The 64,728-nt window shown below is 41.7% G+C and overlaps 2 protein-coding genes across 5 annotated transcripts; both read left to right on the top strand.

The window, feature by feature from the left end:
- The first annotated feature begins 4,040 nt into the window (after window positions 1–4,040).
- Window positions 4,041–31,613, top strand: LOC129776826 (pancreatic lipase-related protein 2). 2 transcript variants are annotated; one of them, XM_055782700.1, is made up of 8 exons: window positions 4,041–4,331; window positions 4,547–4,658; window positions 18,808–18,953; window positions 30,500–30,615; window positions 30,701–30,827; window positions 30,948–31,139; window positions 31,193–31,394; window positions 31,453–31,613. In XM_055782700.1, exons 1-8 carry the CDS (start codon window positions 4,286–4,288, stop codon window positions 31,508–31,510), a joined length of 999 nt encoding a protein of 332 aa, XP_055638675.1. In that variant the 5' UTR covers window positions 4,041–4,285; the 3' UTR covers window positions 31,511–31,613. The 2 variants fall into 2 exon arrangements, with proteins under 2 accessions (XP_055638675.1, XP_055638676.1); XM_055782701.1 differs by lacking the exons at window positions 4,041–4,331; window positions 4,547–4,658 and adding an exon at window positions 18,465–18,718.
- Window positions 31,614–37,069: 5,456 nt separating this feature from the next.
- Window positions 37,070–51,187, top strand: LOC129776824 (phospholipase A1 VesT1.02-like). Of its 3 annotated transcripts, XM_055782696.1 has the most exons (8): window positions 37,070–37,496; window positions 37,591–37,752; window positions 38,273–38,457; window positions 49,037–49,160; window positions 49,222–49,467; window positions 49,522–49,704; window positions 49,765–49,960; window positions 50,016–51,187. In XM_055782696.1, exons 2-8 carry the CDS (start codon window positions 37,692–37,694, stop codon window positions 50,104–50,106), a joined length of 1,086 nt encoding a protein of 361 aa, XP_055638671.1. In that variant the 5' UTR covers window positions 37,070–37,496; window positions 37,591–37,691; the 3' UTR covers window positions 50,107–51,187. The 3 variants fall into 3 exon arrangements, with proteins under 3 accessions (XP_055638671.1, XP_055638670.1, XP_055638673.1); XM_055782695.1 differs by having other exon boundaries at window positions 37,070–37,752; XM_055782698.1 differs by having other exon boundaries at window positions 37,075–37,752; window positions 38,285–38,457.
- Window positions 51,188–64,728: the final 13,541 nt, after the last annotated feature.

The raw sequence follows: 64,728 nt of genomic DNA, 5'->3' as shown, positions 1-64,728 counted from the left end.
CACTTCGAAGAGATGGTCAATTTCCCCTTCGAAAATTTAGTACCATGGAAGAAGATGAATGGATGTATAAATGGATAAAACGAATAGAGTTCTCGCATTAGAGCACATAGTTCTAATATTAATAATACAAATTAATTCTAATTCACTCTATTAATTTCTAGTGGACAATTACAATGTCATGTATTCTACAGCATTATTCACACACATACTTGTGAAAAAAAAATTGTAATGGGTTGTATCTAGGACACAACCGCAGTTTTCGACGTAGAACTACGGAATTATATTATTAAATCCACTTGTTTATCACTTCGGATATTATGTTAGAAGCATCGAAATTTTCGTAATATATTTTAAGCTATTTAATTTTTTATCACTTCAGTAGACTCGAAAGAGTCAGGAAGAGTCGAAAGCTATCGCTTCCCGTTAATATTTTTCAACTCGCATCAAACTATCTCCTTCCCATTCAGATATCGATCACATACTATTGTGTGGCATATCAAACGCGATGTCAATAGAGCTTAACTTAGCGCTTAACCTGTTACGGGTTAGTACCATTACCCACCACCATTAGCGCAACAGTATGTAGCCGTTAAACGGGTAACGCTTCAACGCATACTCACACATAGACACGAGCCGAATATCTGCTCCTCCACATCACATCATTCCCACACTCTTTCACCGACACCGACGAGGTAAGTTGCACATTTGGCGATCCTGCCATTTATTTAAAGTGAAACAAATGGAATCTTTTGTGTGAATTTTCAAATAAAAGGGGCCGCGCTTATAACAAGTGAATTGTGCAACCGCATTGCTAATGCATTCCGAAAAAGCCGGAAGTATGCTTGAATTGTTCTAAAACGACAACTGAGAAAAATGCAAAACTACAAAGCTGCTGTAATCGTTCAAAACGAGGCCATTGTAAAAATGCAAAACTGCAAAGCTGCTGGAATCGTTTCAAAACGACGCGTGAAATAATGCTGAATTGCAAAGCTGCTACAATCGTTTCAAAACGATGCCATTGTGTAATGCAAAATTGTAAGCTGTTTCGTTTCAAAACGAAACCATTGAAAAATGCAAAATTGCAAATTTGCAGCAATCGTAGCAAAACGACGCCATTATAGAAAAATGCAAAATTGCCAAAGTAATCGTTTCAAAACGACTCCGTAGAAAAAGGTGCATCTACTGCAGTCAATCCATATCGACGCCATGGAAAAAATGCAAAGAAAAATTTAGCCCAAAACGATGCATAAAAATTATTTGGCTAATTACTTTACAGCTCTTCTTCTTTCTTTGTTTTTAAGAGGCTTTAAACTTTGCAGTTCATTCGCCTCTAACTACATTACAGCTCTTTTTAGCAATGGTTTATTAACTGGTGTCTAGTAGCTGATATTAAGTATGCTGCATATCGCAAATCAAAACACGTAATCTCTACAACATAATTCCGAAAAGCTTGAACTATGGCATACGACGGAAAGTACGTTCTATCGAAAGAAAGATACGAGACGAGAAACAAGCATCCCAGCGGCATCGTTAGAGGTACGAGTCTTGATGATAGCAGTGAATTTTCAGCGCAGTGGGAGCATCTACGAAGAAGCTTTAGATGAAATCAATGTTAACGATCGGTGTTTCCAGTGATGTCTACGAGTCCACATCGAAAACCAAAAAACTCAGGCAAATCATGAATCGAGCCACAAAAACCGGCAATGGAAGCAACACGAGCGAATGGGTGAAGTAAACCCGGAAAAGTTTTTTGGTGATTTCTTGACGGCTATCATCACACTTCTCAAGTGTCCTGTTTTTACTGGCAGCTTTCCACAGTCGATGGTTTCCGAAGTCGATCAAAGCCAGAACTTTAGCCATGAGCAATCAAGAGCCCAGAATTACTAAACGACCGTACATCCAGAATGCAGCAAGCCTTCCCCCAGCTGTATTCGAGAATATTGCGTATATTGCTATGCGACTTTCAAGATTAATACCGTGAACGATTTACGCTCGATAACGGGCAGAGTTGCCGAACACCTATCATTCCAGAATATGAAGCAGCCACTCGCGACGAAGCCTTCAATGCAGAGACAATCGAACAAGCGCTCGACATAAATATACTTCTGGTTGATTCGAGCTACGGAGCAGAACAAGAACATACTCTTCAGCAATGATTGCAATGGTGATTGTAATTTTAATTAACATTTAGTTTTTTTTGAGAGAGGGGAAGATGTGTGGCATATCAAACGCGATGTCAATAGAGCTTAACTTAGCGCTTAACCTGTTACGGGTTAGTACCATTACCCACCACCATTAGCGCAACAGTATGTAGCCGTTAAACGGGTAACGCTTCAACGCATACTCACACATAGACACGAGCCGAATATCTGCTCCTCCACATCACATCATTCCCACACTCTTTCACCGACACCGACGAGGTAAGTTGCACAACTATGAACCCTTGCTACATTCTGCTTGAGATGTGATCGAACCCCACAACATGCAACAGTTACCCTGGTTACCCTGCTGGGATTTGAAAGCATACTTCCATGAAATATACGTTTATCTAAATAAATGCAACGTATATCTATATTCCAAAATTCCGTATACTCTTCCATATCCGCACTAGCACAAAAAATTCTCGTATGCTGCTCTCCTTTCTCGTAGCACACCTCGATACAGAGGGCTTCCTCTCCTTGTATCGAGTTGTGTGTATTTGTGAGAAATCAGCATTAGGTATGAATGATATCCGCTCGTTTTGTTAAGCTAGCTCACTCGCATCTGTGTTTTCATTCTATCCTATTTTTGGCTTCCGCCTCTAGCCCTTGTGGAAAGAAACTCTATTCCATACTCCTCCTTCACCCGACAAGAAAACCTCTCCTCCCCCGCTCGACGCTCTGCGGCAACCATGTTGCTTCGATGACCTCCAAACGAGAAGTGGTGTGACCTCAAATATTCTTCTTCTTTGTTTTAAAGAGGCTTTAAACTTTCCAGTTCATTCACCTCTAGGCTTCAAATCGCGGATGGCTTATTTAAAACAAATATATTGAAAACGGGCAGAAACGAATGTATCAGTTGCTCGTTATTGACAGCTCTGTTCGGGAACAGGGGACAAATGTATGGAAAAACGAGAATGCTTCCAGTTTTCATTAAATTAAACTGTGTAGGCATTAGTAGATTTTACTGTATAGTATATCAAACGAATCTTAGAGAATTTCCGATTCCATTGGTGTGCAAAGTATCAGAATTTGTTCGCTGTGAAAAAAGTTATTAACGTTAACTTTATTTCATAAAAACGTGACCTGTTTTCTGATTTGGCACCTGAAAGACGTAGTTCTACGTCAAAACTACGAATTCAATATTCACTTTTGTCTGGTGAATACACATCTCTCAAACAATGCATCGAAGAAATGCTCTAGTGGTAATTTCATTCTTGCCTCCACCGTCTTATTAACTAGCTGTTGAAAACAGCATAGCCAAACGCGTTTTCCTCCACGCCGTGTATCGGCTTCGTGAATCTCAAACACGTTTATATGTGCTCTTATTTCGCGCTTGCTAGTGCAAGTTCCCATCGTTGAGATGCATCCGATGAGGGAGACGTAGGGATAATCTTCAGCAAAATAGGAAGTAATGCGAGCGAAATGCCGCCACGGTGATGAGATAAAATGATTCGCATATTTGTTTGGAATAATGGCATATTTCACCCATTAGCGCGTAAGACATCGACATCGATTAATTTACAGACTAGTTACACTCAATGTACAATTAAGTCATATCAATGAATATAACAGTAACGCATCGGAAAAATTTCTCACCCAACCAGATCGATGTGCGATACGTCGCTAAGCTTGTGCTGCACCGCGCCTTTTTCCATTTCACTGGCCCACCGGGTGTAAGCACTGGCCCTGGGAAAAGAGCTGCTGTGGTTGTATGGCGCGAAACATAGATATAGCTAAGAAAAAATAGAGAAAGAAAACTCACCGAGCTGAAAATTCGTTCCTTCCGAGCCTTCCACCAGCCATTAGTGCGCTAGGCGCAGGTTTCGGTGAGCATCCGTCTGGTAGCGCGTTTTCAGTTCTACCCGCGCTTTCGCAACGATGAGGTCGCGCTTTTCTGAAATCTTCGATCGGAAAACGGGGTGCATATTGTGATGAAAACTTGCGTCTGGTGTTCGGTGGGATTTTATAAGTGGAATAGATGAAAGTCGATCAATCTACTTACGGCGGATTGAAGGGATAGGTCACTGATTGAGTGGTGGTGAACGATTTGGTCCCAACGATAGTCAACCGTAGCTTGTATTATAATGAGTTTATTGGTGCGACTGTTATTGATTCTATCGTTGCTAACAGGTAATTTAATCTGCGATAGTTATTATGGTTTATGGAAACGAGTGAACATTTGTTGCGAGCGGTGAATTCAAGTGTTTTCCTCCGTTTAAAGCGAATTGTGGCTATGAATTTATGTAGCATGGGTTGAAAAATGGCAAAAAATGAAGAAATTATGGAGTTGAAAATGATTAGCAAAGTGAAAAAAATGTGAACGATAAATATTTCGATGTTTTCAGAGATTTGCTGTTTATTTTCTGGAGGTGTCTTTGATCTCAACTTTTTCAAGTGTATGTGGCGAAAGGATTACGATTGTCCCCATGAGGATATACGATTTTTTCTTTACACAACGTAAGTATAATTATTTAAGTCATTTCAGTGAGTCCAACTGTCGAAACATTATATTGGAGATATTATGATGACCGAAAGTAACACCACTGTCTCTTTTGATATCTAATTGTGATAAATGTAACGCTTTCCATGTGTTCTATTTTTCTGGGTGTTGTGTCTCTTTATTATTATTTTTGTTTTCGCAAAAAGTAGCATAGGAAAGTTTTTTTTTATCCCATTTATTTATTTACTAGGCTCATTAGCATTTTATCTGTAACAGAGTCGAGTTTTTATCGTGTACATGTACATATGTTAATGTTTCTATAAATTGTAAATTACACAGTAGCTACTACCTACTACTACCATTTAGGCGTTAGGTTTTCTGCTCAATTACATTATGGTAAATTACACTGCCATTTAGGTGTAAGGCTATTCTATCTGTTCTTCCATTGTTCAGCAGACCGGACAGCGGAGACAGTTGATATTGATCATTGTTGGGTTATTTATAGAACAGCAGCCCGATGTTTCTTGCAGAGCAGAGCAGTTGTATGGACGAATCGATCTTATTTCGACCGTGGATCGATCTCCATCGCTGATGATGGTTGCGTGGACGTAGTTATTCTATAATAACACAAAGATGGTCAATTGAGGGCCCTGAGTTTGAACTCACGATCGATCGCTTAGTAAGCGAACGCGTAACCAAGTGGCTACGAAGTTGACCGGAGTTAAAAACCTACATTGATTCGATAATGATTTGCCTTAAACTGGCTCTAATTCAAATAGAGGCGAATGAACTGCAAAGTTTAAAGCCTCTTAAAAACAAAGAATCGAGTCGAAATCTAATTCAAAAAGAACGCAACAGTTATGTTGCTTCCATTACAAAGATGAAAAATGTTTGTACTGGATACTGATGTAAAATATTCAATCTCTGTAACATGTTAGTAATAAAAAAATTAAAAGTTGAAACATTCATGCGTTTTTATTAATTATCTAAAGTTCTAAAAACTCATGAAAAAACTTCATTGTTTCTATCAACCAAACCTTTAATCGCTCTGCAATTCGTTCTTGAACACTCAAGTCCTATCTTTTTTCAATTTAGCTGTAATATCATTTTAAGCACTGGCTGATGAGCATTCAAACCATTATTTTTACTCCACTGTGTTACCTAAAAATGGGAGGGTGGTGTCCAAGACACCACCGCATTGATAACGTAGAACTAAAAACTTCTTACATTCAATTCACCTTCAAATCAAATATCTTATTCGATATTAACTCAGGAAGAAACGTAATTTTATAATTCGTCGTCGAATTTAACAATCTGGTTTTGAAGTTACAATAAAATCACGCATTTGCCCATCTTAAGTCTCACCCTCAACATATAGCGTTGGCTAATTGCTGTCTACAGTGAAACTAAAAAAATGAAAGCCACTGAGTCAAACAATTCATACCTCCCGGCTGATGCAATGTAACATGTTAAACTTAAAAGTTTGCAACGTGGCATGCGCGGAATACTACTATAAAAACTGAACCAACCAACAAACGCATACTGGGTTCCTGGTCATCCGGAATTCTCGGAAACAAAGCCGCCGACAAGCCGGCTGGCAAGGGGAGAAATGAAGACCCTCAAGATATTCCTTGTCTTCCATCTAACATCATCCTTTGAGTGAAACGCATAAGCCGGGCTATATCCTGAAGAAGCATTCATCCAACCCATCTTCACAATATTAAAAACACTACACTTCCTAGGTTCGACTGAAACAACAGTCGATAAAGACCGGTTCTCACCCGTCTCCGGCTTGGTTACATTTTCTTCACTCGCTCCTACTTAATTGACAAAACAGAGCAACCGTTATGTTCCTGTAATGCGATCACCATTTTTTTTCCAAAATATATATTTTTATTAAGCCTCATATGGCCTGACAGGGCCGGGAGTTCAATATTTCGACAATGTTTGCCTTACAACTATATTAGTAATATGTAACCGATTACTCGCGGTTGGCTCGAGGTTAGTATTACAAGTGTTCTCATAATTGGGATGTTGCAGTCTGCAATGCTCTCTACGTGTGCCCGACACAGGATACTCCCTATTGGGATGCAGCTGACCATTAATCAGCAACGCCTCCTAGTCTGTACCCCATATCTAGCGTGGTGCGTCTTCTCGACTCGAGGAATCCAGGATAGAATCAGTGTTGTAAACGGTCGACATTTCTCTCAACCATCACACACTGCTCTTGCACGAGAGTCACAGCTCAATATGTATTGCGAATGTGACCAAGAAAGCATTGCTCGGTTCCTCTGAAATAAACGCACAGCCGCAAACACGACAATCAACCGAAACGTTTATATATTCTCTCTTTCTGTCTAACGTACCCAGAAGAGCGGTGAAAATATGCTATTTCCATTCTACCATTCGTGCTCATGACCATCCTTTAATTCCGGCTACTTTGACTGTAGTTTTAAGGTGAAGGTGGAAGCTAGCCACAATGGCGCTCATTTCTTTCATCTCCCTCCCTCACCTCTCGCCCGAAAATCAATAATTTTGCGAAACAGTGTGAAGAAAATGATCGTTTTCGCACACTTCCCATCAAGTAATATTAACCAAACTCTAATCGATTACTCACAAGATATTAAATTTTCATCTGCTTTCGCACCGTATAGTGAAGAACGTCGGAAAACTCGAGCAAGTGCTCTGAAAGTTAAATTTCGTAATAAAAATAAATCGTTTCTCAATCTTCTGCAATGGTTTTGTTTGTATTGGTGGAAGCATCGTTATTTTTTCGACACTGATGCCAAACAACATCATCGAAACAGCTATAAAAACCACTCAATAAAATGTTATTCCGGAGTCATAGCGTCCCATGTCATGAAAATCAATAGAATAAAATTGTGTTGAAATCAATACAATTATTATTTTTACGTTTAATGGGTCTATAATGTAAGTTTTAGCAACTTTAACATTGGGTAAGAAAATTGTATTGCAGAGCTCGGAACACTGCCACGGCTGCCTATGCTTTCAAAAACAGTAAACGGAAAAGTATTAAATTCAATCTAAATGCCTCGGCCAATGAAGAGAAGGGTTAAGGCTTTCCAACGTGAATATGTGAAAACAATACGATCAACGAAGGAAAATATTAAGGAATTATCAACATCGAGTTACTATGCGGAAGAACTTGTTAATACCAAAAGAGCCCCAATTCGCATGTGTTATAAATTTGCTCATGTTACGCTCGCGTATAATCAGAATCATATGCAAATGCACCTTCTATATATATTTATATTTTGCAATTGTTCATCGGAACATATCGTTCATACATTTTACTTTAGTATTGAATTGTTATTTGTTTTTTTTTCAAATGTATTCAAAGACTCGTGTCAATGAAGCGCCACACAGTCTGATAAGTGAATTGATCTATTTACGTGTGCTTTGCTCTTCTCTCACAAACACTATTACCCCATTTTTACACGAGGGTTTACCTATACTACTACAATGGCTAGCTTCCACCTTCACCTTAATGTCATTTGACATTAAAAATGCAGTGGTATGCATTCTTTTTCTCTCTTTATTCTGCATTCAAGCGTAGCTGCACATATACATCCATCTTCTCACTCACACATCACGATGGATGATATTTAGATGGATTGTTAGGATCAAAGCAACCGACAAACTATTCCCTATCAAGTGCGAATGTGTTGAATGAACGTTTCAAGTGGTGAGCGTTCCCTTGTTGTTTAATTACGGGACGATGAACAGCTAATGAATAAAACGGAAAAAACCGAAATATCATATGACATTTTTAGGTCGACGGTACTTTGACTGTTCATGTTATGATGTTCATTAATGACACAGCACATACGTCTCCATAATTAGTGATACGATGGTAACCATTAACAAGACTGGATAGAATAGTCACTAGCCGGCGCAATCATCAGCTCGTGTAGAGTTGTCATGAGCGGTACAACCTTTGGCTCTTGTTGAATGATCAGTGGACTGCACAACCTTCGGCTCGTGTATCTGTGAAGAGTGTGTGTATGTATTGCCGTGACTAAGTAAAAGTTTATAGATCGGATAGGAGGGATATGAAATCGGGACACAACGAAGGAAACATCATTAAACGTTGACATCGGCGTTTCTGAGGAACAGGATGAAGCAGAAGATCAGGATCACGGCTACCTAAGATATCCCGGACGGGGATTTCCGATTGTCTGCGTTGTGCCCTCAATGCTCTGGTGAGCTGAGAGCGGGCAGCATTAAACCGAATACACGACCAGACAATATGCTCGATATCGTGGTAGCCATCGCCATAATCACAAAGATTGTTTGCTGCGAACCCAATGCGATAGAGATGCGAGTTTAGGTTGTAGTGACTGGACATAAGTCGAGATATCACGCGAATGAAATCTTGACCTATATTTAATCCTTTGAACCATACACTCGTTGAGACCTTAGGGATTATCTTGTGTAACCAACGACCGAACTCATCTTCACTCCACATGCGCTGCCAACATAGAAGTGTGTCCTCGTCAGTGACAGTGACATGTGAAAAATTCATTATAAGCAATTTACATTTCAAAAAGTGTGGCTTCTGAAGCGCCCACCTTAGCTAGCGAGGCCGCTTTCTCATTCCCCGGAATCGAGCAATGAGAGGGAACCCATGCTAAGGTAATCTTGAATAATTTTTCGACCAAAACACTCAATAGATGTCTTATTCTTGTAAGCAAATAAGATGAGCGTTTATCAACTTTCATTGAGCGGATTGCCTCTATTGAGCTGAGGCTGTCTGAAAAAATAAAATAGTGGTCGATGGGCAGTGTTTGAATGATCCCTAGAGCATAGATTATCGCACCCAGCTCAGCGAACACAGAACAATGATCTCTGAGTTTAAAAGAGGCACTGGAATTTGCATTGAAGATGCCGAAGCCAGTGGACCCGTTTATGAATGAACCGTCAGTAAAGAACATTTTAGCAGATCTAACTTTCCCAAATTCTGCCGAAAATATCGGCGGAATGAAATCGGAGCGTAGATGATCTGGGATTCCATGGATTTTTTGTCGCATGGACAGATCAAGAATGACAGAGGAATATAATTGTTAGCCATTTTTGTTGGAATGTCAGCATACCAAGGATGCTCGAGTCCGACACAATGTAACTAAAATCCAAGATTTCTTCTCGTCCGGGACGAACCTCAAGAAATGAATTTGATTGCAATTTTGAAAGAAAGCGACTTTTCGACGTCTAGCAGAAAATGTCGCAATCACGTAATCCATATCTCTGTATGATGTAACTTATGCCAATCGACCAACCGAAACGCGGGATTCTTATTCATATAATGCTTGACATTTATGTTTCCTCAGAGCATATTACGGTAAATAGTGCTTGTAACGGAGCTTAGCGCTTATGAAAGAAATTAGTGCTGCACCTTATCACGATTCTTACGTGGATTTTAGGTGTTGGGTAACGAGTAGCTCAGCGGGCTGTACAACGGGGCGGGGTTTTTACGGGCAGCGATTCGTCAATGGATTTCCCTATCTACTCAGCTCTGGACGGCCCAACAGTGGTACTGCACTTGCCTCGGCAGTAGAGTGTACACATCACAAAAGAATCTTCTAGCAACATCAGATGTCCTCATTCGTGAGGAAAACCGAACTATAGCTACGAGTAACCAACGAAATTGCAGGAAAAAACTACGCGTTTTCGGAAGCGAGTAACAATCGACTTTTTACTTCCGTTCTACGTAAGGATAGTCCCATTTGATATCTATCATTAGGTGACATGGTTTTTTTTACGCGGATTTTCCAATTAACGCGGTTTTTTTTTACGAGGTACGTATCCTCCACGTAAAAAAAAACCTGGGTGTATTCCATTCATTCACATAAAATAACGCCACTTCTTGGTATTCAACGCCGTGAAATGAAATCGATACACCGCTTCCACTGACTAAAATCCCACTGCTGTTTTGTAATATTTTCCATTCCTCCGATTCTTGTATAGAGCTGTGGGTGTATATGTGTGTGATATCAGCATTAAGAATGAATGTTGTCTGCTCGCTAGGTGGATTGAGACTGTTTCAAATCGCGAATGGCTTCTTTATACAAAATAAGTTGAAAACAGAGTGCTTCCGTGGTCGAGTGCTTAGCGTCATACCGTCACACACATATCATACCGGGGCTTCGGTTCGATTCCAGTTCTGGTCGGGGGATTTTTCGTCAAAGAAATTTCTTCCGACTTGCACTGTGGTCACGCGTATTTTTGAGCTTGTCAAATAGAATAATTTTTAAGCGTATTATTTGGCATAGAAATCTCAACTAAGTACTAATAAAAGTGACATAAGTAATACAAGTGTCAACAAAGAAGAAGAAGTTGAAAACTGGCAGCAAGGAATTCATTAGTTTCCTGTCATTGACGGTTCGGGTAGGTAAGCGCACAAATGGGATTATGGAATCGTAATGAATAACATATCAAATAAATTTTAGAGATGTCCCAATTCTATTATTATGTAAATCATCTAAAGTCTAGCCAATGTTCAATGTTTGCTTAAAATCAATCATATTTGAAGTATCGGTATAGAATGTACAGATTAATAGGATTTGATGCTTTAGTGTCAATGCACTCCCTGCACTGCATGTGCATTGGCTGCACAATCCGCAGAGCAACATCTGGCAAAACCTGTATCTTCTTCTTTTTCTTTTTATACAAACAACAAACTTTGAAGTTCAAAAAGGTTAAATTAGTAAATTCAAAACCAATTCTCTCGTAGGCTGCTTGCTGGCTAGAGCCAGAAAAATCGCAGATGTCTTATACTCTCGCCTAGTGCATATTTTGTGCATGACAGAGCTTTTCTCCGTTTTTTCAGGCAATGTTGACCGTTTCACCAGGCTTCAATTGGTCATAATAGATCACACTAGGATTGGGCGATCTCGATTCTTAGAAGATCGATCTTTTCCATTCCGTTTTTCGATTTTTAGGATCGATCTTTTGTATTCGAGAAAATCGAGAGAACCTTTTTTTTGACGTAGGACTACGTCTTTCATTTCTATACCGGGGTGTAAAATCAAAGTTTCGAAAACGAAAGCATTACGCCGAAGACCGAGATTTTGAGTGTTAATAGCTCCTAAACAACTGAACGAAATGGTATGATAAACACTTCATTCGAAAGATAAAATGTCTACGCGTTCTATACTTGTTACTTACGTTCTATACTTGTTCCAAAAACTTGTTTCAATAGTCTTAAATTTGCTTTCAAAATAGGCTATTGAAATCACCAATCGGTATATAAGCGAGCGCCGCTCGGAAATCCACTCAGTTCTAATTGAACAGCGATTGGAGCATGTTGTCGCTGTTGTGGTGAAGCTCTTCATTTATCATGAAAGCGCGGATGAACGGTGTCACCAAGAGCCTGTTTGTGCACCTTAGGCCAGAAGGGAATCCATCAGGAGGAGAGTGATGCTACAAACTGTTCCCCGGGAAGATCTCGAAGCAGCCGCTACATACACACACATACACGCACGGAATTCTTTCCGTTTGGATCGAGAAAGATCCGGAAAATAATCTGCCAGTTCCTCTGGAAATTTAAAAATACATTCATGTGAAAGAGTTTATTTGAATATTTTCTATCCATGTAACACTGTGACCAAATATGTTTCAATCAAGTGCTATTAACAGATGGTTATCGAGTTAGCATTAACCACTGATGGGCTTCCAGTATCGAGGAAAATGTGGAAATATCTAATCGTTACTGAAAATAATCTGCCAGTTCCTCTGGGAATTTAAAATTACATTCATATGAAAGAGTTTATTTTAATATTTTCTATCCATGTAACACTGTGACCAAATACATTAGGTTTTGTGATTTTTCAATCAATCGCAATCAACAGGATAGCTTCTGAAGATTATTCTTCCCCATCAGTAGGATATTTCCGTACCCAATATTGGATGCATAAAACCTTGTGCCTCCAACGTAACGCTCTCGTTTTCGAAGTTCTCCAAATATTCATTCATTCAGAATGAATTCAGATTCAACTTCATACAAATGATCTCTAAATCAACGATAGTCCTACGTCACCCTTGCGGTTATACCATAGATATAACCCACTTCCTGTTTTTGTTTTCGAACTTTTCGATATTAAAAAAACTTTTTGTAGATTTGTTTTTCAGTATACATCGATTTTTTATCTCACCAAAGGCGACCTAACATGTTTTTAAACATAATGTCAACATTCGGAACGCTTCTTCTACGATTTATTTCTGTACATATGCTGACAGAGACAGAACTAGCGGCAGCTACTGATGGGATGAAGGTTGCGCATAGGAATAGGAAAGGTTGTTTTCTAGAACTGGCACCAAAATCAAGGATCGGCTTCGACTAAACGACGAATGTATGGCATGATTGGCTTTTATAGGATCAATGTCAGCTGAGTTCTGGACGGTTGTTGAATTTCTAATAATACTTTTTCAATTAATTTATTTAATAAAACGACTACCTGGCGATAAAAGATGAAAGCCCTGAGGCTGTGGCTTTCATGCTGAGAAACAAAACAAAATGCTTTTGATGTTTGAATAGAAATATGAAATTTATATTCCCTATTTAAAGGAAAGACGGCATTCATATAGAATAAGAAGATAAATCGAAAAAAAACTTTTAACAAATATTGATTCAGCAAAGATCGATTCTTTGGTGTCGATTTGATCAGTGGATCGATCCCTACGTCGTTTGGAGAATCAATTCGACAAGATCGAAACCGTTTTCAACGGAAGAAAGATCATCGCCTCCCTGCGAAAGTTCATGTGGATTGTTCGTGTGTTTTTCGAACTTAAAATTCTCAAAATGCAGCCAAAATTAAGAATCACTACGACTAAGAAATTGTTTCCGTTTAACCCGATTGAATTATGATTTAATAATTCCACGAATGGTAGTCAAAAATCCCAACAGTGATACGAGTTGTCTATAGGATATTATCGACAGCATTGAAAATCTAGAACGAAATGATTTTATTACTGGTGAGCAATTCCTCGCCAAATCATCCGACCATCTACGTTCTTCAATTTTTTTTTTCGAACAAATCGTAACTCGAAATTCAGATGTCTGTTTAAAATATGGTGTGGAGTTACATTGCTGGGAATTCAATGACTATTGAATTTAAAAAGCGAACACGAAATTATTGCGACACATTCAACAGGGCATAACTTTTTTACCATTGGGTAAAAATCAACCAAATTTTGCATACTTTCTCTTTGATGTGTATTGTCTACATGCTGTCAAACTCGAAGTCGTGTTTTTCGATTCAACGAAAATGGAGGTGAACCAACGCGAGTCGAGAGAACAAATTCTTTCCAAACACCTGGAATTTCCTGACCTGTCGCACCGGCATTCACCATTCAACCGTCTCCAGAGTGTTGAAGCGGTTCCGGTTGACGTTGGACCACGGCAAAGGAGCTGGAAGAAAACCGGGACTGGAGAACAAAACGACAGAGGGAAAGGTGGAGCGGATGATTAAAGCAAATCCAACCGTCTCAAGCGTCGTCAACGTCTCAATTTGGATAAAAAGATCGGCATGTCGCAGAGCTACGTCAAGAATGCAAAGAAGAGAACTGGACTACATACATACAAGGTACAGAACTTCCCAAACCGCGATGAGCGGCAACAATCGACGGCTAAAACTCGGGCACGGAAGCTCTACGAGAAGATGCTGACAAAATATGGCTGCTTGTGTGATGGACGACGAAATGTACATAAAGGCCGATTTTAAGCAAATTACGGGGTTGGAGTTTATCACTGGCAAGAGCAAGTTCGGTGTGGACGACAAATTTAAGAAGAAGGAAATGTCGAAGTTCGCCTCCAATTATCTCGTTTGGCAGATCATCTGCTCTTGAGGACTAAGGAGTGAGCCTTTCGTGACAAAGGGCACAGTAAATGGCGAGATCTACAAATCTGAGTGCCTCGAGAAGCGCCTTTTGCCGTTCTTACAGCAGCACGACGAAGCTCCGCTATTTTGGCCAGATTTGGCATCATGCCACTATTCTAAAAGTGTCCTGGAGGGGTATGAGGCCAATTCTGTCCATTTTGTTCCAAAGGACATGAACCCGCCAAACTGTCCGGAGCTGCGCCGGGTGGAGCAGTACTGGGCAATAATGAAGCGGGAACTTCGAAAGAGCAAAAATATAAAATAAAATCGATAAAAATATATTTTGGGTAGTTGTCACCTAATGTACAAGGTTAAAAAATAGAAGAGGGTCGCTTCAAAATCAGCTAATTTGGCGTGGAATCCATCAGGTAAAATTAAATGTATGAATGTTCTGTAATGTTTTGACATCAGTTTTTTGACGTAGGATTACGTGTTTCATTTCTATACTGAAGTGTGAGTTCAAAGTTTCTAAAACGAAAGCCTTACGTTGGTACAATAAGATTTTGAGCGGTCATACCTCCTAAACAACTGAACGAAATGATATGATAAGTGTTTACTTCATTCAAAAGATAAAATGTCTACGCGTTATGTGCTTGTTATTTATTGATCCAAAAACTTGTTTCAATAGCTTCAAAATTGCCTTCAAGACAGGCTATTGAAATCACACAAATCGGTATACCCGCGGGTGCCCGCTAGGAAATCCACTCGTACTAGAGGCGAATGAACTGCAAAGTTTAAAATCTTTATAATACGAACAAAGAAGGGAGAACATCCTCAGTTACAATTGTACAGCAATTGGAGCATGTTATCGCTGCTGTGACGAAGCTAACTCCGTTCATCATGAAAGCGCCAAGAGCCTATTCACGCAAACAAACGGCATTCGTGCGTCGGGTTCATTAAAAGTTCCCCCTAAGGGCAAAGGGAATCCACCGGAGAGGAGAATGGTACCACTAAGAAAGCGACCAAGAAAGCACCAGCATTAATACAGGTTTTCACTTGAGGAAATAAAGGCTGGTCATTGAAGAAAGCCGCCACACACACAGACGCATACACGCGCCACTCTTATAGTTTCGTGGTCTTAAAGTTAGTATCGATTGCCGGTGGGCGTCGAGCGTCGAGGGAGGAGACAGAGGACAAGAAGAAACCGAAACGATGTCATCGCTGCTACCAGGGAGAAGACAACAGTTACCACTGCCGAAAAACTCAAAGTCTGTGCGCCGAAGGTGAGCTGGGTTTTTGTAGCTTTTCTTAGTGACTGGCAATGGTCATTTTGCTCTTCCCATCACGCACAGGAAACTGTGAGAAAGAAAAACGAACTTTGTCGATAGAATTTCTGACCCGAACGGGAATCGAACCCGAAGCCCCCATATTGCCAAGCGCCATGCTAACCACTAGACCATGGGGACCTCACCTCATGACCGAGACGAAAGTTACTTGAGAAGTTTGATATCCTTCCAGGAACCAGCATCTCGGCAGAAGACATCGTCGAGGGCAGATTTAACAAAGAAAAAAATTATATATAAACATTTCCATCGTACTTCTAGGTGGATTGACACTATTTTCGTTACTCAAATAATCATTCAAAACATTTAAATGTTGTCAAATTCTCTTGAAATTTTTGAGAGATCGATATCTAAACATAAGTCTTAATAGAAAGTTAAAATCACTACTTTGACCCATTGCCACCCCCTCTAAGGGGTGAGATTGGGTCAATATTCATTTGATCGCAGTTCAAATTAATATTATTCAACAATTTCCTGAATACTCGTAAGTTCATCATTCGAGGACATATCTACGTAATCAGAATTGTGTTTTACTCTAATTTACGATAGTTATTCAACAAAAATTTCGAAAACTACCTTTTTTGACCCATTCTCACCCCCATGGACGGTATATAACTCGTAGACATTTTATCTTTGGAATGGAATATTCGGAATAGAATGGAATGAATGAATCATGTCACTTTGTTCAGTCGGTAAAGAGGTATAAAGGCTCAAAACATTGTGCCTCCAAGGTATGGCTCATGTTTTCAATATTGTGAATGAGCTTGAAATATTTTTGCGGCCCGAGTTAAAATCTTAATGAAGGTGTTCACGTTATTAATCAGAACGACCTATTATTGATTATTGACCTATTATTAGCTATGGATCAAAGATATAATGATTACACTAATGCCAAGCTTCACATTATACTATGCTTGATCATTATTGTTCTTTGGTTCATATGTGGAAGGTTATCTGGTGGCTTAATGCCGGGAAAGAATTACAAGAAGTTCAAGTTCAAGTTCAAGAAGTTCAAGTTCAAGAAGCGAAATCGATCAATGTGATTTGAAAGGTACACTTGTTGATTCTCCCAGTCTTGTTTGGAATGGGCCATACAAAATAATTGTCGAAATGCATGGTTTCAAAGTGCCTCATTACTGTGAAAAGATAAGAACCTTGATCAAAAATAAGCAAACTATAGGTTGAATGAAATTGCAAAGGAGCAGTGAATGTGAATGCTCCCAACGTACCCTAGTGACCCACAAAACAGAACCAGCACCAGCGAAACATCAAACGCGGCTGGAGCAGCATTTTATATCTGATCGTCTTACTCCTTCAATCCTACTTGCTTCAATCTATCTGCGAAAACCAGATTTTGCCTGAACTTGGCGTTCAATTCCTACCCTATAAAACAGGAAATAAACACTCGGAACCGTTACACACTGGAACCCGCAGCATCCGTTGGTATTCGTTCCTTAACACTTTCGTGTTTCCCATCGTGGATTTCGAGGCCATAACGGTGACAAATCAAGCGTTTTTTTTTATTTTATACCGTCTGATCATAATAGTTATGCGCTTATGCCCCAGCAGGCGGCCATTCAGCTCTGTATGGAAAACATCTCTGCTTGAAAACCCACAAATACTAAAACAAAAAAAGTCGAGCGAGTGTAATGATGTGGAAAATCGCATCTCGTCTCGCCACAACCACACATATATAACTCGCACCTGTTTCTTTTCAAGATCAATGTCGTGCTGAAAGTGAGTTTTCTTGCAGTTGCTTGGCGCCCACTGCTACTGATGCTGCTGTTGCTTATCCACATTCATCTACAGCAGGTTTGATGGTCACGCCCACTGCGTCCCGGTTTATGATCACTTGGTTAATCTGCAGACAAACAGTGCTATGGAAAACATGGAGAATGAAATGAAAACCTATGTTGCTATGGTAGAGCTGCACAAGTGCACGGAATGTTGAATCTCGGAAGTCCTGTTGAAGGTGTAAGTGACAATTATTTTGTCTATGTCTAGGATTTACAAGAAGGCTATAACATTTGATGAATTGGTTTGAGTTTAGGAAAATCTGCTATTCACAAACATGATAGCACAATTGTTTATTTAATGTTCCTATCTCCAGCCAAAAATATTCCCGAATCAATAGTGAACAATAGAACCGGAAGAACAATAATGTATCAAATACATAAGAAAATTCGTATATTCGGGTTCCAAACTATCATATGTTGTTTCACTTCATCGTTTATCTGCCAGTGCCGAGCAAAAATCGACCATAACTTTAGTCGGGATGGGAAGTCGTGCCTCTCATGTCATCCAACTGCACATCCATCGTGCAGTTTATATCTGCAGTCAATCTACACTAGCTTACTCTTTAAGAGGAAAATATACGTGGGAATCACACCTCACCTAGTGCTTACAAAGCAGAGCAAGTAGGACGCTAAACCGACCTTACGAACCACCGCCACCGGTTCTGCTTCAAACAATGTGGTGAAAACAAACAGGAAATGTTGATTTTTCGATTGAACCTGTGAACCGAGTCAATGCAGTGAAAATTACTATTGTTAGCGAGACGACAATCATTTGATGCATCTGTCAGTTAGCGCTATGTATGAAGACGAGGTGCTCGCTGTAAGCTGTATTATAATTTCTGCCACAGTGCTGGAAAGTTTATGTGCGCACATTGTTTAAATTGAATTAAGTTCGTTATAGGACGGAACGACCATAAAAGAACATCTTCAATAAACAACAAACAGTGGTACCGGTCCTAGCGCACTGAAGATATAAACACAAACGACGAGTTTTCCAATATCGAGGGCGAACGCGTGAAAAATCGTTTACACCAATTTTCCACTCGCTGAACATTTGTACCCATCAACTCCGTTGTCGCTTTTCAATCGAAAGTGAAAAATTGTGCGTAAACTTTCAAGCAGTGTACACGTGCGTACTTTTGTTTTAACCGATCTGTTTGATTCGTTTTTGTTTTGTACCGTATTTTACAGCTCCAACAGACGAGGCAGACTGATCGATATGAATTATCCAAAGACGATGTTCAAGACCGGCTTTAAACCGCATCGCGAAACGGCTATCATCATCCATGGCTTCAACGGGACGCAAACGAGCCGACACATTATGTTCCTAAAGGACGGTAAGAGCGTAAACAAACAAATAGATACAGTGTATCAACAAATTGTTCGTATTGCATTCAGAAGCTTTATTTAATGATTTGCAATTAAAATCACTGCTGCAGGATCACTCGAAGCATTTCATTTTAATTTTTAGTTTATGATTTCTATGCTTATGATTTTCTGTGCTGGCTACAAAGAGATACTGACTTAGCAGCCCCCTGATTATCTCAGCTCAACCGTTGTTTTCAAACCAATGTTGAATCTTTTCCGCCATCGTTCGGAGAATTCTCATTTCTTATTATCCCAATTCTTATTATTCAGCATTGAGCGCCCTATGCTGATGAGGTGGAAACAAATATTTTTTTGAAACATATAAAATTTGAGTACTGTCATGCGTGACAGAAAGAAACGTCAAACAGGCAGGACAATAGGGGCAAAAGATCATTGTGGCTTATCATTGTGCTGACTTTCATTTTGGTTCTCCTCGATAACTTAGAGTTTCATTGTTTACTTCAAAATCACCTTAAATTATATCCTTAAATTACCTGTTGTGCTAAAATTATTGAATTGTGCACACACAAAACGTGGACAGTTAGGATTCTTCCATTCCAAACCTATATGTACACTTGTAAGTGTAAGTGTTAATTAAATTAATTATATCATGAATAAAATTGTAACTATGTTACAGCTTGAAGCATAAACCAACAGAAAAACTGCGTTTTTCGTGCTGTCGAGATTGGTCTTACAATAACTCCTCCCCCCCAACAAAATCTTCAAGAATTTTACTACGGGGATCGAGATGGAAGGACAACAAAGATCCGCAGGAACAAGCTGCCAGTCTTGCACCCGGCCGGACACTCACAATGAGAAATGGGTCGCCTGCGACCAATGTAATCTATGGGAACATTACGGTTGCGCGGGGGTAAACGATTCCGTGAAGCCGTAGCTGGAGCATCGTCTACTCAGAAACCAGACGCACCGCTTTCAAACACCAGATATCTTCGTTCAACAACGATCAAATCCGGATCTAAAAATACGAAGCAAGGATCTAATACAGCGCGATCGACTACTCCAAGTACGACTTCTAGTACACGGGCTCTTCGTTTGCAGAATGAGCTGAAACTGGCCGAAGAAGAACAGATCCTGAAAGAGAAGGAACTGGAAGTGCAACAAGCAATGAAGAAGAAGGAAATGGATGAAGAACTCATGAAAGAAGAAGCGAAGCCGCGTCAGAGGAAATTACAAGACGAGAAATCGTTCCAGGAGAAGCAGCAGATGGTTGGAAAGGAGTCTCTAGAAAAGAAACAGACCATAATTCGACAATTGAGCGAGTGTGGCAGTCGGAACGGATCGATTCTCGACTCCGAACAACGGGTTTCCAATTGGTTGGAACATTGTTCTCCTGAACCACGCGAAGATCAAAATCCTACTTCGATGGTGGTATCCGCAGGTGCAACGCCGTTAGTCAGTCAGAACCCACCAACGCCAAGCGATAGCCAACGTCAAGCTGCAGTTCTTCAGAAACCCTCGAGCTACGTTCCTGCACAAGCTATTCCCGCAATGACACACAGCATCCCGATGTATCAGCCATCTATGTCTGGCCAACTGAATTGGAATCCTAACACAATCATTCCGAGCCAGGTATTTACCCATCACTGTGGTGATTCCAGACAGCAGATCCAGAGCTTCGCGGTTCCAGCATACCAGCAGCACGATCCGGCTTTTCAGCCAATTCCATGTGGCAGTCAAATGCAGCCACAATCGACGAGTAACCGGGAACCAGTAGCGCCCGCTGTAAACCCAAGCGAGCCACAACGTATGCAGAATCCGAATGCGCCGCAATACACTTACGGAGGACCGATTCCCAGCGTCGCTCAAGGGGTTCCTCCGAGCCAAACACGAAATGTACAGCAAAGACCAACTGGTTCATTCCTTACGGCACTAGATGCACACCAGGTGGCAGCAAGGCAGGTGATGGGGAAAGAATTGCCATCCTTTTCCGGTAATCCCGAGGATTGGCCAATTTTCATCTGCAGCTTCGAGGAATCAATTGCAGCTTGTGGCTATACTGACGCCGAAAACTTGATTCAATTACAAAGATGCTTGAAAGGGCATGCGCTTGAATCAGTGCGTAGTCGACTTCTGCTTCCTTCGAGCGTTCCTCAAGTAATAAACACATTAAGAACCTTGTACGGCATACTCGAACTCCTGATCCGATCGCTACTTGAAAAGGTCCATCGAGCTCCAGCACCCCGACATGATCGTCTCGAAACGGTTATGGAATTTGGTCTAACCGTTCAAAATCTAGCCCATCACATAAAGGCAGCAAACCAGTTTACGCACTTGGCCAATCCGGTGCTCATACAGGAACTTGTCGAGAAGCTCCCCGGTTCTCTAAAAATGGAGTGGGCGGTCTACAAAAGCAGACAGCCATACGCGACGCTGGCAACTTTCAGCGACTTCATGTCAGGATTAGTGACTGCAGCAAACCAGGTATCCTTCGAACTACCATGTTCCAGCCGGGACTACAAGAAGGATCCACGAAAGCCCAAGGAGAAAGGTATACTACATGCCCATTCCGCGATGCCAGCTGCGTCGTCGTCTTCAAACGCATCGGCAAACCGAAAGAAATCAGGTAAGCCTTGCGCAACATGTGATCCAGAAGGGCATCGAGTATCCGACTGTCATCAGTTCAAATCGTTAAGCATCGATGAGCGGTGGAAAATTGTCCATCAAAAGAGTTTGTGTCGTACATGCTTGAATAGCCATGGAAAATGGCCATGTAAATCCTGGTTAGGGTGTGGGGTTGACGGTTGCCGCCTAAAGCACCATACACTCCTACACTCCCTTCAATCCCCTCTGAATGTCTCTGCCAGTCATCTCACTACGAGCTACAATCTTTGTCCCATGTTTCGGGTGCTCCCAGTAGTTTTGTATGCGGGGGCGCGCACAGAGGTTGTATTCGGTTTCATTGGCGAAGGGCCGTCAATAACTCTTCTAGAGGAAACAGTCGCCGATCGCCTGGGTATTTCCGGACCTGTAGAACCTTTAACCCTACAGTGGACAGGTAAGATAACGCGGAAAGAATCACAATCGCGGCGACTACAACATGAAATTTCGGGAGAGGGTAATTCGAATCGTCATAAGCTCAGTGAAGTTAGAACGGTTAGTTGTTTGGTATTGCCTTCCCAATCGATTAAGGTATAGGGAACTCTGCGAACGATATCCACATGTGCGTGGACTCCCTGTGAAAGATTATGATCTGATCCGACCAAAGTTATTAATCGGATTGGACAATCTTCGTCTCTGAGTTCCCTTAAAGTTATGCGAAGGGGCACCAATGGATCCGATAGCTGCAAAGTGTAGGTTGGGTTGGAGCATCTACGGGTGTGTTTTCGGTACACCAGAACAGCAGAGTGTTGTTCATTTTCATGCGGCGCCATCTGCCGATCCGGACCAGCAGCTGAACAATCAACTTAGAGACTACTTCACACTAGAAGACGTCTGTGCAATTGGGCCGTGTGAATTTCTGGAGTCGAACGAAGAAATGCGTGCGAGAAAGATTTTGGAGGAAACAACACGTCGCACTGATCACGGTTTCGAAACTGGACTCTTGTGGCGCACCGATGATCCGGATTTCCCGGACAGCTACCCTATGGCAGTTCGACGTCTAATGTCTCTGGAAAAGAAGCTGGCAAGCAATCCTTCCTTGCAAGAGCGGGTCCGTGAGCAGATAATGGAATACGTACAGAAGGGCTACGCACACAAAGCAACCACATCAGAACTGAGGAATGCAAACGTACGTGGTTCCTGCCATTGGGTGTCGTGGTTCATCTCAAAAAACCGAACAAAGTGAGGCTAGTTTGGGACGCTGCTGCGACAGTAAACGGGGTCTCCTTTAATTCAAGACTTCTCAAAGGACCCGATCTCCTAACACCTCTTCCAGCGATCCTCAGCCTTTTTAGTCAATTTCCGGTGGCCGTTTGCGGTGACATCAAGGAAATGTTTCACCAACTCCTAATTCGTATCCAGGATCGCATGGCACAATGCTTCCTCTGGCGAGACACTCCAGCGAATCCAATAGAAATCTACGTCACGGACGTTGCTACCTTTGGTGCGACCTGATCACCCGCCTCCGCGCAGTACATCAAGAACATCAATGCACAGGAATTCGCTGAAGTATACCCGCGTGCTGCCACAGCAATCATGAAGAACCGTTATGTGGACGATTATTTAGATAGATACTTGACCGTTGAGGAAGCTGCTGAGGTCGTGAAGGAGGTTATTCATGTCCATTCGATGCAACCATTTGTGTGTCCATTCACGCACGTAGGCGTCGACAATTTGGGCCCGTGTGAGTCAAGGTAGATCGCAGTCAGGTAAAGCGCTGGGTCGCCCTATTTACCTGCCTCACCGTCCGCGCCGTGCACAGCTTGTCTACGGTGTTGTGCATTATGACCGAGATTTGTATGTAGACGCGGATCGCCAGCGGTGTTCTATTCGGATAATGGCACCTGCTTCCAAGGTGCTAACTGTCAACTAGAGGAGGAGATGGCGGAGAGCAACGAGGCTCTAGCAACTACGTTTACGAATGCACAAACTGATTGGAGGCTCATCCCTCCAGCGGCACCTCACATGGGCGAAGTGTGGGAGCGCCTCGTAAGATCCGTGGAGACAGCGATTGGTAGCGCTCTAGACCACCCTAGAAAACCCGATGACGAAACACTGGAGACTATCATCTACGAGGCGGAAGCGCTGGTCAACTTCAGACCCCTTACGTACATTCCGCTCGAGCCAGCGGATCCAGAGTCGCTAACCCCCAACCACTTCCTGCTGGGCGGTTCAACGGGCAATAAAATCCATCCACCAGTCGATGTGGATGTTCATGCTACATGTTCGGTACCGTATTTTGGAACAGGTGGATAAAAGAATATCTCCCGGTCATAACACGTCGTTGCAAATAACACGTTGACGAGGTCAAGGAGTTGCAGGCGGGCGACCTTGTGCTTGTCCTGAACGGTACTGGCCGTAACCAATGGATCAGAGATACGAGATAGAGGAAACCATCAACGGCCGTGATGGAAGAGTCCGCCAGACACTAGTGCGGAAGCTAACGGCATCCTTCGGCGACCTGCAATCAAGCTGGCGGTGTTGGACGTCAGAGAGGAACTTTATTCAAAGTCGCGCTTATTTTCTGTTCGTTGATTTTTTTCTTCAACATTTCCCGAGAAGATTTTTCTATCGTTCTTCGCTTTCTTCCAAATTACCTTGACTATCCCCAATAAAATTTATATCTGAACTTGGGACAGTTTACTATACGAGATATTCATTCAAAATCTTTTAAACACTTTTAAACGAAATCTGATGGAAGGCTGGATGTGCTGATTGAAGTGATTACAATGGTTTTGCATGTAACAATGGTTATTTATTTATTTATTTATTTATTTATTTATTTATTTATTTATTTATTTATTTATTTATTTATTTATTTATTTATGACGATGCTACATCCCTTGAAGAGATAGAATTTGAACACAACATTGTTCCGCCTATGCACTCGATTCATATCTGCAGCTCTCCAACTCCCGACCGCACCGATTCTTGCCAAGTTCTGCTCCACCTGGTCCAACCACCTCGCTCGCTGGGCTCCTCTCCTTCTTGTTTCTACCGGATTCGGTTTCGAATATCTCGAATATCATCAGCCCATCTTTGTAGGGCTGCTGTCCGGCAATCTTGGAACATACCCTGCCCATCGCAATCATCCTGGACCTTAAGGATTTGCGGAGCCCATAGTAGGCACAACTTCCATTGATTATGCGTCTTCGAGTTTCACGGCTGTTTCCGTTGTCAGTTGTTATCTACGACAAATTCCTCTACCACCTCGAGCTAGTCGCCGTCGATCACAACACTACTACCAAGAAGAACTTTGTTGCGATCAATCGCTCTTGCTAGCATGTATTTAGTCTTAGACGCATTGATCCCAAGCCCAATCAGCCCTGCTTCGTGTTTCAGTCGGGTATACAAGTCGACAACCGTCGCATGTGTTTTTTCGAATATGTCCACGTCGTTGACGAAGCAGATAAACTGACTATATTGTAGAAAATCGTGCCCCGCATGTTGAAGCCACACATAAAAAGGGCTTAAAAGGTTAAAGTATTTTACACCATCTCACATCGGAAGACGTCTGAGTTTTGCAAAAGCTCACATGAACCGACAGTGGGTCATGGTATTTTGTAACAAAGAATGTTTCCATGAGAATACATTTTGCTATATACTATAGCGAAAAGTTCTTCAATGTATAGGTTATCTTCACTGACGAAAAAAAGTTCAATTTGGATGGTCCTAATGGTTTCAACGGGTACTGGCGTGATTTACGAAAGAAGGAACAGTATTTTTCAACCAGTAATCTCAGCAAGCAATTATCTTTTTATTATTGAATGAGTTTTTTTTGTCAACGACGACGGATATCGGTAAGAAGGATTGCATAGAGACGGTTCTCAAGATCGAGCAGATGACGAACAATCTCCTGATCCTGGTCCAGAGTAGTTTTGATCCTTGCTTTATCACCTACCGGAGATGTGGCCGATGAGTGTTGTTTGTTGTCATGCCCTACTCAACGTTGGTTCTGACTGTTTTCAGCTAAATATCAATCCAGTTCTGCCGTTACATTTACATAAGCACAATACTGAGCTTTGATACAATGAGGGTCTTTCAACTGCTTGGTGACGCGAAAAATGAAACCTAAGACCCTAGATGCCTTGGTGATGATGTACGAGATATGATCGCGGAATGTTAACTCAGAATCTAGAACGATTACCAAGGTCCTTGATAGTCATAACACGGTTTAAGGGAATATTGCGTATTTTATACGAAAATGTAACAGGATAACTCTGAATACGGTTCAGATGAGCTCCAAATAGCGCTCTGTTCAGTCATTTCTAGTTTTTGTTGATTCCAGAGTAACGGGTTTTCCAAAGTACACAACGGAAATTGGAAAATTTTCTCAAAGTAAAACGTTTTTCCCTTTTCAAGCATTTAAAATGATTGGTAGTCCCGGGCGGGCCACGAGAATTGCAGGCCGTCTTGTTAGGGACGAATTGATCAATCGCATAGAGGATAACATTAGATAAAGACTACGTGGCTACCTCGATATCGCATTCATTGAGAATGTCATCCCAGTTAATACTTATGAAGAAACGATTCATTGAAGAAAAAATCGAAACAAGTAGCGACGATTTACGCAATGAAACAAGAAGCGGAGGGTGATGGCGACATATTTTCATTAAATCGGAAGGAGCTTTGATCACTGTTGTGTTGATGACCATTTCTGAATTGGTGAAACATAAGTCGAGCATACGGTTGTTATCGTTGAGGATTCCGTTCATTTGGCACAAGCCAGCAGTACTAAAACTGTCCAGTAAACGTTCAGTTAAACAGTTCATAGATGAGTGTGATGAATATGGATACAAGTGTTTACTTGTACTCTGAGTCCAACTGATGTCGGACAAATTGAAATCACCAAGTAAAAGAAAGTTGTCAGTCAGTGACATTTGATTTGTTATCCAATTAAGCGAGGAGATATGCATATCTATTTCGGTTAAATCGTTTATACGATCTGGAGGTACATAGGCGATGCCAATATAAGTGGTGTGGCTATAGAACGACACGGCAACCCAAATTTGCTCAACAATACAGCTATTAGGAGGAAGCAGCTCTCGTGATATGAATTTCGAATTTATGGCTAGTAAAATTCCGCCACCACTGGTCTTTGTACTATTCTCAACGGATCGATCTGAACGGTATACTATGTACGGACAACCGAACAGTTGTTGCGACAACGTATTACTATTAAGCCATGTGTCGGTGAAAGCGAAAATATCATATGACACATCAGAACATGCTAGATAGTATTCGTTGATCGAAGTGTTCATTCCGCCGACATTTTGATAGTATACAATTATGTCGTGGCTCGAGACACAATGGGAGAGGAAGGTTTGTATAAAAAAGCGGCTTGTATTGCTCGAGGACCGCTTTGATGACCAACTGATTCGAGTTGTAGGTCATCGGGTGGCAGTAGCTGGATTGCATCGGCTGATGGTTTCCGATTATAAAATGGAGATATAGATACACCTTCTGGTCAAAAATCCTTGCATGAAATCATTCTAACGATTGTCTCGGGAACACTTATTTTGAATGAGATGATTGATAAGGGCGGCCCCCTTCTCGGTTCAGACGTAACAACTTGTGACATCGAATATTTGATGGGTCACCGTTACATCTCTTCGAAATACAGGGTTTTCCATTTCGGGCTTCCGAAAGTATACAGCCCTGCGCTGACAACCGTTTGACATAGCTGTCAACCAAAGCGTCATATCGTTAGTTGAATGTCAGCCATTTTACAATATGGATCGTTTTAGCATCGCACAACGTTTTTAATTTTGTTAAATTATACTATAAAAATGATGAAAAACCGGCAAATGTTTTTCGAGCATTACGGACGGATTTTGGTCGTCATGGATGGCCTACAGAGCACACAATCGCTAACGTAGTGCGTAAATTCGAACAAACTGGATCGGTAGCGGATATTGTGAAACCTGTGCATCATCGTAATGTGCGTTCGGTCGAAAATATTGCTGCTGTTGCTGCCAGTGTGAAGGATGACCCGAATGTTTCGATTCCACGGCGTGCTCAGCAATTGGGCTTGTCAAACACATCATTGTGGCGAATTTTGCATTTGGACTTGCACCTACATCCATATAAAGTCCAACTGGTACAAAAATTAGAGCGTGGTGACCATGGAATGCGTCGGACATACGTCGATTGGGTGAACGAACAAAAGCAGCAGAATGCTGAATTTTCGCATCAAATTTTCTTCAGCGATGAGGCACATTTCGAGCTCGGTGGCTATGTGAACACCCAAAATTTCCGTATGTGGGGCTCAGAAAATCCACACGTGATTGTTGAGAGGCCATTGCATCCGCCAAAAGTCACTGTTTGGTGCGCATTATGGTCTGGTGGAGCCATCGGGCCGTATTTCTTTGAAAATGAGGACGGCGAGAGGTAACTATGAATGGTGAGCGCTATGGCCGCATGTTAACCGATTTTTTTTGCCACAAATTGAAGATATGGATACGGATGACATGTGGTTTCAGCAGGACGGCGCCACGTGCCACACAACACGACCGAACATGGCCATATTGCGAACGAAATTTGAGGGACGCATAATTTCGCGTTTTGGTGATGCCAATTGGCCGTTCAGATCATGCGATTTGGACCCGCTAGACCTTTTTTTGTGGGGTTATGCGAAAGACCGTGTCTATGCCAACTCTCCGCAAACTCTTGAACATTTCGTGAAGTTATGACCGAGATACCGCCCCATATGTGCCGAAAAGTCATCGAAAATTACCTGTCCCGATCAAGGTGTGCGAGGAAGCCCTAGGTGGACATTTGAATGATGTTGTATTTCACACATAATGGCATAAACCAAACTTTAATTTGAAATAAAAGTTTCATCGAAATTCGAATTCTAAGTGTGTTTTATTTCAATTTACTTTCGGAATTTAAAGTTGGAAAACCCTGTACAATGAGTTATGTTTTCAGTTGTTTCTGTTGGCATGATCCGCGTCAAGTAAAACCAACCAGAACGGCGCAAAATAGGAGCGACAGAGAGTGTGGGAAGTGTAGGTGTGCGTCTTACGTTAGTCTCAATAGACCTACTACTATCACTAACATTGTCTGCGTTAGTTGGTAAACGCATGTTTTTTGCGATGTTTCGTGAATTGGTTCCGGATATCAGAACACCAGTGTTGGTACTGGTTGGGGATCTCCGTTGTCCATTTTGATTGGTAACTGGTATTAATGAAGATTGAATCAGTGGCGTAGTATCATAGCTAGCTTCGGCTACACATATATCGGAGTGTAAATTACCTGTGAGAACTAATGACGTGGCTGACGTAGGTGAAAAATCTGTAGCATTGCTGGTATAGCGATTCACCGCGTAGAAAGCCTCCTTGTTGATACCACTGGTGCAGCGAAACTGGTCGTAGCCACTGAGTGCTGATTACCACTTATGTGTGGTTGTGATGACACTGATGTAGTGGCTGGAGTGCTCACGTGATGATCGACTGTTGCAATCTGCGGGTGCCTCATGTTGATGGTATCTGACGACAATGGAGAATTTGACAGAGGCGTAGCATCTCGCCCAGCAGCGGCTGGGCATATACTAGTGAGAATATTACCTGGGACAATAGTAGACGATGCTGGCACAGGTGGGAGAAGCTGAGTAACGTCCTTGTTACCTGAAGTTTCAGGATTGCTCAAGCTAATTGCTCAAGATTTTGTCTTCCAAACATAAACACGAGGCATCTACAAAAAATAAGGACGGATTTTTTTCTATCAGTGAAACACAAACCAGGTTTCCAAAATTTTACAACTAAAACACTTAAATTCTACTAGCGCAATTCACAGGGACTGTCTCGCGTTTACTGACCCGTTTTAATTAGTTACTTGCTTCGACAAAAAATCTATAGGGTGACTTGAAACGTGAGATATAACAAGTAGGTACGTACAAGGGACATCGGGAAATTCGCAGACAAATGCTGGATGAATCAGGTGGTGTCGATTTTACCCTGATTTCCCCAATATTTTATTTCCTTCATAATATTCGATACTTTTATCAAAGTTGATCACGAACGGCTGCTAAATATCACCGAATTAACGCTTCCGCATAATTCCCTATCACTTTATATGGAATGAATAATTTTGGGTCCAACTGTTTTTTTTACAATTCATTTATTTTTAAGGCTCAATCGCATAAGCTTTGCGGAGCCGCTAATTCAAGATTTGTATATACAAAATTTCAACTAAATCTATGTTTAGTAGAATTTGACCGATTACTCGCGGTTTACTTGAGGTTAGAGGGGCAACAATGGGTCCAACTGTTCAGAAGAACTACAAGCTGAATGTGGCTCGGATGGGGGGAAAAGCAAAAAATCTCTCCCGAAACAACTCGGTAGTAGGGCTTCTTCATGAAATACAGCAAAATGCTGCCATTATAAGTAATTATCTGGTATTTTGGGTTCGTACAGAATTTGTTGCCCTATACTCACATTTTTTGACATCAATTTCGTTACTTGCCCCCCAAAGTACACCAACCGGAATGATGCTACCATTGATTCCAATACCGGTTTCAAATGCGGAGTAGGTATTGTACAGCATAATATCAAAATATCGATTCTGTTGACTATTTATTGATTAGTCGGTGAACATTTTTAACAATGAGTACATATTTTATTACTATTTTCTTCTTTATATTTTTTATACACTATAAGGGTATCCGGATGCATTGAAGTTTATTATGTTGGAAACACCATTGGATTGAAGCCATATCCTCGCATTTTCATAACAAAAAAAATCCGACAATTTTATTTGATTTAACGAACGATACATGACTGATTTGTTTCAATCTAGTGTATACCATCTTAACAATTTGCTGAGAAACAAAACCCTACAAATGTCAATTTTTTATTTCTCTCCATTCCTTTTGCTCTCCAAAATCACTCGAAAGCTTACCTTTCTCGCAAGTTCAACGTATTCGCCGTGGATTGGGAGAGAATCTCGCGATATCCATGCTACTTATCGTCGCTGTCCAACACGAAGCTAGTCTCTCAATGTACAGCGCAGGTATGTTGGGTCTTATGCTTTGTTGAATGTTATGTTCTCCTGCCATATTCATTTGTTATCAGTTGTTTCATACATCTTTTCTCAGCTGTACTCTTTGCTTACCCTCACCGGGAGCCGCAGCAAACAGATCACATGCGTGGGTCACTCACTTGGTGCGCACATCTGCGGCATGATGTCCACCCATTTGACAAAGCGCCAACATAAAATCATAGGTAAGCTATGTTCAGTCGTTCGTGCTCGAATTGCCGTTCTAGTGTTTTGTTTTTCCACCACATGCCGTTGTAGATTTTTTTCGTAATGTGTTTTCTTTTTTCAAACCTACCATTGCCTAGGCCTAGACCCTGCGAGGCCGCTGATAGAGCAACACGCATCGGATCAGTTTCGCCTGACGAGGGACGACGCCAATGTGGTACAAGTAATCCATACCAATGCTGGCTTCTTTGGTCAGGGTTCTTTCGGCGGCACGGTAGACTTCTGCATAAACGGTGGCCAGAAGCAGCCGTTTTGTGACGAAAATACTATAAGTAAAAATTTCAGGTTCATAAGTTTACTTTTACTCCTTGATTATCGCTCACAGGATTGGAACAAGCGCGATGTAGTCACTTTCTGAGTGTGTGCTTTCTGGGCAATGCAATTCTTTCCCGCAAACGGATGATGGCGTTTCGTTGTCCATCGGGATGTGTGAAAAGTAACCGACCACCGTATCTCCCGGTGCGTTATTCTGGCAGAATTCGAGGGAGGATGAAGTATTTCCACATTGGACAAGATACTCCAGAGGAGTGAGCAGTAATTCAAGTTTTAGAGCGCTAGTTACTGATGATTTATTTCTAATTTCAGCCTTACTGGTGGCTACTGTATCCCACAGGAACGGGTGAGAAACTGTCCGTTGGACTGAATCGAGGCTGGTTACCCGAAAGTAGAAGTGTGTACAAATGTGATATAGTTATGAGTAATGATTTTTGTAAAGTTGCAATTAAGTAAATAAAAAAAAAAATATTGACAAGTATTAAGTATTATCACTCGGTCTCGAGAAATCCTTTTTGAATGACGCATTACGTTTCACACATGAATTTTGAAGTACGCATTACGTGCGACGTTATACAGACGATAGTTTTAGTCATTCGCGTTCAATTAAACTCAAAGTGAATTTGAGTGAAACAATTTACTTTTCTCCACAGGTGATGGGCTACACACGCTTCGCAAATAGTCGAAGCATCTTCGATTTAGTATGGTGTGGTGTGTCAGCGTATTGATGCCGGATGCCGGTCTGCCCCTGATGTGAATATTAACTAATGCGGCATCAATTCTCGACCTACTGTTGAATGTACATGAAAATATGTATGGTTGGAATGTGTTAAAGACCACCTTTGAAGTTGAATAACTGTAGCGCATCATTATTACTATGAAAAACTGTTGATTTTGAATGTGGTTCAAATGGATAATTGAGCTACAATGTTACTGGGTTACTGTTTTATGATGCAATACGTTTCTCACAACTTTATTTGTCAATGTTATGAATAGAAGATTTCGGTTGAATTTGAACTATTCATTCATTCATTCATTCATATATCCCATGTTGTTACGCAGTAGAAGAACAATTTTCTCATGCAATACCTCTGCCAGTGTTGCTGTGGGAGCATATTTTCTCATAAACACTGGGGATATTTTCCGATGTTTGCATCAATGATCACCGAATTAAACAATGATAAAATATTGTTTGTAACGAGTATGTTCAACTTCATACATCAGTTGCGTCCATCACTTCCCTCACAAACTTATTTCTCTGGGTTAATTAGGCACGCATTATCTATGAAACTATCCATATTTTGAGCTGCGGCGTCACAGTCGTGCATTATTTTATATCAACATCAAACACGCGGTTATATCAACATCAAACACGCGGTTACATTATGCGCGTGTGAAACATATATCGTATGGCTGTAAAGCCCCGAAAAACTTGTACTATGCATGAACATTTCAGATTGTGATTTGCTAGTTTCTATGTACTCACAGTTTGTACGATTTCTAGTATAAATCTAGTTTACGCTATATTTGAAATAAAATAAAGAATGATTTTCAAGAAGTTCCTATATTCCCAAAAATGTATGAAATGTTGACGTGAGACTACGTCTAACCGGAGTATATGGCAGGTAAAATGAAAACCTAAACACAGAACATGCAGTAAAATATGGAAGGAAGGAAGGAAGGTTTTGTATTATAGAGACTTTAAACTTTTTCAGTTCATTCGTCTCTAGTCTTGAGAAAGGCCCTTGGAAAACTTTACTGCACTCCAGCACAAGACCTCCACTCTTTTGCCATGAGAAAGGCACTCGATCCCTCGCCGTCCAGCTCGTCCAGCAACGATGTTGTCCAGTTGGTATCTACGTAACGAATGAGGAAAAAATGAAAGATTCCGAATGCTTATAACTCGAACATTTCTTACTGAATCGGAAAGATGTTTGTATCAATTGATACGGAGTATTTCTACGCTTCTATCGCAATTAATAAAATGTTATTTTTCATTAGATAAACAATTGAATAACTGCGGAATGTCAAGCGTAATCAAAACGCTCTTACTGCCTAGTTTTGATCGGCCCGATTTACGGTTTCCCAAACACAGACTTCAAAATTAATGTACCTATGGGAATCCGCTTAACAAATATACATGCAAGTAGGGGGTATTTACCGAGCCTTGTTTCCCTAACACGGACTTCTAATCAATGTGACTGGAGGAATCCGCTTTGCAAATACATGAAAGTCAGAGGTAACTTTGTTCCGACTGAAATGTGTTTCCCTAACACAGACTTCTAATCCATGGAGCGTGGGGAAATTGGCATTGTAAATACATGCAAGTCGGGGGCAGTTTTGTTCCGGCTGAAATGTGTTTCCCCAACACAGACTTCAGAACCAAGGTGTCTGGGGAAATTGGCATTGCTAATTCTTGCAGGTCGGGTGTATTTTTCTTCCGACTGAAATGTGTTTCCCTAACACAGACTTTAAATCCAAGGAGTGTGGGGAAATTGGCATTGTAAATACATGCAAGTCGGAGGCATTTTTGTTTCGGCTGAAATGTGTTTCCCCAACACAAACTTCAGAAGCAAGGTGTCTGGGGAAATTGGCATTGCTAATTCATGCAGGTCGGGTGTATTTTTCTTCCGACTGAAATGTGTTTCCCTAACACAGACTTTAAATCCAGGAGGGTGGGGAAATTGGCATTGCAAATTCATGCAAGTCGGGGGCATTTTTGTTCCGACTGAAATATGTTTGTCTAACACAGACTTCAAAACCAAGATGACTTCATACCAAACGTGAAATAAATTTTTAAGATAAATGCATGGTCATGATCCGTTATCTTCCAAAGCCTCAACCATTACTGATTCATCTGGGTCCCAGTTCACAGGTCCAAAACGAGTGATAAACTGCTCACATAAACATTTCCATCCGTTTTGATTTTATGACCAACGCTAACACTACCGACAACATAATACTAATTTTGACAACGTATTAGCTCCAGAAATCTGGAATAGATCAAAATCACGGAAAACATGGTTGTGCATTATACTATAAAATGCATCATGGAAACTTTTCTACTAGAATTAGTATGGAATTTGGATGTGGTTATTCAACACTTGTAATCGTCAGATTTTACTCGTTCCTTTACTCTTATCTCCACCAGGTAGCATCTGAAAAATTAGGAAGGACATTTGTTTATCATTGAAAGTAACCAAGATGTAGCATATAATTTTTTTCTTGTAAAGTTAGAAGTTGTATAGAAAAGTTGACTCGAAATTTTAAGTTTGAAAACGGACAACTTTTAAATTTGGTACCAAATAAAAAACTATACTACATCACAGATAATAATCAAAAGAAAAAAAAATCGGTCGAGTATATTCTGAGACAATGTGTCTCAGTATATGTATATGTATGTATATGTAATATGTATAATGTAAAAATGGGCGTCAGAGCAACGCCAAACTTTATGTTTCTTCGACAACACGACAATTTAATTTGGAGTCTGACTGGAATATACTATCCCACCAGCTAAACTAACCCGGTATTGCACCTTCAGATTATCACAGGTTAGGGTCCCTGCGAAATTATCTCTAGTACACGAACATAGTGTCGAAGAAGCATAGAAAATATATTTCATTTATATATAAAAGAGTTTTCGACGAGAATGTAAACATATTCTGGGAGGATAATATTTTTAGGCTGTGTAACAGATGGCGAAAGATCGTGGAACAAAACTGCGCTCACAAACTTGAATAAATGTAGTTTGCCTATGAAATTGGTGCGATTGTGTTTTTAAAAATCGGTTCGAACTTTTCGGACACAATATGAGCTATCCTGATTTCTGCTGATTTTTATTTTCATTCTCCCTGATTTTTCAAAATAATAGTTGGCAACCCTGCCTCTGACACGACGACCAATGACAATACAATGGATGATCCGACGAGATACGAAGAGGTTCATCGACGCCCCGACCGAGATCGTAGGATGACGGCGATACGCGAAGAGTGTGTGCTTCTCAGTAAGAACAGGAAATGAATGCTCGCAGATCTTCCTGAAGCTCGGAGAACTATCCGGAACAGATGGGTGCTCAGAACGAAAAAAGGGCCAGTCTCGTGCTGAAGAGCTGCTCTCAAATACCAGGTCTGGATTACAATGGATTACAGGTGCGGGGGATAGGGACCGCATAAAAAAAATCGTGCAAAACTTCACATTTTGAAAAAAACTTTTTTTGTGCGGTAGATAGGGACCGCATAAAAAAAGCTTTCTCCAAGAAAATAACTCAAAACCACGCCGTTCACCGTTCAATTTCCTTTTGTTTCCCTGATTTGCGATGGGACAGTTTGCCTCTTCGGTTGCACGTGGCTGTTTTGTGCTTTTAGTTGCATGCCGAAACGTGAGGCTGCTAGACATCATGTCATGCAAAAACTTAGAAAAACTTAGAGCATTTGATGGGAGGAGAGGAATGATTACAGAAGTGGATTGAGACGCAAATATGCTTTTTTCGCACTGAAATGCATATACTTAATGGACGATAACTTCGTCAAATATGCTTCTTTTCATATACCGCACAAAAAAAATCGCACAAAAAGCCGCATAAAAAAATCGCACAAAAACAGGTTTTACTATATATTCTCCGGTCGAGCATTTTGTGCATGTGCCTGCAAAATGGTGTCGTGAAACTTAGCGATACAGTATACACCTATCACTGAACAGCCAACTGACGGGCTCACGAAACCGGTGACTGTTCAAAAGCAGTAGAAGTTCTGGAATTTAACAGGCGGCGCGGATAAGAGAGGTGTTACCGATGAAGTAACAAGACGGGGTTTCCAAAACCTGAATACTTCTTTATTAAAACGTATTACATTTTCCTGTAATGATTTACATTGATTTCAATAATAGTTCATAGCAGTGGTTAATTCAACTCACATTGGTGCCCGTCTATTCAATGCAGTCCGAAATTTACTGCCGGACGGTAACTGCTTTCTTAGCTGTGACCTAGTTCGCACTGCGGGTTTATTTTTATGAGAAACTAAATTAATTATTCATCAAATTGTTAATCATACCTGATTAGGAAATCAATTCTTAAGAATATAATCTAAGTAATATGATCGATTGTTCGTCACTTTTCGCGATCAGTGGCTATCAAAAATAAGTATGTGTTATTAAAAATTTCACTTGCAGTTGGGTAAACTAAATACCTCATTAAAGCCACTTAAGAGTTTAATTTAGAAAACTTCTGCCTATTGCGTTTGAATATAACTGATTTGTTTACACCTGTACGTTAAGAGCTATCACATGCAGTCGACTCGAGGTTCAATAGCACAATGCCATGTGCACACAATAGTACGCAAGTGCTTTGACCTCTTCCGTAGCGTCATTGCGTGCGTATTTGTTCGAGTTGACCTACGCCGATGACCGATCGATGGCGATCCTTTGGGATCAAGAAGACTGTTTTGTGAAAAGGGCGCAACAAGAGGTATAATGTAATCGTAGTAGCATAGTAACTCTACACGCAGTTGTTCACTAAATCGTGTTACATCGTGATGTATGACGAATCCTACGTCAAAGCCGACTTCCATAAAATATCTGGACAGGAATATTAGATCGCCAAGTCCAAATTTGATGTTCCGTATCATATTCTGGAATAGAATCCGATAAATGGCACGACTTTGGTGAGCGATATTCATTCAATATTCATCAAATACACCCTTCAAAAGTAAAAACAAAGTTTGTAAAACAGTATGAAAATTATTATCATAGTGAATCTCAGATTACCGCGTGTCATGGTGTTAAAAAAAATAGAAGAAAAAACTCCAACGAATATTCTATGCTACGCATCGAGTAACAATAGCAATAGCAATCCGCTGTTTGTTTTTCATCGTTTGACATACGCCTCATAAAGACTTCATAAAAGCATTGGCAGCGTTTATTAAATAATACAGAATTGCATAAATAATAAGAGAAACAATCGATAACCTACTTGCATGTAACGGTTCACGCTCGTCCGGCAGTCCTCTCCATAAACACTCATAGGATGTTCTGTGAATGGCTCGCCGTTTCAAAAAAAAACTCACGCCTTATGTTCGGTAAAGACTGCAAACCATAAGTTGGACTTCTCCACATTTTCCGCACACGAAGGCAGGTAGTACCAAGGAGAGCACCCTCCGGTTGGATTTTTAGTATACCGGCGAGTGCTGTGCGAAGTGCTGCGTTTTGCTGTAAGCTGACCGCAGTTCAGTCCAACCCAACCGTCGATGTGTACTGCAGCAAAACTAAAAGCCCTCGAAAGCTGTTCATTTCAAAACCGGGGACCACTTTTCCGACATGCTGGCTGAAAGTCAAGTTGAAAACAATTGCGATCGTTTAACGTGAGTTGTGTTAACCTTAGCTGAAGAGCAGCATTGACATTGTGTGGACAAATATAATTGGGAGCCAATAATTGCCGTTTTCCTTTGCAAGCAGTTGGAGCTATTAATTTGAGAATTTCCCTTCAACACGCGGAGCAAATTGGTATCAAGTTCAAGTGCATTTGAGAAGTGTAACCCAAAACTGTTGTGGAAAAAATGATGATAATGACGAAAATATTTCTGACTTCTGTGTTCATATTTAGCGGATTCGCAATGTGTAAGTGTGTGTATTTTCAATCATGTTCTGAAGAGAGATAATCAAAATCAAGACACTCATCAAAACGTGCCATATTGGTGCCTGGATCATGGATACCGCACATGGATAAACAGGATACATTGCCATTCCACAGCATCGACCCTCTCATTAACAGTCTGTCCGGCGACTTATTATTGCAGTATTCGATTCGTCGGAACGAACCAGATCAGCAACGAACGACAACTCGAAGCAACATAATTCACTGCAACTACCTTCGTTTTTTTATTCCGCCAATCATTACTGGATTAACACAGTTTCTTTATGTTGCTACAGCTTTCATTTTTCCTAGTCAAATTCGACTTGCATTGAAACAAAATCCACACCCGCTGGCTATTCTAAAGTTTCACTTTCATTATTGCTTCTGTTCACGTGTTTCCGTCTGCCATTCAACGCACTCTCTCTTCTCGATGTTTGTGCTATCTGTGGACCTTCAATTTTGAAAAGAATATGATTCGATCAAGTCTACTTTACAAACCCTAAGATCATTTCATAGATGCCCAGGCACAACAACTACTCGCACAAGCGCTGTATCTCGGGGATCCGGGTGCCTACAATGGCACGAAGGAAGACTGCATTTGGAAGCGCGGCAATGGAGAGGACCGCTGCCCGGATCCGAACATCAAGACGATCCTTTACACGTCCGGGATCGTGAAGGATAAGTATGTGGTAAGTGTGGTTCAAAATGGAACAGAATTCGTTTTATGCATTTGAACGGTAGTGCCACATTTTTATTGAACTGCAATTTGGTTATTGATTTCAAAGTGTTCATCAGATAAACCACACATCGAATCATCGTTGTCCTTGTTTTTCCAAGATACCTTCGTTACTCTTGAAGAAAATGCATGGTTCAAGCAAATCGTCCGGTAATTATGGTTTTTGCGGTTACCTACATAACGACAAGTTCTAAGAAACGAGCTGTTCAATGTCAACGGAGCAATTCTTGAGCCTTAAATGCCTCCACCTCTAGTAAAAGGAACGGCAAAACTGTTACAGTTCCACACCATTAACGGCAAACACCTGAGCTTCTGGGGTTAATTACATTCCACCACTTCTGTATAAGATTGAAAAACGTGATTATCTTCAATATATCGTGTCTGGCACAGATGTGCCGCAGAAAAAATGGCTCTCGATAGCAATTTCTGATGCTATTATCGGAACTCTTTTGAGTTCCTTTTCAAAATTTGCCAAATGTTTATAAATTTGTATTGAATGACAAATTTTTTGCTGAACTGAAAATAATCAACGCAACATAATGGAAACAATCGACTTGATTTAAAAGCAATTTTAATTCTTGTTCTTGAAGTTGCTGCATCCAGAAAATCTTTCCCAGAATTATTTACAAAGTGCCAAATTAATGCAAAATTAATGATAAAGTGTCTCATTTTGAACATCACGGTCCTCAATTATTACAATGTGTTCCATTTTTATAAAATCGCCGAACTTCATAAGCTTCATAAGCTGACATAAGCTCAGCTAGCAAGCGTTGGATTTAAAAACATGTTATGCAATTTTAATTGAATAGAATCGAAACATAATTTAATGTTTAACGATGGATGCTGGAACACATTAAAAGCAGCAATTAGCAGCACAGCAGAGACCGTCATAGGTTATGAACAACGAGGACAACGGAACGAATGGTTTGACGACGAGTGCCGAGCGCTTCTGAATGAGAAGGATGCAGCACGCGCAGCCATGCTTCAACGAGCGACTCCAAAAAACGTGGAACGATACAAACTGAAGCGAAGTCAGCAAACACATCTCTTTCGGGAAAAAAGCGCCGCCTGGAAGAGAAAGAGTGTGGGGAGATGGAACTGCTTCATCGTTCTCGAGAATCGCGAAGGTTTTTCAAGAAACTAAACGCCTCGCACAAAGGCTTTGTGTCGCGGGCCGAAATGGGCAGAAACAAGGAAGGAGGGATCTTGACGAACGAACACGAGGTGATCGAAAGGTGGAGGCAGCACTACGATGAACACCTGAACACACTTTTACACTGTGGCAGATCTTCCAAAAGTGCCGCGAGTATCAGGTCCCTACACACCACATCTTCGTCGACTTCAAGGCCACATATGATACAATCGACCGACGACAGCTATGGAGGATCATGGACGAACACGGCTTTCCTTGAAAGCTGACAAGACTGATTCAGGCAACGATGAACAGTGTGCGATGCAGTATGCGGATCTCAGGTGAGCTATCGGAATCATTTGAGACTCACAGGGGACTTCGACAAGGCGATGGACTCTCCTGTCTGTTCTTCAACGTGGCGCTGGAAGGTGTTATGCAGAGAGCGGGCTTCAACATGCGGGGCACGATTTTCAAAAAGTCTAGTCAGTTTATCTGCTTCGCCGACGACGTGGACATAATCGGAAGAACACATGCGACGGTAGCCGACTTGTATACCCGACTGAAACACGAAGCAGGGCTGATTAGGCTTGATCAATGCGTCTAAGACTAAATACATGCTAGCTGGAGGGACTGATTGCAACAGAGTTCTTCTTGGTAGTAGTGTTGTGATCGACGGCGACGAGCTCGAGGTGGTAGAGGAATTTGTCTACCTTGGCTCGTTGATAACAACTGACAACAACAGCCGTGAAACTCGAAGACGCATTGTCAATGGAAGTCGTGTCTACTATGGGCTCCGGGTTCCAACAAGCTCCGACCCCGTACGAAGCGTACCATGTACAAATCCCTAATTCGACCGGTTGTTCTCTATGGGCACGAAGCATGGACGATGCTTGAAGAAGACTCACGAGCGGTCGGAGTTTTCGAACGCCGAGTGCTCAGAACAATATACGGTGGTGTACAGGAAAACAAAGTATGGAGGAGGAGAATGAACCACGAACTGGCGCAACTCTACGACGAACCCAGCATCCAGAAAGTCGCCAAGGCTGGACGAGTGCAGGGCATGTTGCAAGATTGCCGGACAGCAGCCCTGCAAAGATGGTGTTCGCATCGAATCCGGTAGGAACATAGCAGCCATGGACCGGGTTTATTGGAGAAGAGTAGTGAATCAGATCTAATCTCAAGGGATGTAGAGTCATAGTAAATAAATAAAAAACGAATCTCGAATACACATACGAGACATTTTGCGAAATGTTGATTTGCGCGGTAAAATACCCTATACAAAATAATTGCCCAATCGGACTTCATTTTCTAGGACTTCATCTAGTGTCTAGTGTCGAATAGTCACCCAAGGGATGAAGTACATGAAATCGGCATTTTCAATATTTTTTTGATGCCAAATGTCTTAAAATTACATGAAACGACGAGGTTTACTGCTATCTAAAAAAAATTATAATGGGTTGTATCTAGGACACGAACGCAGTTTTCGACGTAGAACTACGGAATTATTTTATTCAATTCACTTGTTTATCATTTCTGATATTATTTATTATTATTTATTAGTCGAGTAGAGTCGAAAGCTATCAGCACTTATCGTTTATTTGGTTCAACTCGCATCAGATTTTCTCCTGATACCACTCAGATGTCGATCGCAAACTATGAACCCTTTTGCTCCTATATTTCGCTTGAGATGTGATCGAACCCCGTAAGGTTGCCCTGCTGGAATTTGAAAGCATAATTTCATGAAATATACGTTTATCTGAATAAATGCAGTGTATATCTATATTCCAAAATTCTGGATACTCTTCCATATCCGCACTAGCACAAACAATTCTCGTATGCTGCTCTTCTTTGTCGTAGCACACCTCGATACAGAGGGCTTCCTCTCCTTGTGTATGTATGTGTGTAAAAGCAGCATTAGGCATGAATGATATCCGCTCGTTGTTTTTGGCAGACTTATCTCACTTCTTAACTAGGCGAACCTAGCCAGAATTTTCACCTGCCCCCGGGCTTCTGAATGCCCAAGGGGGACTAGGCTCTGCGGAATGCACGTATCTGCATGCTCGTGCTGTTTCAGTCCTGACCGAGAAATTGTCGGACAATCGCGCAGGTGCTAAGGATGACCGACTTTTGGATGCCGGCCAATTCTTTCTCCATATTCAACACCTTTAGCGCTTCCAGAAGTGTCTTCGGGACAATTCCAGTTCCAGAGAGAACGACTGGAACAATTCTTGGGACCTCCCTTAGCCCCCACAGTTCCTTGAGCTCCACGGCCAATGGTCGGTACTTGCAGATTTTGCGACCGTGGGTCTCCTCCAGATTCTGGTTCAGTGGAATAGCGACATCGATGATGGTGACTTTGCGGTCGCTCTTGTCGTAAACCATTATATCTGGCCGGTTGTGGTGGATCGAGAGGTCGGTCAGAACAGTGCGATCCCAGTACAGCTTGAAACGGTCATTTTCCAGGACAGGTGCAGGCAGGTACCGGTAGTTTGGTACGTTGTCCTCCAGTAGAGCACATTGGAGCGCCAGTTGTCGATGAACAATACGGGCCACGTTGTTGTGGCGCTCGGTGTAGGCTGCGTTGGCCAAAACGGGACAGCCTCCCATAATGTGCTCTATGTTTTCACCTGGTTGATGGCACATCCGGCAAATGTCATCAACGTCTTGATGCCAGACGTACCGCCTGCAGTTTCTCGTCGGCATTATCCTGTCCTGGATGGCTATCATGTCGGCTTCTACTACTGAAGAGAGTTCACCACGCGTTAGCCACAGATTAGATGCGGCCTTGTCGACGTGTGGCCGGTCCAGTTGATGGGGGTGGGCACCATGCACTGCCTTCTGCTTCCAAGCTGCAATCTTCTCCTCCACTGTCTGCAGATTGCAGTTGAGTTGGTACTCCGCTTGCGCCAAGTGCAGAGCGCTGTATCCTCTGTCGGCGGCGCAGACAGCCCGGTATAGCGCGTTTTGGTTGGCGCGTTCTGCGAAGTACTCGCGCAGTTGTCGTACCTGGGCAACACACAGTGCAGATATGTCGACTATTCCAAGTCCCCCTTCTTTGCGTGGCAGTGAAACTCTCTCCAGTGCCGATTGAGGATGGTGCATTCCGGCCTCTTTAAATGCTTTCCTCATCCTCCTCTCAAGGTCCTCTAGGTCAGTTTTGCTCCATTTGACTACACCAAAACTGAAGGTCAGCAGGGGAACCGCGAATGTGTTGATCGCGCGTACCTTGTTCCCCGCGTTGAGGAAAGTCCTCAGGACACAGTTCACTCGACTCAAGAACTTGTCTCGCAGCTCCGTCTTGATGTCGGAGTGGCGAATCCCGGTGAGCTGTCGGAATCCATGATATTTATAGGATTCGCCACGAACCATGTCTCTTATGAACTCGCCGTCATAGACCTTGTAACCTCCGGATTCGGTAAGCTGCCCTTTCAGCAGATGGACACAGCGGCACTTGTCAAGGCCGAACTCCATGCAGATGTCCCTGCTTATGTCTTCGACAACCCGGATAGCTACACCTAGACGCTGACGTGAATCAGCGTAGACCTTGAGATCATCCATGTAGAAGGTATGGGTCACTTCTTCGTGGGCGCCGTCGCCATACCTTATTTTATAGCCATGACCGTTTCTATTGAGCGTCCTACTGAGGGGGTTCAGTGCCAGACAAAACCAAAGCGGGCTGAAAGAGTCGCCTTGGAATATCCCCCTCTTTATCTGCAGCGTTCTAGACTGCAACACATTTTCCCCATCACTGAGGTGCAGAGACGTACTCCACTGCCTCATCGCATGCTGCAGGAACCTAACGACGACGGGATCAATTTTGTAGAGCTCCAATACCCGGACGAGAAACGAGTGAGGTATGGAGTCATAAGCCTTCCTGTAATCGATGTAGGCCATACTTAGGTTCCGCTGGTTATATACCGCCTGGCCGACTATGGCTGCGTCGATGATGGCCTGGTCTTTGCAGCCATGCGTATTTTTCCTGCATCCTTTCTGCTCTTCTGCGATGATGTGATGCTGTTCGCAGTGAGCAGAAACTTTGGCGGTAATTATGCTGCTCAGTATTTTGTACAGACTCGATAGGCACGTTATCGGTCTGTACTTTGATGGGTTCAATGTGTTGCTGTCTTTCGGGAGGAGGAAGGTGACGCCACGGGTGGCGAATTCAGGAAGGTTGTGTGGGTCACGTAGCACCTTGTTGAAGCACTCAGCTATCTTTGGATGTGCGACGGTCAGCTTCTTGTGCCAAAAGTTCTGGACACCATCGGGGCCCGGTGCTGCCCAGTTCCTCAGGTACCGCGAGGCTTCGCGGACATCGTTCTCTCCGACGATGATAGCTGGCATCTCTCCAATTTCACCACAACTCTCCTCCTCCCGTCTTAACCACATTTGCCCGTCGCGATGTTCTACTGGGGTCTCCCAAATACCAGCCCAGAAGTTCGTCACATCGCTAATATCTGGCAAACCTTCGCGGTAGTCGGGCTTCTCGTCGCTAATGTGGTCGTAGAACGCTTTCTCGTTATCTCTGAACATCCGATTTTGTTCCTGGCGCTTTGCAGAGTCAGAGTAACGTTTCAGCCGTTTTGTAAGGACGCTCAATTGCTGTACCAGTGTGTCGAGTTTTTCCGTCAGCTGGTGAGCTCCCAGCTGGCGAAGTTCAGTAGGCCGCACGATCACAGCAACTTGGCGACATAATTTCACCGATCTGCTGCCTATTTTGTACGCCATCAGTCTTCCAATTGCGGCGCGCTTGTTTAGGATCCGTTGCCCCAATCTCCTTCGCCATGGAAGCTCACGCCTTTCACGGAGATGTTGGAGCAGTCCGCCTCTTGGCCTAATACGGTATCCTAAACTTTTGGCGGTCGCCACAGCAGCACAGTAAACTTTCAGTTGCAGCTCCTCCATGTTCTCAGCATCAACCAAGTGCAGCGGAAGAACGTGCTCGTTCATGAGCTTTACTGCACTTGTCAGCCTGCGGGAATGCTGCAACTTCGGGATCCTGGGGCGCGACAAAGGGTCCGTGTCGCGGAACTGTGAGATCGCCTCGTCGTAATGGAAGACCAGATCGCGTAGTAGTTGTTGATCTGGCTGTGGATCTTCCGGCTCAGAGGGTTGTTGTACTGTGGCCTCCACTGGTGCTGATTCGCGTGCCCCACTCGCGAATGAATTGCTCAGCCGTACTGAACTTCGTCTCGACACATCGCTTGCTCTGCTTGTTCTGGAGCTTAGTTCTCTCTGCACCTGCTGCTTGATCTCGGCGACTTGCGTTTGGGAGAGCATATTGTTGCGTACAATCGCTCAACGCCTCGCGTTCATCGCGTTTTGGTCAAGCCTCCCGACGAACTCTGGATACGCTTCCTCGAACATTGCGAGTATTCGAGGGCGACCGCTCATGTCCGTCTCCAAAGCAGTGCAGATGTAATAGGCGCGGATCACGAATTCGTTCATTTCGTGTGTCCACATGATCCGTCGCCTAGTAGTACCCACAAGTGTGGACGACTGTCGTCTGACAGTCGCAACACGCCTCGTATGCGCAGCGTTTCGTTGGTGATGTCGATGGCTGCTGTTTCCGTGTGGCGGTAGCTCTTCGGGTTGAACCCGGCTGGTGGCCCGCTCTTGCACATCGCCCTCCAGCCGCTGGCCGCTCGCTCTTACGCCCGTTCCAGGACCAGCTCCAGTTCGGGGACCCTCCTCGGGTGATCGCATTCGTAGTATTCGTCTTGACCTTAGCTCCATTGTCTGGGTGTATCTCCTTTGCCCGGGAGACAGCGGGTTGGCAAAGATCATTTTTTTTTTTTTTTTTTTTTTTTATATCTGTATTATAGTGACTTTCAACACTTTTGGCTGGTTCGTCACTTTTTACTTCCAATTTTGGAAGAATGTTGGGAGTGAGAATTGAACTCGTGATCTTCAGCGTGAGAGGTATGGATGTTACCACTACGCCAGATCGGCTCCTATCCGCTCGTTGTGTTATGCTAGCTCACTCGCATCTGTGTTTTCAATCTATTCTGTTTTTGGTTTCTGCCTCTAGTCCTGAGAAGGGCCTTTGTGAAAAGAAATTCTATTCCATACTCCTCCTTCACCCGTAAAGAAAACAATCCTCTCCCACTCGACGCTCTGCGGCAACCATGTTGCTTCGATGACCACCAAACAAGAAGTGGTGTGGCTTCGAATCGCTGATGGCTTATTTAAACCAAATATATTGAAACCGGGCAGAATCGATTGTCAGTTGCTCGTTATTGACAGCTCTGTTCGGGAATGCATACAAATCGGCAGAACAAATGTATGGGAAAATGAGAATGCTTCCAGTTTTCATTAATTTAAACAGTTTAGGCATTGGTGGACTGTACTGTATAGTATATCAAATAAATCTTAGAGAATTTCTGATTCCATTGGTGTGCAAATTATCAGAATTTGTTCGCTGTGAAGATAGTTATTAACGTTAACTTTATTTCATAAAAACGTGAACTGTTTTCTGATTTGGCACCCTTCCTGAAAGACGTAGTTCTACGTCAAAAATATTTTTGTAAAAAATTGACTCCTTAGACCAAATGCCAAAAAGTCAATTTTGGACAAAAAAGTTTTTTCGAGATAAAAGTGAATCTCGATGTTTTATACAATTATAAGACATTTGGCAACAAAATATTTTTTTTAAGTCCGATTTCATGTACTTCTACCTTGGGTAATTTTCGAGGGTCAAAAAATCAAAACTTTGAGCGCTTTGAGGCACCCCTGAATCATGTCCGATTGAGCTGAAGTTTTGCACAGGTCATTTTTTCGAGCAAAGAAACAAAATGTACATGGCCGGTTTTTGAAATTTCATATAACCACTATCGCAGCAACTCTGATGTACATGTAGGGAATATGAACGCTTCCCGTCGTACAGAAAAGCACACAAAGAATCTATTACGACCGAGAGGTACTTCAATAGAACGTGAGAATTGAGTGGATTTATTGAAACTGCCAATTTCCAAGATTGCCAAGAATGCCATTCTGAAATTATGATCTCGAAACGTCGTTCATTATTCCTCACTATGTTCCATGAAATTCAACCAAATATTAATAATCCAAATGAGGCGTGTATACACTATGATCAGAAATTACCAATGTTTTTTTTTATTTAAACGTACCGTGAATACGCGAACCGCTTTTTGTTTCTTATGTTGGTACGACCTCAAGACGCACATCTGTCAGGTTTTAGTGCCATCCGATCATTAGTGTCTGCCTGTACATCGCGAACAGCCGAAAATGTGGGCCAACAGTTCTTGGATTTTGCATGATGATAACGCGCCATCGCACCCAGCCCGATATGTACTGGATTATTTTACCAAACATCAAGTAAATACCATCGAGCAAGCACCGTATTCACCTGATACGGGCCCGTACGACTTTTTTTGTTCCTCAAGATGAAGTTGTCACTTCGTGGAAAGAGATTTCAGTTGATCGTGAAGATCAAGGAGGGAACTAAAAGCTGTCCTTCCGTCGGCCTACCAGAGATGCATGAAGGACTGGGTCAAGCGTTGGCCCATGTGTTTTGCTACAGATGGATCATATTTTGAAGAAGACAAAATAAATTTGCATGGAAATTAACTCTATTTTGTTTTATATAAAAACAGGAAGTGGGTTATATCTATGGTATAACCGCAAGGGTGACGTAGGACTATCGTTGATTTATAGATCATTTGTTTGAAGTTGAATCTAAATCCATTCTGAATGAATGAATAAATGAATATTTGGGAGACTTCGAAAACGAGAGCGTTACGTTGGAGGCACAAGGTTTTATGCATCCAATATAGGATACGAAAAACCTTGTTCTGAAGAATAATCTTCAGAAGCTAACCTGCTAACTGTACTTGATTGACAAATCACAAACCTAAATGTATTATATGGATATTTTATGGATAGAAAACATTAAAATAAACTCTTTCACATGAATGTAATTTTAAATTCCCAGAGGAACTGGCAGATTATTTTCAGTAACGATTAGATATATCCACATTTTCCTCGATACTGGAAGCCCACCAGTGGTTAATACTAACTCGATAACCACCTGTTAATAGCACTTGCTTGAAACATATTTGGTCACAGTTTTACATGGATAGAAAACATTCAAATAAACTCTTTCACATGAATGTATTTTTAAATTCCCAGAGGAACTGGCAGATTATTTTCCGGATCTTTCTCGATGCTGAATGGCATCCAAACGGAAAGAATTCCGCGCGTGTATGTGTGTGTGTGTGTAGCGGCTGCTTCGAGATCTTCCCGGGGAACCGTTTGTGGCATCACTCTCCTCCTGATGGATTCATGTCTAGCCTAAGGTGCACAAACAGGCTCTTGATGACACCGTTCATCAGCGCTTTCATGATAAACGAAGAGCTTCACCACAACAGCGACAACATGCTCCAATCGCTGTTCAATTAGAACTGAGTAGATTTCCGAGCGGCGCTCGCTTATATACCGATTGGTGATTTCAATAGCCTGTTTTGAAAGCAATTTTAAGACTATTGAAACAAGTTTTTGGATCAAAAAGTAACAAGTATAGAACGCGTAGAAATTTTATCTTTCGAATGAAGTGTTTATCATACCATTTCGTTCAGTTATTTAGGAGCTATTAACGCTCAAAATCTCGGTCTCCGGCGTAACGCTTTCGTTTTCGAAACTTTGATTTTACACCCCGGTATAGAAATGAAAGACGTAGTCCTACGTCAAAAAATCCCGGAACTTTCTGATCATAGCTACTTCTTTGTAATTTATTCGCACTCAATTTTTCATACAAAAAACAATTTTTTCCATCTTTTATTTGAATGTGCTACGCAAATTCACGAAATTTGATTCCAAGTCGAAACTGTATAATGAATGTTGGCAATAGTTTCAAGGACAGTAACATTTAGTGGACGTCTTTAACGGTGTTCATGATTTTCTCTATGAGTAAGAAAGTGACAAATGACACAAACAAGAAGCAAATCTTTGAATACCATCCGTAGCTTTTAACTCATTAATCTTTAAAAACAGTATTTTTAGCCATGATAAGTTCTTCACATTTTCGAATACGAGCTCGCTGTGAATAATCGAAAGAACGTTTGTTCGAACTAATCCCTCAAGAATATTCAATCCAATTATTACTGAAATCGTACAATACAATTTGTTGGTTCGTGTGTATATTTTTGTTGAACAACTTCCAACTATACCAAATGCGTTTAATACAAGTGTTTATATATCCACAAAATTGCCCCAGTAATCGTGTCCATGACCATTGACACCTCTCTGGTGTATCATGCGTACAACTAATGAACACAAGTAAAAAAATACTAATGAGATCAAATTGCTATCGTACTGTCGGAATGGAAATATGCATACATTATTTTACGCTTCGAATTCTTTCAATTGTTTTTTTTTCCTATAGTTCAACATGAATCACCCGGACTGGCTGAACGATTCCGACTGGGAGCCGACAAAGGAGAACATCATTCTGGTTCATGGTTACGCCGGAGGTGACGATACCTTGCCAATTGCGGTTTTGAGAGACGGTACGCGATAGCCTAAAAATGGGTAGCAGATCGAATGAATGCAATGTGATTCTGTTTCCAGCTTACATCAATCATGGAGGTTACAACGTGTTTCTTGTGGATTGGGGAGTACTGGGTCAACCCCCTTGCTACGTTGCGGCGGTGTATAATATCCGACCGATTGCCGCGTGTTTTGCGCAAACCCTGATGAGACTTCGCGCACTCGGACTTCCACCCGAGAGGACGACCTGTGTGGGACATTCGCTGGGAGCACACATATGCGGGCTCATGGCAAATCATTTGAACTTCAGGCTGGAACGTATCATAGGTATACCTCAATCGATTGTCTTTAGCACTGTTTTTACTCGTGATTTCTTTCAAGCTCTGGATCCAGCGCGACCCCTAATCAAACCCGGCAACATGAATCGTTTGGACAGTGGGGACGCTCGGTATGTGCAGGTTATCCACACCAACGCTGGCCACTACGGTGAAGGAGGTCGAGTAGGACACATTGATTTCTGCGTCAACGGAGGGCGTCGTCAACCCTATTGTGGCAATAGCACTAGTATGATAAACGGTTCAATTTATTCTTGTGATTCCATTTTACAGATATTTGCGCTTTCAGACATAAATTTGTGTAGTCACATTTGGGCAGTTTGTTATCTAGCACAGTCCCTTTACGAGGGTTTGGAACCTATGGCAGAACCCTGTCACCGAAGATGTCCGACTAACGTGCTGATTCCACCCAGTCGGCAAGGCAGAGGACGTTTCGGATACGCCATAGGTTATGCCATTCCTATGGGACAGAAGACTCCGATGAAGTAAACAGTCGATTGCGAGTTTTGGGATATAATTCAAGAGTTACATTTGTTTCAGTGCTTTCGGTTCATATTGTGTGAGAGACGCCGACCCACCATTTTGTCCTGAGAGAGATGGTGCACCTGGAGATAAACGATGCTGTATATGAATGTTGTGAACAACTTACTCTAAGCAGCAATTAAGTTAGCGTAATTAATTATTGAACAAAAAGTACGTAACTACTAAGTAGTTACGCCTGATATATATAATTATTCTTAAATTAGCTGTTTGGAAAAATTTAACTCTACCTAGAACTAGTTATCTATTTTTTTTACATTTGTCACAAATGAAAAACTCATGGTTTCTGAAGCTCTTTGAATTTTACGAATATTAGTACTATTATTATTTTTGTTATTAAGTTGCAGCGATAATCGATTACACTCTCACCCAAAAGAAATGATTGGTTCAACTATTTAACCATTTTATTAAGGTTTATTTAAGGTGCTTTCTTTTATGTATTATCGATACATAGATGACAAACAAATTTACGGTAAAAATTAAAAAAAAATAACAGTCGTTTTCATTATCACCACACTATTTCATAACACAGTATTTGCAGACATACGAGAAACACCGTTTAGTAGAACTGACAGTTATACTAAGTTTTTCTTCCTTTTTTGTGTTCAAAAAGTGCTTAGAATACTTGGAGAATCTAACAGCGAACATGTACCATTCATGGTATTCGTCAACGTAGGTTCTTATGGATTGAAAACTAATTGTTTAGATTTGAAGGGAAAAAAAAAGATCAACATTATATGATTAAACATCAGATCATTGGAGAACTTCAAAAAACTATCTCACGACCACACGACCTGGGGGTAAGCCCGGCCCCATAAAGGAAAATATTGTTTTGTGAGAACTGATGGCACATATTGTTATGTTTCCCCCACAGAATCATTGTCTAGACAATTTTTCATGAGATATAAAAAATATCAGTGCTTTTAAACGGCAATTTTGCAAGTAAAAGTCAATTTTTAAAGCTGACATAAAAACAGAGCTCACCAACCAATGCGGGTGAAACCGGCGCCCAATGGGGGTAACACCGGTACCCTTAATTTGACAATAAATATACTTGAAACCAGCTGACACCAGTTTGAATGTGGCAACCACCAAATAAAGGGTGTGTCACATCAAATTGCATCACGGCAAAAACGCTATAGAAATTCGCCCAGTAGACCGATCCTTTTGAAAATTTTAGACAGTAAAATAAAAACTATTAAACAACTTTTGGCATTTTCTTTTTATTCATACTTCGAGCCCAATCCCGTATGCTCGCACCTTCCTCTTTACCCCGTCCATAAGGTTCTGTACAACGTCAGGTTGTAGTTTTTTTTTGAACAGAAATCCATTTTCTCTTGAAGTCCGCCTCCGATTTAATTATCTCCGCCACAGGATTAATTCACGACGCTCTTTTTCGTTCGACGACATTTTTCCAAATTTACGAAAAATTTACAGTGCAGCATGGCCAACGTGATCTATACACTCTTATCTGATTATAAGCGAAAGCTGAAGATATAATTCCTAAAAATTAAATTTCAGCGTTTTTTCCGTGATGCAATTTGATGTGACACACCCTTTAGCAGGTATTCTAATTCTAGATGTCGCTATCGAATATGGTTCGAATCGCTAAACTGATTCCGGAGATATGGTCGGAGCAAGCTCCAGTGAAAATGGAATATGGAAAAGAAAGAAATTTGATATTAGACAAATCTATCATGCGGCACCTCAAACCACACCACAATTCAATTACTAGTTCGATGGAATCTAGGTCATGGTTTCGAGCTTACCACCTTTCACAAAACGTGGTCCTGTAATGTAGACCTGGGGATTCCATAGTCTTGGAAGCACGTTTGACAGAAAACTCCACCAACGATAGTCTCTTTTGAAGGGTGAGGTTCTCCTGGGACTCACTCTCTCAATTCGATTTCCTTGGGAGCTGCGAGGCATTTAAAATAGGTGGAAAATATGTCCTAATATCCTTCAACTAACTGGAAATCATGCCGGGCTTACTCCACTCTAAGGGTGACGGTCTTACTCCAACAGCATACATTTTTAAGGAGACTATTTATATTTATTTATTGCTTTAACTTAACTCAACTCGAATTCCAGTGATAGTTAACAATCTAGGGGAGAAACTGTAGAACAACGAAACAAGATTTGAAACCTCGTTCATCGGTACTCGCGTTTGTTATGATCAATATTTTAGCATTTGACGAATCACGGTGGGTTGGATTTGATTTAAAACGTCTAAAATAAAAAATACTAACATTTACAGTGTTCAAAATCATAGTTAATTAGAGTTTTCTAGTAAAACTCAAGGAGTACCGATCATACCCTCAGTGACGGGCTTACCCCCAGTTCCTCAACTTTAATTCCGAAGGGCATGCGTTCTGATGATTACATTATCATTATCAGTGCGAATAAATGTCAAATAGGGAATTGTAGAACGTCATCAATTTTGATGGCTGTAAAATTATGGTATTTTCAGTCGTCAGACACTTATCTTTTTTATCCCATCTGTTTACTTTATTAGTCTCATTTAGCAATTCAGATGTAACAGAGCTTTATTTGTGTACATTTTCATCTCATGTCTTATATTACACAGTAAATAAGAGTATTCCTATCTCATCAATAAACATTTTTTTCTATTACACAGTAGCAATTTAGGCGTAAGAATATTCCTATTGTTCGAATGTCCACTGTTGGACTGAACACTACAGGACTGTTGATATGAGGCTTCCATTGTTGTGTTATTAATAGTACCAATTACCGATGCTGCTGCCAGTAATGTGAGCGATAAGGGACTAGGATTACCGTCACATGATGATTGTTTCGTGAACGTAGTAGCTAGAATAACACACAAAGATGGTCAGTTGAGAGTCCTGAGTTATGAACTCATGATCTTCCGCTTAACGGGTGTTCAATAAAAAATGAGAACTTCCTCAGTGATATAGTAAAAAAAAATATTTCAAGCAACTCAGTATTTTTTAGCAAAACATAACGATTGTTCTTCAAAAAAAAAAAAAGAATAGTGAATGTTGACAAATAAGCCGTGCTCAGTCGTACGGCGCAACATGGAGGAGATGCTATCAGAAGAGCGTTTGAAGGCACTGACATCCATCTTCCGGATGCAATTCCGGATCCTCGTGGTCAGCTGCTTGGTGTCCATGGCCCGCCAATTATTTTTGTACACCAGAGCATTGAGGGAGCCGAAAAATTCCTCGATCGAACGGCACTGAGAGAAGTTGATCGGGTTTCGTTCCTTGGGTACGTACGGTATCTGTTTTCCTCGAGGTACGCCAACTTCTTCTTGGCGCCATGGGAAGGCTTGGGCCTTGTCTGACCAGAAGACGTACTTCCCATCAAAATTATGCTTTTCTAAGAACGGAACCAGAATCTTCCTCCAGGCACTCCTCTTGGCACCCCTTCTTGTTGTCGTCCTTGTTGTCGATCAGAGATTTCAGAGATTTTTGCTGGATGGCCACTACCGGTTTTTCGCTCGACGTTCCGGAATGCTAGAATCCGGAAGCCCGTTTCTAGAGAACTCAGAGAGCAATCCTCTCGGTGAGAAAAAAATTTACGCTCTTTACTTTTTCACAGAAAGGTATTGAGAATTATTTACACCTGTTGGTAGCGGACACGCAATCAATTAGGCTACGAAGACCCCCCCCTAACCCCTACACATACCGTTGATGTTGATAACTGCGACACCGTCGATTATTTCATCAGTAGTTGAGTCAGTAAATTATCTAAAATATTAGTTTTTAGCGAAGTAAAATAGAGTAAGCATTTTTACTATGTTTTCTACAGAAACTAAATCAGAATTTTGTCCTGCTCTGTAACCGTTACGAGATCAGCTTATGACCCCCGATCGGTTCCGGACCAAACACCGCTATGCGTTCGAGTCCCTGAGCTTTATCAAATTGTGATGAAAAGAACACAAACATTTGAGAGATGAAATACATTCGGAGGAATTTCGGTCGTTTGATAATTCATCCATTCACATAAGTAGGAGGTCCACGGCGTATGGATGATTATGGTTGAGATACCATGACATACGCAATGAATTTTTTTTTTTTTTTTTTTTTTTATCTGTATTATAGTGATTTTCAACTTGGCTGGTTCGTCACTTTTTACTTCCATTTTTGGAAGAATGTCGGGAGTGAGAATTGAACTCATGACCTTAAGCGTGAGAGGCATGGATGTTACCACTACGCCAGAGCGCCTCCACGCAATGAATTATGAAAATCCAGACTTACTTATAACATTTACTTGCAAGATAGAACGTTATCAACATTTGAATTCTTCACTGCATAAGTAAATAAACGGTACTGAATTCATTCGAATTCGAAAAGTCTACTTTGAGTGGTGTCAACTGTTATTGATCACGAATGTACGATAAATAAAGGTACCGTCGTTGGGGGTGAGAATAGGTCAAAAAAGAAGTTTTCGAGTTTTTTGTTGAATAACTTTCGTAAATTAGAGTGGAACGCACTTCTGATTATGTAGATATGTTCTCTAATAATGAACTTATGAATGTTCACAAAATTTTGAAAAGTATTAATTTTTCACTGAACTGAATTAAATGAAAGTTTACCCAATCTCACCCATTAGAAGGGGTGACAATGGGCCAAAATAATTTATATTGTTTTCTTTTAAGAATTATGCCCGGATTGACGGCTAGGAATGTTTTGCTGTGTGTTTGGTGGGATTGGAAGGGAATCATCCACTATGAGCTGCTCAACTATGGCCAGACCCTCAACTCGGATCTCTACTGTGAGCAGCTTGACCGTTTGAAGCAGGCGATTGACCAGAAGCGACCAGAAATGATCAATAGGAATGGTGTTGTTTTCCACCAGGACAACGCTCGGCCTCACACATCTTTGATAACCCGCCAGAAGCTACGGGAGCTCGGATGGGATGTCCTATTGCACCCACCGTATAATCCGGACCTGGCTCCAAGTGATTATCATCTCTTCCGGTCCATGCAAAACGCTCTTGTTGATATTAAGTTGGCCTCAAAAGAGGCTTGCGAAAACTGGCTGTCTGAGTTTTTTGCAAATAAGGAGGGGGGTTTTAATGATAAGGAGGGGGGGGATAATGAAGTTGCCTTCTAAGTTGCCATAAGTTGCCATAAGTTTGCGAACAAAACGGCGCATATTTGACTTATATTGGATAATTTTAAGTATGTTAAATAAAGATTCAAATTTCGATCAGAAACACGACATTTCTTTTTCCCCAACCCTATATTTGAAGAATTTTCTTAAATCATCCAAATGTCTTCTGCCGTAATGCTGGCTCTTGGAGGAATGTAAAACTTCTTTCGTCGCTTTCGTGTGCCGCCCTCATCAACTATCTCTCGTTTCGAATTGAGGAATTCCTCGATTCCTCTGTTCTCAATTCTTTCTGGTGAACAAATTTATGCAAAAGTTATATGATCAGGTAGGGGAGAGAGAGGAAAGTTGACGAGAGAGGCAAGATGACGAATCGGTAATTTGACCTGTTGTAATGATGGTAGCGTCACCTACTTTTCACTGAAGATGCATCATAACAAGGCCATACTTTGTACTCGGTAACTCTGCCGAAAATGTTATCACAAAAAAAGTGAAAAATAAAAATGAGAAAAATCGTGATCTTGTTATTTTTTTTCCGTTGTTTTCAAATTTCATTATCCACTTTATGAGAAAAGTTAAAATTTCAGAATAATTTTATACATGATAAAGGTACTCTATTGTACATAATCTGTTTGTTTCCGGCGAGTTTTAATCATGAATTTTTTTCAGCTAAATTTTTTATATTGAAAAAGTCGCTTGGGGGCAAGTTGGCGAACTGCAACATTATGTTAATTTTTGGTTTTTTATTGCAGATGGTTAGAACTTATAAGCGTAAAGGAGACCAATATTGGTCGGACACCAGTTTGGAGAATGTTATGAAAGCTATAAAAGAAGATTTGTCTGTTCTGGGTGCTTCAAAACAGTTCGGTGTGCCAGAACGCTATTGAGACGCTACCGACGAAAATATCCAGACATGGAGGTTAGATTTTCAATTCAGCATTTGCGTTTCCATGTTCTTTATGCAAGAAATATTAAATCTGTGTCAATTTCAGGATACGTCGTCCAATAAAGGCCACTTTAAAGCCACATTCAGGTCCAGCTTCGAAGAATTGCCTATTTGTTTGCGGTTAAAAATGGCATAGAGCAACCTTTCAAAGGAAAATGCGCTGGACGGACATGGGTTGGAATGTTTATGAAAGCTCATAAGCTGTCTTTAAGAAAGCCAGAAAATACCTCAGCGGCTCGATTAATGGCGTTCAATAAAGAAAATTGTGACTTATTTTTTCGAGCTTTGGGAGATATACGAGCTCAGTATCGTTTTCCCGCGTGTGACATTTACAGTGTTGATGAAAATGGCATTTCCACTGTTCCAACCAAGGATAAATAAATAATTGTTATTACATTTCGTTGATTTTTAGGTGACCAAATCATATTCGCCAACTTGCCTCCAGGCTTTTTGCCGAAAGCTTTTGGGTGGACAAGTTTTTTAGTTTTTTTGCCCATCCAATAGATAATATGATAGAAAACACTTCAGGCTATATAAATCAACATCAACATTAAAAAAAACAAATTCCAAGATCCAGGGCTCGCCAAAGCTTAACGTCGCCAACTTGCCTCCCTCTTCCCTACTGACTAAATTCAACGGCTTCATTTTTATGGACAATTAAGAATATGCTAAATAAGAATTCAAACAGCTTCCGGGACAGGAGTATTATATACATATTGGGTTGGGGAAAAAGAAATGTCGTATTTCTGATTGAAATTTGACACTTTCTTTAACATACTTGAAATTATCCAATTTAATTCAAATATGCACCGTTTTCTTCGCAAACTTGTTGCTATTTAGAAGGCAACTTCATTATCCCCCCATATAAACCCCCCCCCCTCCTTATTTGCAAAAAAACTCAGACAGCCAGTTTTCGCAAGCCTCTTTTGAGGCCAACTTAGTATCACCAAAAGCGTTTTGCATGGACCGAAAGAGATGATAATCACTTGGAGCCAGTTCCGGATTATACGGTGAGTGCAATAGGACATCCCATCCGAGCTCCCGTGGTTTCTGGCGGGTCATCAAAGATGTGTGAGGCCGAGCGTTGTCCTGGTGGAAAACAACACCATTCCTATTGATAACTTCTGGCCGCTTCTGGTCAATCGCCTGCTTCAAACGGTCAAGGTGCTCACAGTAGAGAACCGAGTTGAGGGTCTAGCCATAGTTGAGCAGCTCATAGTGGATGATTCCCTTCCAATCCCACCAAACACACAGCAAAACCTTCTTCTTCTTCAATGGCACTAACGTTCCTAGAGGAACTTCGCCGTCTCAACGTAGTATTACTTGCGTCATTTTTATTTGTACTTAGTTGAGATTTCTATGCCAAATAACACGCCTTGAATGCATTCTGAGTGGCAAGCTCTAGAATACGCGTGATCACAGTGCAAGTCGGAGGAAATTTCTTTGACGAAAAATTCCCCCGACCAGAACGGGAATCGAACCCGAACACCCGGCATGTTAGTTATGACGCTAACCACTCGGCCAAGGGAGCACAATACAGCAAAACCTTCCTGGCCGTCAATCCGGGCTTAGCGATGATTTGGGCCGGTTCGCCGCGCTTCGACCACGAATTTTCGCTTATCGATCAATTATCCACTTTTCATCACCAGTCATCTTCTTCAAAAATGGGTCGAGTTCCGTTTCAGCAGTGCATCGCAGGCGTTGATTCGTTCTAAAAGATTTTTTTTGCGTCAACTCGTGTGGCACCCATACATCCAGCTTTTTTTGGAATCAAATCTTCTGCAAATGGTTCCAAACGGTTTTATGGTCTATACCCAGTTCCTGGCCAATCGAGCGAGTGCTCACATGCCGGTCTACTTGGATGATTTCAACGATTTTATCGGTTTTCACAACGATTGGCCTACCAGTACGGGGTGTATCTTCGACAGCCACTACACCAAAACGAAATCGATCAAACCAACGCTGTGCTGTGCGAATCGTTACAGTACCGGGTCCATAAACTACACGAGTTTTTTCGACCGCCTTCGTTGCAGTTTTACTTCGTAGGTAGTAAAAACGTAAAATATGGCGAATTTCTTGCTTGGTGGACTCTATCTTTGACGCGCTATAACTTGAGAATGAAAAGAACAATCACAACACTGTCGAAACGCAACTTGTAGCACAGATTATCGTCTTTAAATAGCCGTATAGTATGACCCGATGCGATAAGTACCACACAAGATATGTTTAAGTGTTGCCATATATTGACAATATAAGACATTTCTTTTTCCCCAACCCAATATCTAGGAGTTGCGGTTGTTCCCAAGAAATAGAAATTTGTTTTGTGGACGAATTTGCCAGTGAACTGATAATCTGGCAAGAAATTTGCAGCTGTCATCGGAATACTTAGATTTACAGGAAATCTTCGATATAACGTACCCTCGTTATAACGTACCCTCGATATAACGTCACTCGATATAACGTACATTTTACCTCGATATAACGTTCACATTTTCAAAGTCCAAAGGAATAATTTTTGAATATTGTTTTTCTGGAAGAACAATGCATTATCTGTATTTTGATACTAAAGCTTGATTTGTACTTTTAACCAATCCCGAAGTACAACTGTTTTGTGATTCCGGATTCTAAATGAATCAAATTTTAATCAACAGTACGAAGGGAAACGTCATCAGAAACGTTGGCTTCGTCTCCTAGTTGAATTTATGCATTAACTTCACACAAACAGCAACACAATAAAGTAATATAAGCTACATTTCTTAGTTTAATTATGCTTCGATATAACGTACAATTTTGAAAGTAAAATGTACGTTATATCGAAGTTACCATGTATATAACAACAAACAATATGAACGGATAGCAATACATAAATGAATGTTTGAAAAATGTATATTGCCGTTCATTAGGTCTCACCGAGGACATGTCAAGTTTTGAGGAATGGAGAAATGCTACTTCAATGACCGAAAACTGAAAAAGCAGCACGTATCGGCACGTATCAAGCCCAAGTTCCAATTTTCATTCGAAAGGATGAAAGATCGCAAAATCCGTATTGTATCTTTAAACTACAATTAATATAGAACATTATCTTCTAATAATGTTTTATTTTAAATCGGACTCAGATCTCAGGTATATCCTATTGAAAACGAACCGATTCTAAATTGACAGGGCTTTATATTACAAAAGGATGAAGATGCGCATGTACTTTTACATGTCTGTGTTTCCCGTAGCAAAGCAGTTAGCGTCACACATATTACGCCGGAAACTTCGGGTTCAATTTGTTGGTAGAACAACGAACGACCCACCTTGTGCATTTGAACATCTTGTGTATGCGCACGGTGGCATCATAGCAAAGCGAGAGCACACCATCAGCCTTCTGCTGTGTGCTTGAACAATCATGTTCATTCAAAAATTAGAACGCGCAGTGAACACATCTAGTTATTAATAAAACTTTAATTCATCTGTTTGATTATTTAAACTTGGCCTTTCATTCCACTGGAACCTCAGTCCAACAGGTTATGGGCCCAGTTGTCGTGGAAAGCGCATAAGTTTTGGTGTTATTTTTAAACGTGATTGTGGACTTTTTCACCGGTATTAGCCGTGTGCATAGCGCATTAAGACTTTGCAAGTGAGCCTTGTGTACTTGTGAAAAACAAGATGGCAGATACAAAAGCAACAGTCGAAAAGTTAAACGACGAAAATTACGCAGTGTGGAAATTTAAGATGCGTTTGCTTTTAACGAAGGAAAAGCTGCTGAAAGTGGTAACTGATCCGAAGCCAGAAGCCGTGGATGCGACTTGGATCTCAAATGATGAGAAATCGCAAGCGGTTATCGGTTTGGCATTGGAGGACACGCGGCTAATTCACGTGATTGAGAAGCAAACGGCAAAGGAGATGTGGGATGCGCTGAAAGACTATCACGAACGCGCATCGTTGTCCAGCATAATTCACGTTGTGCGTCAATTGATTACCATTAGAATGGCGGAAAATGGTAATATGGCTGAACACTTGAAAGAGATGGCGACTCTTCGTCTCCGGTTAGTAGCGCTAGGGGAGGAAGTGAAGGACAACTGGTTCGTCGCGTTGATGTTGTCCAGTCTTCCCCAATCATATGACGGTTTGATCGTTGCATTGGAGAGTCAACCGGATGCAGACCTCACTGTGGACTTTGTGAAAGGGAAACTGCTTGACGAAGGTCGACGTCGTGCTGAAAGTGTCAGTGGAATTGTCAATGAGAAGGCACTAGTGATAAACACCGCTAAATTGAAGAGTGCATATAAGAACAATTTGAAGAAAGAACAGTTGTGCCATTACTGCAAAAAGGAAGGACATTTTCGGCGGGACTGCCGTAAATTGGCGCAGGACAAACGTGAGAAAGAGAAGACGGATTGCCAGAAAGCGAGTTTGGCTGTAAAATCGGGCGCTAATGTTGAAGTGTGCTTAGTGGCAGGTGAAGCTAGTGGTGCTGGTTTTTGGTACTTAGATTCTGGTGCAACGGCTCACATGACGAGTGACGCGTCGTTGTTGAATGCTGTGGATAGTACCAAGGCCACGTCGGTTTGTTTGGCGGATGGAAAATCCATCAAATCAGCTGGAAGTGGTACGGGAAAATTGACTTCATTCAATGGTGATGGAGTCCAGGTTGATGTGAGACTGGAAAATGTGTTACACGTTCCATCTCTCGCTGGCAACTTGCTGTCGGTGAGTAGAATCACAGACTTAGGTTTCCGGGTGCTGTTTGGAGAAACGGAGTGCCGTATCTTGAAAGGAGAGGAAATAGTTCTAGTTGGTCAGCGTAAGGGGGGATTGTACCACTTGAAGCAAGCTCCAGAAAATGCGTTTCTAGTGGATCCGAAACATTCAAACTTGTGTCGTCATTTGTGGCATCGTCGTTTCGGACATCGTGACGTTCAAGCTGTGGACAAAATAGTGCGCGAAAACCTGGGATATGGTTTGAAAATAGCAACTTGTGAGATACAAACGATGTGTGGTCCATGCTGTGAGAGGAAAATGTTCCGGGAATCGTTCCCAAAAGTGTCGGACAGAAAGTCTAGAGCAGTGGGAGATTTGGTGCATAGTGACTTGGGCGGTCCGATGGAAGAGGAAACACCTAGTGGTAATCGATTCTACATGGTTCTAGTAGACGATTATAGTCGTTATACGGTGTTGTATTTGTTGCGACGAAAATCGGACGCGGAAGAGAAAATTCGGGTTTTTTGCAGTCTAGTGAAGAATCAGTTTGGGTATTATCCGAAGAAAATTCGTTCTGACGGTGGTGGCGAGTACATAGGTGGCTCGTTGAGAAAGTTTTTCGCCGGCTGTGGCATAATTCACGAACAAACTGCACCATATTCTCCACAACAAAACGGTGTGGCCGAACGGAAGAACCGCTCTCTTGTTGAGATGCTGCGGTGTATGCTTGCGGAGTCACGGTTGAGCAAAAAGTACTGGGGTGAAGCGATTTGCACTGCGAACTACTTGCAGAATCGTTTGCCTTCATCTAAAATATGCAAGACACCGTTCGAACTCTGGAATGGGAAGAAGCCTTCATATGGTCACCTAAGAGTCTTTGGATCAGAGGCGTACGTGCATATTCCCAAAGAAAAACGACGCAAACTGGATCTTAAAGCTGAAAAGCTGATGTTTGTAGGCTATGCAGACGGTCGTAAAGCGTATCGTTTCTTGAACCCTGAAACGGATATGATAACGATCAGTAGAGATGCAAAATTTCTCGAACTGTTCGATGCGAACGAGGTTGTTCAGGGCCAGGGCCAAGAAACAGGAGGAGATTTGGAAGTACCACTGACGTTACCAGGCAATGAGTCTACCGTTGAAACTGGTGTTACCTCAACATCATCCGAAGGAAATTCGGAGTCCGTAGAAGAAGTGATGGATCCGGAAGATGGCTGTGATCCGAGTGATTCGTTTTACGACAGCGCTTCTGAAGGAAACCAATCGTTTCATGGTTTTCCTTTAGACGAAGTAGCTCGGCGTTCGAAGAGGTCTACGAAAGGTGTCGCTCCTGTGAGGCTGATTGAGGAAATTTTCGCAGCGTGTCCCCTGAATACAGAGATAATTGAACCAAGTTTTTTCAAAGAAGCTGTAACTTGTGAACAGAAGGAAAGCTGGAAAAATGCAATGATCGACGAGCTGAAATCTCATGAACAGAATGGAACATGGGAGCTTGTTAGCCTACCGGCTGGGCGGAAAGCGCCTGGAGATATCACCAAATATAAAGCTCGTCTAGTGGCTCAAGGATATTCCCAAAAATACGGAGTGGATTATGACGAGATTTTCGCACCAGTATCCAGCCACACCACACTACGAGTCCTTCTAGCCGTTGCAAGCAAGAAGGGAATTAAGTTGAAACATTTTGATGTCAAAACGACCTACTTGTACGGTGCTTTGAACGAAGAAATCTTCATGAAGCAGCCATCTGGATACTCGATGAAAGGGAAGGAAAATTTGGTATGCCGTCTGAGAAAAAGCATTTACGGACTCAAACAGTCCGCTAGATGCTGGAATCAACGATTGCATGGTGTTCTTCTGGAAATGGGATTCAGTCAAAGTGATGCTGATCCATGTTTATACACAATGCTAGTTCATGGGAAACGTGTATATTTAATTGAGTATGTGGACGATATTTTGGTGGGTTGCGAAGATGAAGCGGAGATTGAAATGGTGTACACGGTTCTGAAACGAAATTTCGAAATCACCAACCTTGGAGACCTCAATTACTTCCTGGGATTAGAAATCGATAGTGAAGATGGGAAGTACAGTATTTCGGTGCAAGGATATATCGATCGTGTTGCGGAAAAGTTTGGACTCCGCGATGCGAAGCGAGCGAAGACGCCAATGGAAGAGGGTTTCCCGAGCACGGTAGATAAGAGTTCTCAATTAACAGACGGGACGGGTTATCGGAGTCTCGTTGGAGCGCTGCTGTACATTTCCGTATGTGCTAGACCGGATGTAGCAGCCAGCGTGGCGATATTGGGCAGGAAAGTGAGTTCGCCAACGGAGGCGGATTGGGTGGCGGCTAAACGAGTTGTACGTTACCTGAATTCGACAAAAGAGTGGAAATTAACGTATAGCGACACTGGTGGAGAATTAATTGGCTATTCGGATGCCGATTGGGCCGGTGATGCAGCTACAAGGAAATCTACAACTGGTTTCGTCTTCCACTATGCCGGTGCGGCAGTATCGTGGGTAAGTCGGAGACAAAGTTGCGTCACACTGTCTTCGATGGAATCCGAATATGTGGCGCTGAGTGAAGCAAGTCAAGAACTGATTTGGCTTCGAGACTTGCTGAAGAATATGGGCGAACAACTGAGTGATCCGGTCAAGGTGATGGAGGACAATCAAAGCTGTATTCAGTTCGTCAGTTCGGAAAGAAAGAATCGTCGGTCCAAGCACATCGAGGTGCGAGGACATTTCGTGAAGCAGCTGTGTGATGATGGTTGCATGGAGTTGCAATACTGTCCCAGTGAAGATATGGTGGCTGATATACTCACAAAGCCGATGGGTTCAGTTAAACAACAGAAGTTCGCACGAATTCTAGGTTTGTCGTCAAAGGATGGCAATGTTCGTTGAGGAGGAGTGTTGGTAGAACAACGAACGACCCACCTTGTGCATTTGAACATCTTGTGTATGCGCACGGTGGCATCATAGCAAAGCGAGAGCACACCATCAGCCTTCTGCTGTGTGCTTGAACAATCATGTTCATTCAAAAATTAGAACGCGCAGTGAACACATCTAGTTATTAATAAAACTTTAATTCATCTGTTTGATTATTTAAACTTGGCCTTTCATTCCACTGGAACCTCAGTCCAACACAATTCTCGTTTTGGTCGGGACATATTTCGTTGAGGAAATTTCTTCCGACTTGCACTAATATACGCGTATTCTTGAACTTATTATCATGTTCATTGTTCCGTAATGGCAGGATTCCAAATTAGGCCAAAACAGTAAATCCCGCTTTCCAAGTCACAGATACAGATAAACTGCCAAACTAAACATTTATTAGCGAGCTTCGATGGTTTCTTGAAATTGTCTGCCTTCACGTAGGTTTCGTCAACCATGATTTCCGAACTTCGTCAGCCTCCAGGATAATCTTTTGTATAGCATCGTAGGTACTTCTTGGACATTGTTTAGGCCGTTTTATTCTGTATATCGCATCGTAAGAATTGGGAATCACTACCTCCGTACATGTGGAACTGTCCCGTTTTTTAGCTCGATGCACTGTTGTAGACGACACTCTCAGTTAGCTTACGACGTCTCGGACGGTGAAGTTGGGATTTTGCTTGCAAGTGCTGGATACTATTTTTACCATCACTGCGGATTGCAGGTTTCGATTTCCCCCAGATCCAGGTTGTCGACAAACGTTTTCCAAATACTTTCATTGCATTATTCACAGTTGATTTCAACACTACGACAATTTTCTACGATTTCGTTAACTCGACGGGCAAGTAATGGCATTAAAATGAATTACTATCGGATACCGAAAAAAAAACTTTTCCTTGAATCCTTCGTCTATTGAACCTTCTAAAAAAATGCTGCGACGCCCTCAACTGTTGATTTGCGGCAGCCATGGCAGAAACAGTCAGGCGATTACTCTCGATGCTTTGTTTGTACTCCAACTTCACCCCGGATCGAAGAAGTTGGACATTGTGAGGCACTT

The sequence above is a fragment of the Toxorhynchites rutilus genome, chromosome 3, assembly GCF_029784135.1.
Source record: "Toxorhynchites rutilus septentrionalis strain SRP chromosome 3, ASM2978413v1, whole genome shotgun sequence".
Lineage (NCBI taxonomy): Eukaryota > Metazoa > Arthropoda > Insecta > Diptera > Culicidae > Toxorhynchites > Toxorhynchites rutilus.
The sequence above is the reverse complement of the archived record's forward strand: the minus strand, read 5'-3'. Positions and strand labels throughout refer to the sequence as shown.

Bases quoted from the DNA above. Each gene is read 5' to 3' on its own strand.
- LOC129776826 (XM_055782700.1), top strand. From the start codon at position 4,286: ATGAGTTTATTGGTGCGACTGTTATTGATTCTATCGTTGCTAACAG. The intron at 4,332-4,546 runs GTAATTTAATCT...CGATGTTTTCAG, and splicing joins GATTCTATCGTTGCTAACAG to AGATTTGCTGTTTATTTTCT. The intron at 31,395-31,452 runs GTGAGCAGTAAT...TTCTAATTTCAG, and splicing joins GGACAAGATACTCCAGAGGA to CCTTACTGGTGGCTACTGTA.
- LOC129776824 (XM_055782696.1), top strand. From the start codon at position 37,692: ATGATGATAATGACGAAAATATTTCTGACTTCTGTGTTCATATTTAGC. The intron at 49,468-49,521 runs GTATACCTCAAT...ATTTCTTTCAAG, and splicing joins CAGGCTGGAACGTATCATAG to CTCTGGATCCAGCGCGACCC. The intron at 49,961-50,015 runs GTAAACAGTCGA...CATTTGTTTCAG, and splicing joins GGACAGAAGACTCCGATGAA to TGCTTTCGGTTCATATTGTG.